At 38.1% G+C, this 72,089-nt stretch overlaps 1 protein-coding gene across 5 annotated transcripts; it reads right to left on the bottom strand.

Moving 5' to 3' along the window:
• Positions 1–35,819: 35,819 nt before the first annotated feature.
• Positions 35,820–69,084, bottom strand: MTHFD2L (methylenetetrahydrofolate dehydrogenase (NADP+ dependent) 2 like). Of its 5 annotated transcripts, none has more exons than XM_087948108.1 (8): positions 68,868–69,080; positions 60,207–60,391; positions 58,759–58,881; positions 49,106–49,258; positions 45,512–45,619; positions 43,351–43,443; positions 39,276–39,455; positions 35,820–36,703 (listed from the first exon to the last, which is right to left on the bottom strand). In XM_087948108.1, exons 1-8 carry the CDS (start codon positions 68,999–69,001, stop codon positions 36,591–36,593), a joined length of 1,089 nt encoding a protein of 362 aa, XP_087804234.1. In that variant the 5' UTR covers positions 69,002–69,080; the 3' UTR covers positions 35,820–36,590. The 5 variants fall into 5 exon arrangements, with proteins under 5 accessions (XP_087804234.1, XP_026535656.1, XP_087804235.1 ...); XM_026679871.2 differs by having other exon boundaries at positions 39,276–39,401; positions 68,868–69,078; XM_087948109.1 differs by lacking the exon at positions 58,759–58,881 and having other exon boundaries at positions 68,868–69,084.
• Positions 69,085–72,089: the final 3,005 nt, after the last annotated feature.

The raw sequence follows: 72,089 nt of genomic DNA, 5'->3' as shown, positions 1-72,089 counted from the left end.
GGGTTTTCATGAGCTGGAAGCCATAATCATCACAATTATGACAAATCACAGCTTGAACTATCTTGCTTTGCATGTAATGAATCTATCTCATATATTAGTTTCACCTTTTAAGTTGCATTACTGAAATAAATGAACTTTTGCCCGATATTCTAATTTTTCAAGTTTCACCTGTATGTGAGTCATGGGTATTGTCAGGTCTGCCACCTTCAGCTTTCTCCACTTCACCGGTATCCTGTCATAAAATGCAAGGGGAGGAGAGAGATTGAGGTAGGAGGAGAAATGACAAGGTGACAGGGAACTGGAGGTGCCAATCTGGAACAGATTAACAGATCAACGATGGAGCTGTGAGAATGGAATGCAAAACTCCACCAAAGAGGTGCCAAACCTCAAAGCAGTTCCCAAAATGTATAATAGTTTGAATATCATTGGACACTAATGGACTGGTCAAGGGGGAGGCAGGGAAACGGGGGAACTGCAGGCTTTGCTTGGGAATATTCTGATCCAGCTTTGCTTATGCTGTTAACTGCTTGACTTTAGCAAAAATAAACCTTTCACTTCAATCGTGATGTCACAGCTTTCTTGCCTAGATGTTCAAGTTGAGACAAGCCTGAGATGTATGGAAATTCATTTCCCTCTGAAGAGTTTTCCAGCTACTTTGAAATTCTCAAGCATTCGTAGGCAGCACTATCAAAGTATGCAGTAGATAAACTGGCTTTGCCCTAGGCATCAGAGAGATCTTATAAATGAATAAGCACTTCCAATCACTATGGGAATGCCTGTAACAATTGATAACAGCAAATTAGTATTAGGATTGGTCATCGCTGTCCTGCCCAAATAGCTAAAGATAACAAGCAAATTCAAAATGAGATTAGAGAAATACATGAGAAAAACAGCAATAGAAATGGGTGAATTCAATCAGACTCACAGAGTGGCAAAATACAATTTTTGGAATGAGAAGGAGATCAAATTCCTAGGCAGTCTAAATGACAGCAACCTAGAACAGCAAGTCATGCAACCCAACGAGGTAACACTGAACGAAATCTTAGTAAATTTAGTGGTTGCCAGAGTCTTGTTCAAAACACCATTGGAGGGCAATCATCCTAATGTTACTACCTTCAGACTGCACCTAACCCCAAATGGTCACATTCAATTTCAAAAGAGCAATTTTAAAAAATGGATAGGTTCAAAGAAAGTAGAAATGGAGTAAAATGGTTATCTCTGCTATTTAGAGATTATTCAAAACTACAGGAATAGAATTTCTGTTAGAATGTAGATTTCAGATCAAGAAAGAGACCATCAGTTTGGGTCAGTTTAGTTCTTTAGATACAGAAGGGAACAGATCAGGGTCGCAGACAAGAAATTTTCCTTTAAAAATGAAAGGTTTTCCCCAAACCAGAGAACAAAAAGTAACAAATGCTGGCAGAAGATTTATGTGCACATGGCAAAAAGCAGTCAGATCAACTACAACATTTTAAAATATATTTTCCTAGCAAGGAGACTTTGGGGGCATTGAACTCTACCATAGACACACTGTTTGCTTTGAAGGGAACCGTTTAAGAAATTGGGTTACATTTGCCTTACGTACTATCATTAGGCAATTGAGTACATTCCCCCCCCCCCATCTTTACTACTATCTACATCAATGTTACTAATATTGGAAATTTATAAGCAGTCCACAAGATCTAAATAAAAACAACATGTGTGGTTTAGAAATAATGTATAAACAGGATGTTAGGAAAATATAAATATCCTGTTACAATTTTTTTTCCGAAAGAATTTGCAGAATCAAAACAAGCTTTTTGTAAATATTTTTGTGAAGTAGGTTAAAATCGCCCAGAAAAAAAGTCTATTTTTAAATCATTTCCTACATTTCAAAGGTTAACTTGCATGTTAGCAACACACTAGAATGTTAAATCTCCCTCTTTCTCACTTAATAATATATGACATTGTTGCTTAAATAAATAGATCAGATTTCCCTGCCTCCCCCCATGAGAAGATCAAGGCTACTTTTCATCTCAGTGGAGCTGTGAAATTGATTCCTTCACAGGGATTCCTTATAACATGTCCCACCTACTCAAGAATAGCCCTGTTTCACCTTTCTGTTTTCTGTAGTAAGGAAAGCTTTGAAAAGGAGAAGAATATCCACCTAGCTTTTGCACTTGGAGGACCTGGATAGGTTTAGGATGGGACAGGGAACAAGGAAATCTTTTCAGACAGAACCCTGTCATCTCTAGCATTCTACAGCAAGAAGCTGTGGATTATAAAACTGGAGGCAATTCCATATCCACATACATGATTGTAGGTGCCATTATAGGAGGGAGTCTCCTTACAGAGTGGTTGGTATAAAATTGCTGTTTAGAAGCAAAGAGAGTTTCTCAAAAGTGAACTAATAATGTGTAGTGCAAAAAAGCTTTTTTTTCCTGTCCCAACATAAGACCTGAAAAACAAGTTTAGCAAGTTTTCAATATAGCTGTGTTGGAGGAAGCCAGCTATGAAAGGTATCTATTGGCCAGTATCAGTACTATCAATCACTAATATGTTGTTCTTGGTTGTTGTTGTTTATGTCTATATTCCACCTTTTCTCCAAGAGCTCAAGAAGGCTTCATTTTATTCTCCAAACAGCAATTTTGTGAAGTTGGTTAAGCCGAGATGGAATGACTAGCCCAAGGCTTTCAGAGGATTTCCATAGGTAACATTTCCCTTATTTCAGTGGCATACATCACACTTGCAGAGGGAAATTTAGAAAACGAGTGTTGAATTATAAATTGAAATTAAATGTTTCTTCTATTATTCAAGTATTCTTGTGCTTTGGAAGACCAAAAATATGTATTTGTAGACTCGTCCTTGATGCTTACAGCAATAACAATAATACAAATAAAGGGGGATGGCCTGTAAAGGGATGAGGGGAGAGGCAAAGCTTATGGCTGGATTAGTAGCAGAGTTGCTGGTGTTTCTTACTCCTGTCACCACTTACATTTAACCACATGCCAGCCATGTCATTGTCACAGTTTTCTGCCTCCTCCCTGTGACTCTGTCTTCATTTTCTTACCAGCTCCAATAAGAGAGGAACAATTACGTGGTGACGCAGTGGTTAGAATGCAGCATTGCAGGCTAATTCTGATAAGTTAGATTTTCACCTGCTCAAGGTTGGCTCAGCCTTCCATTTTTCCAAGGTCAGTAAAATGAGGACTAAGATTGCTGGGGGCAAAATGCTGACCCTGTAAACCATTTAGAGAGGGATGTAAAGCACTGTGAAATGGTATTTAAGTCTAAGTGCTTTTGCTATTGCTATCCCTCCTTAGCTGCACAAGTGTTACAAGAATATTTTTCCTCTTATTCTGACACCGTCTAAGGGCAGCTCAAGGAGTGTAAAATCTGTTACCTTTGTCACACATTCCTCTGGAAAGAAGTCAGGTGACAGAGGCAATTGGAGGCAAAAAAGGGATTGGCCGTGATCATGTTTGCGTATGTTCTGCCAGTTTGAGGATGGGTGGGGAATGATCTAATTCAGAACTCAGGAAAGAGTGTTAGGCACATGACCAGGACATGGTCCTATTACGGGACTACTTCTAATTACAATTCAAATACATGCATCAAGTCCATTCAAGGACAAAGTCTTTCTATAAATTCATCTTGAACTAACTACTATTTTCTTTAATGATTGTAGAACTCCATCCCAGTGTTTGAAGAGATTAGTATTTTTATGTAAGTATGTATGCAGGTATTTATATGTCATTTATTATTTTTACAAATAAAGTAGTGAACATATCTAATACACCTTCCCCCTCCAATTGTCCCCACAACAAGAACCCTGTGAGTTGGGTTGGGCTTAGAGAGAATGACTGATCCAGGCACCCAGCTAGCTTTCATGGTTAAGACAGGACTTGAATTCGTGGCTTTCCTGCTTTCTAGCTTGTTCCTTATCCATTAGATCAAATTTATATTTCAACATCCCAGCTTTTATTTATACAAATGGAATAATTTAATTTCTTTAACACATAACTATATTGGGAAAATATAAATCAAATAAACCACAAATAAAACCAGCAGCTAAAATTTCAATCACATGAATAAAATTATGACAGTAGCTCTTTAACAGCAGGTTTGGTTCAAACTAGACTGTTTTTATTATTGTGAAGAAGCAAGACTTTTTGTTTAACAAAATCCCTATTCTTTTTTTGCATTCCACTTATACATCATTGGCATCATATCAGGTACAAATGATCTTTTTAAAGAACCAACTTTATTATTATAGTTTGTAACACTTTTGGTAGAATGGGTCTTGTTTGGGACATGATAGAAGTTCAGCAGTTATTATTTTCAGTGTTTTTACTGTAATGTTCCTACCAGGGATAGAGACCTGTAGTTTTTTTATTTTTATTTTTTAGTCTCACATGGAAAATGGCATTTGTTATCCCGCTGCAGGAAACAAAATATATGGGATTGGTTTGTGATAGCGACAAATGCTCTTTGTTTAGGCTGACCCAAGACAGGGTTGGTCTGGAGATAAGTCAGCACTTTGGAAACAGAGTATAGCAGGCTAGGCTAGGAAGTTGAACCCTCCCCCCACCCCCAAAGAGTCCAGTCAAATAACTCCCATACAGTTGCCAAGAAATTGGCAACTGACAGGCCTATTTCCGTGTGAGTCATCAATGATCAGTTTGATGATGAATTTGCTTTATACTCTCTTAATGGCCTTAGGGGGCTTTGGGGGAAAGGGGAATGTTGCTGTTATTATTGTAACTCAAAGGATTAGAATGTTCAGAAGTTTTCATCTGGTGGACTTTAATAGCCCTTATATTCTTTAGTATTTTATAAAATTTCTGCAGGAATTTGTAGTGCTGCAATTTGAAAATTTGTTGCCAAATGTTGGCATTGTATTTTGGAAGGAGCACAGAACCTACAGAAAAGGAAATTGGGGGTTATACTGTATTTTGCCCTTGGATTACCCATCCTTATATAATCTGTCTCACCCATTTCTTTTCATATCAACCATATATAGGCATCAGGTTATTTATATCTGTAGCTTGATGGTGGCTTTACAGAGTTTCTGACAGAATTTTTGCAATCCTACCCGAGGATACCAGAGATTAAATCTGGCTTTCTGTATGCAAAGCAAATAGTTTCAATTCAGAATATAGCTGGAAGGAACCTAGGAGATCTTCTAAGTTAGCCAAACCCCTTGCTCAAGCAGGAGACTGCATATGATTTCACACAAGTGGCTGTCCACCAGTCTCTTCTTAAAAACCTTCAGTGATGAAGCAGCCACAACGTGTGAAGGCATGGTGTTCCACTGGTTAATTGTCCTCACTGTTAGGAAGTTTCTCCTTAATTCCAGGTTAAATCTCTCCTTGATTTGTTTCCATCCATTGTTTCTTGTCTTGCCCTCTGGTGCTTTGGAAAATAAGTTCATCCCCCTGCTTTTTTTTTATGACAGCCTCTCAAATACTGGTATGCTACTATCATATCATCTCTGGTCCTTCTTTTCTCAAGACTAGCCATACCCAATTCTTGCAACCATTTCTCATATGTTTTAGTCTCTTGGCCTTTAATTGTTTTAGTTGCTCTTTTCTGCACTTTTCCAAAGTCTTGACATCTTTTTTTGTAACGTAGTGACCAGAAATGGATGCAGTATTCCATGTGTGGCCTTACTGAAGTTTTATATTGCACTGTATTTATAGTTTACTGTCTCCTGTTTATTAACTTTTGATGTAAATGTTTCTGATTCTATTAATAGTCAGTTTCCAGTCATTACGTGGTTATCAATAAAGCTATGAATATCATCATTGGAGTTTAATGGCCACAATATTCTGGATCCTTTAAAATAGATATTTGTTTATTTGGGTGTCTTTGGTTTTTGCCTAAAAATATAGAGAATGGTATCATCCATGAGTCTGTAGCTTTCTAATAAACAGGAACAAGCAAAGAACTAGAAGGGAGACGGGAACAGTTATTCAAAAAGGCTAACTAAAAATCCCTGTCTAAAGCAATAGTTTTATTCAAGAATGATTTGGTAACTTTAAATAAATTTTCCACATAGTATATAAGGATTCATAGAACTGTGCAAAGTTTTAAAATATATCTTCAAAATATATCCTTTAAATCTTGAAGATTAAAGACAATATATTGATCTATATGAAAACCAAAGAAAAGCATGTAAAATTGTTTAGAGCAGTGCTCGAGAAGCTGCAGACAGCTCAGCTTTTCATGAAGTTGTCCAAGTGTGATTTCTCCAAGACCAGTTTAGACTATCTAGGGCAGGGGTCACCAACCTTTTGGACCTCAGGGACCACCAAACTCATAACTTCAAATCCTGTGGACCACTAATATGAATTTTGACTGACGGTGGCTTGCTGTCGTTGGTGGGAAAGTTGGTCCCATATGCAGTAGTCATAGGACTGGCCCTTTGGTCATCCCAGAGCAGCTCCTCCTCTAGTCCATGGCAGGCTGGTGCACCCGGAGGGAGGAGCAGCTGCTCCATGATGACCAAAGGGCCAGTACTGTGACTACTGCAGCTCTGGAATATGGGACTGACTTTCCTATCAATGCCAGCAAGCCACCCTGGGGTGGATTTCCCTCCCCTGCCATTGGTCTTACCTTCTAGTTCCAGCTTGCATGGCTCTACTAAAGGTAAAGTTTTCACTTAGTCGAAGGGTGGGGGCCAGTGGGTGGGTGGGCCATGTGGGCAGAGCAGCCTTGTGTTCCCATGCAGCCTGGATTAATTGCTTGGAGGGTGTTTTGGGGGGGAACATTCCCCTGCAGACCACCAAAATTTTCTTGCAGACCACCAGTGGCCCCCAGCCCACTGGTTGGTGACCATTGGCTTAGGGTACCAGATTTCAAAAGATGGCATAGAGATGGATCCCAGAAAGATCTGTGTGATCTTAGAATGGGAGCTTCCGCAAATGAGGCACTGCAGTTTTCTCAGCTCTACTAACTTCTATCATCAATTCATCCCCACATTTGCTCAAATCACCCTGCAGATCATGAATTTGTTTAAAATAGAAGGGGAAGTTAAGCCCAGGGCCAGCCAGCCCCTGAACTGGTCACTCGAATGCCAAAAAGCTAAAATATGTTCAAAAAGCTAAAATATACAGTAATTTCATCACCAAGCTGGTCCAGCTCAGACAAGCCCTTTGTAATATAAGCAAATGCCAGTGATGTGGCCATGGGGATGTGGCCACTCTAGAAGAACACAAAAGGAGAATTGCAGCCATGAACCTACACTTCCCGCAAGCTTTCTGTGACCGAGAGACAATGGGCTTTGGGAGACAATGGGAGAAGTTACGTGGTCCGTTGGGCTCTCCTAACCTGGAGGCAATTCCTAAAAGGGAGTAAAATACATTTCAGGGAATGGACAGACCACAAAAATCTGAAAACATTGAAGGCTTCCCAAAAGCTGTATACCAAACAGGTCTAATGGGCCCAGTACTTCAACTGCTTTAACTTCACTCTCCACTATCTACCAGGAGGATGAAATGTCTTGGCAGACTCTCTATCCTGAATGCCACAGTACAACAGTGCTCAAGAAGATGTCATCAATTCCATCATCCCTTCCAAACAAATAGCAGCAGCAGCAGCACTCATCATCAACATTGACCAGGGACCACTGGCAGGGGATGAGTGGTTCCAACAACATAAGATTGAACCATTGTTAAGGGATGGAGTCCCAGGATGGGGAGCAAACTATAGTCCCAGCGAACCATGACTTTAGTATTGCAGCAGAGCCATGACTCGAAGGCAGTGGGGCATTTTGGATTTGTGACCCTTCACCTCATAAATTTTTGGTGGCCATGAATGAAGAAAGCCATAGAAATCTAAGTAGCCACCTGCTGTATGTGTGTTGTGTCAAAGAGGCTGTTTGGCAAGACTGTTGCAGACTGTGGTGAGCCCCACGTTTCCCTGGAGGGAGATAATTATAGATTTTATTTCCAGAAAGTGCCGGAAATACTGTGATCTGGGTCATTACAAACTTATTCTTTAAGCAGGCCCACTTTGTGGTGTGCCCTAGGATCCCCTCTGCTCCAGCCATGCCTAAGCTCTTCGTACAGCATGTGCACTGGTTGCATGGCATACTGAAACACATAATTTCAGATTGGGAAGGTACAATCCACTTCAAATTTTTGTCACAATATCCTGAGGTTTTAGGCTTCTTCCAGGGTTGTAGCTCTGCCCATCATCCTCAGACAAATGGAGCTTGTGAACATAAAAATGCAGACATGGAACAGTACCTTTGATGCAACATGAACTATCAGCAGAACAATTGGATTGAGCTCTTGCCCTTCGCTGAGGTGGCCTATAATAACTCTATGCAAGGTAGCACCAGATTTACCCCCTTTCAAGTGGCCATGGGTGCATAATTTGTGCCTATGTCAAAACTTCCTCAAGAGTGTCCTTTGTTGACTTCATTGGCTGAGTGCTCTGAGTACTCTGAAAGTCATCTGGCCTGTACTGTGCAAAACATTAGCTATAACAAGGGAAGCACAAAAGAGACAGGCTGACAAGAAGAAAGCACCTCAGCGAGAATTTAGAATAGGGAATGTGGTGTACCTGTCCATGAATAGAGTAGAATAACAGAGCTGGAAGGAATCTTGGAGGTCTTTTAGTCCAACCCCCTGCTTAGGCAGGAAACCCTGTAGTATTCCAGACCTATGGTTATCCAATTTCTTCTTAAAAACTTCCAATGTTGCAGCATTTACAACTTCTGGAGGCAAGCTGTACCACTGATTAATTGTTCTGTCAGGAAATTTCTCCTTAGTTCTAGATTGTTTTTCTCCTTGATTAGTTTGCTTCTTGTCCTTCCCTCAGATGCTTTGGAGAATAGCTTGACTTTCTCTTTTATGTGGCAACCCCTGAGATATTAGAACACTGCTATCGTGTCACCCCTAGTCCTTCTTTTCATCAAACTAGACATACTCAATTCCAGCAACCATTCTTTATATGTTTTAGCTTCCAATCCCCTAATCATCTTTGTTGCTCTTCTCTTCTCTAGAATCTCAAAATCTTTTTTACATTGTGGCAACAAAAACTGGATGCAGTATTCCAAATGTGGCCTTACCAAAGCATTATAAAGTGGTATTATTAACACTTCACGTGATCTTGATTCCATCCCTCTGTTTATGTACCCTAGAACTGTTGGCTTGTTTTGGCAGCTGAATCACACTGCTGACTCATATTTAAATGATTATCCACTACAGCTCTAAGATCCCACTCACAGTTACTACTATTGAACAAGGTACCACATATACTGTATCTGTGCATTTTGTTTTTCTTGCCTAAATGTAGAACCTTACTTTTTTCATGAATGAATTTCATTTTGTTAGATAATGCCCAATGTTCAAGTCTGTCAAGATCCTTCTTTATCTTAAGCCTATTTACTGGAGTGTTGGCTATTCCTGCCAGCTTGGTGTCATCTGCAAATTTGAGGAGTTCTCCATCTATCCCCTTGTCCAAATCATTGATGAAGATGTTGAAGAATACTGTGCCTAAAACAGAGCCTTGGGGCACTGCATACTTCCCTCCATGTAGATGCAGTTCCATTGAGGACTACACTTTGAGTGTGGTTGGTCAGCCAGTTACAAATCCATCTGGTGATGATGCTGTCTAACTCAAATTTTTCTATGTTATCAAGTAGTAGGTTATGGTCTACTTTATCAAATGCCTTACTGAAATCCAAGTAAATTATACCAACAACATTCCTCTGGTCCACTAATTTTGTCACTTTGTCAAAGAATGAAATAAGATTTGTCTGGCTTGATCTGTTTTTGACAAACCCATGTTGGCTTTTGGTCATTACTTTGTTTGCTTCTAGCTGTTCGCTGATTCATTGCTTGATTGTCTTTTCCTGAATTTTCCTTAGTATTGAGATCAAGCGGATAGGTCTGTAGTTTCCTGGATCTATTTTTTTCCTTTTTTTGAAGATGGGAACTACATCTTCAAAAGCTCTTCTAAGCTCTTCTCCAGTCCTCTGGCAGTTTCCCGGTACTCCAGGATCTTTGAAAGTTATAGTTCTGATTTCATCTCTGCTAGTTCCTTCAGAACTTTGGAATGTAATCCATCTGGTCCTGGTGATTTGAACTTGTCTAGGGTGGATAGGTGCTCACTTACCATTTTCTTCCCTATTTTGACTGTTCCTAATCTGTTTTCTGTGGTGCTGTGTTTGATAGGTTGAACTATTTTTTTCCCTTTGTGTATGGACAGATACAAAAAACGAGTTAAGTAGTTCTGCTTTCTCCCTTTTGCTTGAAGTTCTTGCAGCTGGGCCAACTCTATCATCCAGATTGTAAATTTGGTGATGGTAAACTTAGAGTTACCAAAAAATCTTAGGCTCATTCACCTAGTGTTTCACAGCTAAAGCCCTTCTGCTAAGGCCAGCCATTAAGCTGCCTCCCCTCCCTCTATGCGTAGGCAGAGAGAAGCACTTTGAGGTCAAGGAGATCCTTGACTCTTGATACCACAAAGGGAAATTTCAGTAACTCGTCTTATGGAAGGGTTTCCCTTGGCAGAAGCAGAGTGGGTGACAATGAGGAAGGTCCATACCCCTAGGTTTTGTCAGCCCCTGATCTGCCAGCCAGCCCAAGACTGCCATTCAGGTGGGGAGGGAGCAGCTAGCTGGGACATGTGCACATGGCCACTGATGGCACACCAGGCTGCATTTTGGGTGAGGGGGAGCTGCCATTTGGGGCGCACATCTACGGCCATCAATGCCCGCACCAGTCGCATGCTGCCTATTTTACAGCTGACATGTAAATCCTATAGAATGCCTGCTGCTTCCATGGAGCCATTGGAAAGCCAGTGGAAGCACAGACTTTGAATACAACTGAATAGTAGCAGAACAGCTGATTGTCGGAACGTGCACAGGTTCTGGGTGTGCTGGCCCGGGATGGGTGTGCTGGCCCAGGATGAGCAGCTGGGACACTTCAGGAACTCGGTGGCATATTGTGGGAAGGGAGGGGGGTTGAATCACAAGGCGGGGTACAGCACAGGTGAAGGGGTGAAGAAGTAAACCATGGTAGCACAGACTTTGATTACTTTATGGTTGGTCACTCCATGCCGGGTTCACCTTTACAAGATAAAGGTTACCACCCTGAACTGTGTTACTGGAATTTCTTGACATGGGGCACTGGAACGTGACAGGCTTATTCAGAGGTTCCATGCCAGGTACCCCAACTGACCCTGATAGGATGTTAATATGAAAGGAATGTAGTGTAGAAATAATGTGTGTTTTTGTTTCTTTGTAGGATTAATTTTCTTTCTGGACTTGCTACACATCCCTGTTTGCAACCAGACAACTGTAATGGAAAGAGGGAGGGGAAGGCATTGGAATGAAAGGGAGGTTTGGGAAGAACTATGAAATGCAAGTGTGCAACCTGGAAGCATGAAAAAGACCCAAACCCCAAGGTCATTGCCTGGAAATGTCTGAGGCAGACAAAATAAAGCAACTGCAAATGATTGGTGGACAATGGAAGGTCCAGGGGGCAAAAGGCAAAGTTTTCCTATGCTGTTTGCATACAAAAACATCAGAATTGGGTTTTCTACTTTGTACCCATATGGCTTCTCAGTAAAGTTATACTCATGAAAGAAAAAGTGTCCCAAGTTTCTTTTCCTGTTTAATGTTGTAATACAGTTGACAAACTATATAGGTACAGGCTAGGTGAAACTTTGTTTAATGCCAGTCACTGCAAGAGGGATCTTGGTGTCCTAGTGGACAATCGTTTAAATATGAGCCAACAGAGTGCAGCAGCAGCCAAAAAAGCTAAAGCAATCCTAGGCTGTATAAATAGAGGGATATAATCAAGATCACATGAAGTTCTAGTACTCCTTTACAAAGCCTTAGTAAGACCACATCTGGAGTACTGCATCCAGTTCTGGTCACCATCAAAATAAAAAAGATGTTGAGACTCTGGAAAAAGAGCAGAGAAGAGCAACAAGAATAATTAGGGACTGGAAGCTAAATCATGCGAAGAATGGTTACAGAAACTGGGTATATCTAGTCTAATGAAAAGAAGGACTAGGGAAACATGATAGCATTGTTCCAATATTTGAGGGGCTCCTACAAAGATAATGGGATCAAAGTATTTTCCAAAGCACCAAAAGCAAGACAAGAAACAGTGAATGGAAACTAAACAAGGAGATAAATAATCTAGAACTAAGGAGAAATTTCCTAATGATGAAAGCAATAAACTTGTCAGTGTTCCAATTAATCAACTCCAAACCAATAAATTCCCGGAGAAGCATTTCTTCAAAGTTCCGATTTATTAGACTTGTCATATTGGCACATCTGGGGAAACCTGAATCAGAGAGTTCTGGGTTTTCCCTTCCCAAAAGAAAATCAAAGATCCATCCCCTCCACCCATCAGTCCATCACATGGCCCAATCAAATCAGCCCAACTGAAGATATTCCTCCAGACACTCCTTTCCAGGTGCAGGATAACATGTCCTTGATTCTCTGAGAAAGAATGTTGTTGAGTCTAATCTTCTACCTCACTGTGAAATCCCCCCTCCCAAATTCCCAGGCACTAAATGTGGCAGCCTCGAAGCTTCCAAATAAAAAATGGCTTCCAAGGCTGACACAACTAATGGAACAACTTGCCTTCAGAAGTTGTGGGTGTTCCATCACAGGAGGCTTTCGAAAAGAGACTGGACAATCCTTTAACTGAAATGGTATAGGGTTTCCTGCTTGAGCAGGAGATTGGACTAGAAGACCTCCAATTATATTATCCTATGTTTTAACTATTGAACAGTCATATTCCCAAAACAGCAAAAGCAGTAAATAAATAGTAAGCACAAGTGACTTTCAGTGTTCATAATAAATGTCAATGAAATAATCTAATGATCTGATGGGATATGCTAAGTTTACATAAAATGCTAAATTTAGCAGACTTTGAATTCTGCTTGTATGCTGGAAACCTTGACTTGACCTCACAATGCAGGAGAAACCTGTGTGTGAGCTGAAAATATTAGCCACTAATTAGCTTGCAGGAAGGAACAATTCTGCTGGATGTTTAAAAGATACACTTGAACTGGCAAGTAACAGGGTTAAAATAATATTTATTTACTTTAGGCAGGGAAAAGAGATGTACTAGGCTAGGGGGACTTTAAAGAATACACACACACACACACACACACACACACATGAACTTCTGAAAATTTACTCATAATTACTTCTGATTGGGGGTAAATAACTTTTAGTTACATTTTATTAAAAAAGTTATATCATGACAAGTAGTGGGGAGAAAACAGAACTGCTTAATTCATTCCTTGTATTTATTTTTCATGCAAAAAGGAAAAAACAACTAGTCCAACCTATCAAAAGCAGCACCATAGAAGGCAGACTAAGAATGCAAGTCAAAATACACAAGAAAACAGTGGGAGAATACCTATCCACTCCAGACAAGCTCAAATCACTAGGACCAGATGGATTACATTCCAGGGTTCTGAAGGAGTTGGCAGATATGATCTCAGAACCACTGTACAAAATCTTTCCAAGCTCCTGGTGCACCAGAGACATGTCACAGAACTGGAAAAGAGCTGGTGTGGTTCCAATCTATAAAAGAGGGGAAGGGGGAGTGGATCCAGGGAATAATCAGTCTGACATCAATATCTGGGGAAATCTTGGAAAAAATAATCAAGCGGTGCAATTGTGAGCACTTAGAGGCAAGCAAGATGATTACTAGAAGTCAGCATGGGTTTGTCAAAAACAGATCAGGCTAGACAAACCCTACTGTCTTTCAATAAAGAAAAATATTTGTAGCCCAGTGCTGATACTCTCTGAGCTTGTTTGTTTTCTTGCAGATGTTTCATTATCCAAACTAGGTAACATCATTACTGCTTACCTAGTTTGGGTAATGAAACATTTGCAAGAAAACACACAAACTCAGAGAGCCCTACTGCCTTCTTTGACAAAGTGACTACATCAGTGGATACCTTACTTAAACTTCCGTAAGGCATTTGACAAAATAGACAACAGCCTATTTCATGGTAAGAAAGAACAATGTGGGATAGAACCCATCACCACCAGATGGTGGTTGACTAATCATATTTCATATGAGGTCCTTAGTGGAACTACATCTACATGGAGAGAAGCACACAGTGGGGTACCTCAAGGTTCTGTCTTAGCCCATGTACTCTTCAATATCCTCATAAATGATGTAGTTGAGAGGATAGAAGAGAAACTCATCAAATTTGCAAAGCTAGGAGAGGGAGAATAGTTTACACATTAAAAGATACACTCAGGATTCTGAAGGAATCTGCATTTTGTTGGCCCTATCCAACAAAATGCAATGCAGTGGTAAGAAAAATAAAGTCCCACACATAGGCAACAAAAACCAAATTCACAGAACTTAGGATAAATTTCTTGATCTTAACACTAATCCTAACCTTTTGTGATCATTTGACAAGCAAAGTTAAAGGGAAGCCAAATTCACTTAATAACCATTAATGACAACAGTTATACAGTTATAACAACCATGTCAAGATAGTAAAATGGGGCAAAACTCACCAATGTCTTGTTTAGCAAAGGAAATTTTGGGTTCAGTTGTGATCGTAAATTGAGAATTATTACGTGTATTTAAAGTTAGTAAAGTTATTTTGGCATTTAACTAGATTTTGTTTGATTGGTTTCTATGGATTTGATACAATGGACGCAGAAATAGGATTCTATATATTTGTGTGAAAAGAGGCGAGGAGAATATTTAGACAACTCAATCCTTTATGAATTGAGTTATCTAAATATAGAAGATTAGTACTTTCACATTCCAGTCAGGACAGGATATGGTTTCTAGATGTACTGAAACACTATTGGAATGTTGCTGGGTGAATTTTGCTCAAGCCTTGGATCAAAAAAAACAAGTAAAGCAGATTAATCAATGTCATTTAAATAGAATGCACTGGGTTATTTAACTTAAAAATAGTATAACTGTACTACTTGCAATTATATTTACAAAGATGGCCACATATGTTTTATTTGATTGCATTTTTTAAAAAAAAATTCTGCTGGCAAGTTGTTTTTTAAATCTCTCCAGCAGTGTGCAAGATAATCTCAAGATAATTTTATGAGTCTCATGGCAACTATAAAGAGGAAACTATGATCTTTATACAGTATGTCAAGGAATGAGAAACTCAAATGCCCTCAGGAAGGAATGTAAAGTATTGAAGGTACAAAGGTTGCCTACCTTCCTGTCAGAAATCAAAGAAAGGTTCAAACAAAAACTTTTCTCACAAATGAAAGCAAACATAGACTTTTCTGTTTAAATGGTGTGTGGAAAGCATGAAGCAAGTTAAGAGCCCAATCTTAACAGTCACACAGAATGACAAAGTTCAACTGAAGATAAAAGTCATATTTCTACTTCTCTGCCAAAGAAAGGCACTCAGGTTGCTAACAATAAATAAACGAAGTAGAAAATAAATGACTAAAAATAGTTTTAAAGCATCATTAAAAACCAATGACTAAAGCAGCGCCCGCCCACCCAAACTCATCAGCAAACTTAACATACTTGCCAAAAGCCTATCTGAATACAACTCAATCAGGGCAAAGCAATAGATGCAATCTATATCTGTAAAGCCTTTGATTCAGTGGTACATGACAAACTACTCCTAAAACTAAAATCTTATGGTATCTCTGGACACCTGCATAACTGGATGGAAGCAATCCTGTCAAACAGACAACAAATGGTCAAAATTGGGAGCGTCCTATCAAATTTTGTACCTGTCAACAGTGGTGTCCCCCAAGGCAGTGTTCTAGGACCAACTCTCTTCATACTCTACATAAATGACCTCTGTGATCATATTAAGAACAACTGCATTCTCTTCGCTGACAATGTAAAGCTACTCAACACCACAGACAATACTGCTACCCTTCAAAAAGACCTCAACTATGTATCAGAATGGTCAAACAAATGGGAACTTCAAATCTGAACAAATAAATGCTCTGTCTTACATACTGGCAAAAAAAAAAAAAATATCAGAAAATAAAATACAGGCTGAATAGTCAAGACCTTGTTGATGATCCAAACTCTGTCAAAGATCTTGGAGTGCTCATCTCTAATGATCTAAGTGCTAGAGCCCACTGTAACTACATTGCCAAAAAGGCATTAAGAGTTGTTAACCTAATCTTACGTAGCTTTTTCTCTGGTAATATTACACTACTAACTAGAGCATACAAAACATTTGCTAGACCAATACTCAAATGCAGCTCATCAGCATTGACACAGTGTAAAAAGAGAGGAGTGGTTAGAGATACAATCCCTGTGGAACAAATATATACAGATGATGATGGAAGGATTTTGATGGTGGAGATAATGGACAATAATCTAAAGACACTTTTAATAGCAATCTATGCTCCAAATGATAACCAAGAAGGTTTTTACAGGAAATTACATATGAAAATAATTGAACTGGACTATGCTAATATTTGTCTGATGGGAGATATTAATGGAATAATAAATGACATATTGGATTATAAAACACAGAAAGCAGCAAAGAAAACTAGAAAGACATTGCCAAAATCCTTCTTTTGAATGGTAGATGAGATAAACCTAAAAGATGCATGGAGAGAGAGAAATGCGGAAAATAAACAATATACTTTTTATTCAAATAGACATGCATTATGGTCCAGAATAGATATGATATGGATGTCAACAGAATTGCTCTCTAACATACAAGACATTGAAATAGAAACAAGTACCTGGGCAGATCATAATCCAATAACAGTTGTATGGAAACGACGAAAAAGGAGATCTAGATGGACTCTAAATAATACGATATTAAAGGAAAAAGATTTTAAATAGAAAATTGAGAGATAATTGACTTTCTTCTTTAAAGAAAACACAAAAGAGGGGGGAGAAGGTGGAGCCTCCTCGCTGACGGACCGTAGATCGCGACTCTCTGTGGCTATGGTCCGTGCTCTTTCATTGGAGAGCCCTGATTATTACGATTAGGGGCTGAAGCTGCCTTGGAGGGGCAGCAGAGTAAGGGGAAGCTGCAAGCCAGGTTGAGGGGAGCTGCATCTCCCCCCCTGGGCTTGGTCTTTTTCCCCCCAAAGACGACTGCAGTGGTGGTTTAAAATGGCCACCCCGAAGAGGAGGACTCAGATGGATTAAGATTTGTGCAGGAGGGAAGAAAGAGGTGGATAACATCTGAACCGGGACAACTGGGCAATACAACTAAACAAAAGTACCCCGGGATTAAGGTAACATGGAATTTTTAAGAAAATAAAAGTGAGCAGCGAAATTACAAAGGGACAGGGGGGGAAAAAGATAATATTTTTGACAGCTATGCAGGGCTTTGAACCAGGAAAGGAAGAAGCTGGAATTAAAGATTTAACTAAATTGGACTAAAATATTTTGGGAATAAACAGGCATAAAATAAAGCTGGACTTTTGTCAAAAATTAGTAATAATAAACTTTACAAATTGGAGACTGGACTGTGCTTGAATATTGAGGTTCGAAAAACCCTAAATAAAAAAATAGGGGGAAAAGGTGAAGACTGTATAATGGAGAGTGCCACCTTTTGACAAAAACTTGAGCTCAAACAAAAGAAAAAGCATCCTGTTTCTGAATGAACTTGTGTGGATATAACATTAAAGAAATATTGAAACAAAGTAAGAATCTTAGAAAGTGAAAGCAGAACCAGAATAAAGAAAAAAGCAAGGAAAGACTGTGGGATTGATTGATGTTTTTGATATAGACCATCGGCTGGAATAACTGAGAACTTTAGAAAATTGAAAGAAGAAAGAAGGAAAGTAAAAGGTTTTTTTTTGTGTGGACTTTAACGATCTTAAAATATAAGAGTGTGTAATGATGATATCTCTTCGGGAATTAAAAATGGAACTTAAAAATATGAGAGAATTACTACAGGAAAGAGGCGAATCACTTTGCTCTGTGTTAGAAAAAATGAAAATGGCGATTGAAGAACAAGAAGAAAGAGCTTCAGAGGAGGAGGAGTCGATTCAAGGAGAAGACATTTTAAATAGACAATTAACACAAAGAACACGACAAAGAAGTGGGGAAAGAAGGAAGGTTAAAAAGTTGAAATTTAAGAAGGCAATCAAAAGGGGGAATACCTGTGAAGTCAGGAAAGGCAGAAAGACCCAGCAGAAAAGGGGAAAGGAAAATATTAAGAAAGAGAGGGATATAAACTAGAATGAGAAAAGATTTGGGGAAAAGAGGGGGAGGAGAAGCAGTAAGAAACAGGTGCATGAAATAAAGAAATACGGAAATAGAAAATGTTAAAAATAAATTGTTTTTTCAGAGATAATGGTTGATGAATTAAAAAAGGGATTCCGCAGGGTGACAAGGGGTAATAAGAATATTTCTGCAATTAAACATATTTAGAAAATAGGGTAATATAGATACTGATAACTCTTATTAAAAATCAAGGGGGGGAAATATGCTGAGGAATTCAAATGAAAAGATGTAATGATTATTATTGTAACTTCTTAAAAATAATGGTTTATTGGGAATCAAGATGAGGGAATAAAGGTATATTTTAATCATTGAGGTGTCATACTCAAAACAGTAAAAGGGGGGAAACCTATACTTGGTTTTTTTTTAAGTGTTAAAATTTGTATTAATCTAGAATTTATAAAAAGAATGTGTAATGGAAAGGGAATATGACAGACTAAACAACCAACTAAATTAATAAGTTAATATAGACTATTAAAAGCAAGGAGGGACATTGGTAACTTATTATTATTATTATTATTATTATTATTATTATTATTATTATTATTATTATTATTATTATTATTATTAGGCAAACACATTGTTTATCTTTATTTTTAAAATAAATATTAAATGATTATATTTGAAATAATTGAAATGAAACAAAAAGATGTTTCGATTGAGATTAATGAAAGAGGCTAGAATTAATGTGTTTGTTTCTCTCCTTACTGAAAATTTGGAATGGAAAAGGTAATAATAGAATTAAATATGCATCTATGAATGTATAATTGCTGTCATATTTATATGTAAAGGTGATGACCCAGAAATATGTTGTCCACTAAAAATAGATTTTTGTTTTTAATGTGAAAAACTGAATAAAATTTGTTAAAAAAAAATACAAAAGAGGAAACATCATTACAGAACCTCTGGGACATGATGAAAGCTTATACAAGAGGTTTGATAATGGACTACACAAGGAAAAGAAACATAAAACAGAGAAAAACTTTTAAAACATTGGAAGATGACTACAAGAGGCTGGAAAAAGAGTTACAGAAATTTCCACAAAAAAAAGACATTAAAATTAAAATGGACATAACTAAACATAAAATGGGGCTAATGGAAAAAGAGGCAATAGCACAAAAAATTAAAAATGCTAAACAGAACTATTTTGAAGATGCAAATAAACCAGGAAGATGGCTAGCTTATAAACTGAGAAAGGAAAGAGACTCAAGAAGGATAAATCAACTGATAAATGAACGAGGACATGTATGCTATGGAAATGCAGAGAAGAAAAAAATTATTCAAGATTATTATGGAAAATTGTACCATCAAGAGAAGGTTCAGGAAGAAAGAATTCAGATACCCAAAGATATTGAAATAATGTTGGAAAGTAACATAACGATGATGGAATTAACAGAAGCCTTAAAAAAAGCAAAATATTGTGAAAGCACCAGATCCGGATGGTCTGCCAGCGGAATTTTACAAGACATTTTAGGAAACATTGAATCACTTATTAGAAGTTCTGAATGAAGTTATGACAAGGAAGAGAATACCAAAAACATGGTCAGAAGCATATATTACACTTGTACTGAAGGAGGACACAGACCCACAGCAAGTTAAAAATTACAGACCTATATCCCTATTAAACTCAGATTATAACATTTTTGCCTCAATTCTGGCAGACTGAACAGATACTTAAACAATTTTATTCATTCTGATCAAAATGGATTTCTGCTGAAGAGACAAATTAAAGACAATATGAGAATAATTTTAGACACACTGCAATACTAGGAGGCACAAATGGCGAAAAACAAATGGCTCTGATGTTTTTAGATGTTTTTAGATGCACAAAAGGCCTTTGATAATGTGAATTGGTGTTTTATGCTGTTACAATTGGAACAAATGAGCTTTGGTAAAAAATTTATTCAAGCCATAGAAACTATATATCATAAACAAACTGCAAAGGTTATGATAAATGGAGAGTTAACAGACTTTATAGATATAAGATAAGAGACTAGACAAGTCTGTCCACTGTTGCCTCTGTTGTTTGTGTTAACACTGGAAGTGCTGAATAGGAACATCAGAGAAGAAAAAGAAATGAATGAAAATTTAAAAAGAGTACAAATTGCAAGCTTTTGCAGATGACCTGGTATTTATATTAGTGGATCCATTGGAGTCAGCACCTAAGCTGATAGAAAAGATAGAAGAGTATGGGAAAGTAGCAGGTTTGAAAATAAATAAAGATAAAACAAAGATTTTAACAAAGAACATATTAGCAAGACAAAAGAAAGAATTGGAGGAAGTTTTGGGGATCCAGGTCACAAATAAGGTTAAGTATTTAGGGATACATATAACACCAAGATGTAGCACACTCAAGGAGTACAATTATCTTAAACTCAAACAACAGATTGCGACAGATTTGATAAAATGGGAAAATTTACAATTATCATTGATTGGGAGAAAATCTACAATTAAGATGAATGTATTGCCTAGAATCTTATATTTATTCCAGACAATTCCAATTAGATTAGGAAAAGAATTTTTTGAAGATCTAAATAAAATATTGCTAAAATACATTTGGCAGGGGAAGAAAGTGAGAATAAAACTTAAATTGCTACAAGATGAAAGACTAAGAGGAGGATTCGCTTTGCCCAATTGGGAATTATACACTGCTCAAAAAAAATAAAGGGAACACAAAAATAAGACATCCTAGATCTGAATGAATGAAATATTCTTATTAAATACTTTGTTCATTACATAGTTGAATGTGCTGACAACAAAATCACACAAAAATTATCAATGGAAATCAAATTTAGCAACCCATGGAGGCCTGGATTTGGAGTTACACTCAAAATTAAAGTGGAAAAAAACACTACAGGCTGATCCAACTTTGATGTAATGTCCTTAAAACAAGTCAAAATGAGGCTCAGTAGTGTGTCTGGCCTCCACGTGCCTGTATGACCTCCCTACAACACCTGGGCATGCTCCTGATGAGGTGGCGGATGGTCTTCTGAGGGATCTCCTCCCACACCTGGACTAAAGCATCCCTCCAACTCCTGGACAGTCTGTGGTGCAACGTGGCATTGGTGGATGGAGCGAGACATGATGTCCCAGATGTGCTCAATTGGATTCAGGTCTGGGGAACGGGCGGGCCAGTCCATAGCATCAATGCCTTCGTCTTGAAGGAACTGCTGACACACTCCAGCCACATGAGATCTAGCATTGTCGTGCATTAGGAGGAACCCAGGGCCAACCGCACCGGCATATGGTCTCACAAGGGTTCTGAGGATCTCATCTCGGTTTCTAATGGCAGTCAGGCTACCTCTGGCAAGCACATGGAGGGCTGTGCGGCCCCCTAAAGAAATGCCACCCCACACCATTACTGACCCACTGCCAAACCGGTCATGCTGGAGGATGTTGCAGGCAGCAGAACATTCTCCACGGCGTCTCCAGATCCTGTCACGTCTGTCACATGTGCTCAGTGTGAACCTGCTTTCATCTGTGAAGAGCACAGGGCGCCAGTGGTGAATTTGCCAATCTTGGTGTTCTTTGGCAAATGTCAAACGTCCTGCACGGTGTTGGGCTGTAAGCACAACCCCCACCTGTGGATGTCAGGCCCTCATACCACCCTCATGAAGTCTGTTTCTGACCGTTTGAGCAGCCACATGCACATTTGTGGCCCGCTGGAGGTCATTTTGCAGGGCTCTAGCAGTGCTCCTCCTGTCCCTCCTTGCACAAAAGCGGAGGTAGCAGTCCTGATGCTGAGTTGTTGCCCTCCTACGGCCTCCTCCACATCTCCTGATGTACTGGCCTGTCTCCTGGTAGCACCTCCATGCTCTGGACACTATGCTGACAGACACAGCAAACTTTCTTGCCACAGCTCGCATTGATGTGCCATCCTGGATGAACTGCACTACCTGAGCCACTTGTGTGGGTTGTAGTCTCTGTCTCATGCTACCACTAGAGTGAAAGCACCACCAGCATTCAAAAGTGACCAAACCATCAGCCAGAAAGCATAGGAACTGAGAAGTGGTCTGTGGTCACCACCTGCAGAACCACTCCTTTCTTGGGGATGTCTTGCTAACTGCCTATGCTTTCCACCTGTTGTCTATTCCATTTGCACAACAGCATGTGAAATTGATTGTCAATCAGTGATGCTACCTAAGTGGACAGTTTGATTTCACAGAAGTGTGATTGACTTAGAATTACATTGTGTTGTTTAAGTGTTCCCTTTATTTTTTTGAGCAGTGTATTACCAGGTGACGAGTTTGATGTGTGTAAAGGAGTGGATAACACTAAGGAATACTAGACTTTTGAATCTAGAAGGACATGACTTGCTGTTAGGGTGGCATGCCTTCCTCTGGTATAAGGGAACTAAAACGCAGGGGTATTTTAGAAGACATTATATTCGAGAAGCATTGTTTTTAAACTGGGAGAAGATAAAAAAGCAATATTATCTAAAAATTCCACTATGGTTATCTACTATTTTTCTTATCCAATAATATATAAAAAGGAACAAACAGTTAGATATGGTGAGATATTGAATGAAAAGGGTGAACTTAAACCTATGCAAGCATTGGAAGAACAAGGTGTAAACATGAATTGGTTTTCATATTTGCAAATACAATCTAGATTTGATAAAGATATTAAAACAGAAGGTATCTATGATAAGTTGACTGACTTAGATAAAATTTTGACAGGTACTGATGAAAAAGTAATTATGGACATTTGCTGGAGTTTAAATTAGAGGAAGAACAAGTTAAAGAAACGATGATTGCTTGGGGAAAAATTTTGGATATTGGATTGACCTAGATAAATGGCAAAAATTGTGGTCTCAAAATTATAAAATGACAATGTCAACTGCATATAAAGAAAATTTGTATAAGATGTTTTACAGGTGGCACTTACCCCCGATGAGTTCAAGAATAAATCGGATAAATGTTGGAAATGTCATCAGATACCTGGTTCATATTACCATATGTGGTGGACATGCTTGGATGCAAAAAGATACTGGACTATAATCCACACATGGTTGGAAAAAATGATAAAACAACACATAGACTTTAAACCTGAGATATTTTTATTGGGAATTATACCGGAAATATACAGCAAAGAATTGAAATATTTGATTGTAAATGTTTTAACAGTGTCTAGAATTGTATTTGCTAAGAATTGGAAAAATGAAAAAATACCTATTTTTTCAGGAGGAAATTATTAAGAAAATTATTAAATTATTAAGAAAATTATGGACTGTGCTGAAATGAGTAAATTGACATTTGAAATCAGAGAACAAGAAGATAAACAATTTTATATGATATGGGATTTATTTTATCAATGGTTAGATAAAAAGACATGGTAAAGAAATAGATTAGGAAGCTTTACAATAAAAAGTTAATAGATTGATGTAGAATACAATATAAAATATATAACCATTGGATGAATGTATAAGATTAAATTATAATGAAATTTAGAATATCTCGAATAAAATGATGGAAAAATAGTTTAGTCAAATGAATGATTAATGATTGATAATACATAAGCACATGTTAGATTGACAAGGTGAGAGCAGCGGAGTCGTAAGTCGGGATTCCAATGTGCCGGGTGCGGAGGCGACCATCCTCGATCGGAGTGCCGGTTTTTCAACGCGATCTGCCAGCAATGCGACAAGAGAGGCCACATCGCCCGAGTCTGCCGACTCAAGAAAGCTTACAGCCCCTGACGGAGAGACAACAGCGGCCGGAGACAGGACGGCAACCCCCCCAGGACAAGGGACCGCCAGACCGAGAGTCATTGGAACCGGGACGGACAGGGCCGACGGAACGGCGAGAACAGACAAAGAGAGGAAACACACCAGACGGTCGTCATCGGCCATTCGTCGAGCGCTGATGCTCGAAAGGTATACGTGGAAGTGGGCATCGAGGGCAAGCCATGCAAGATGGAGGTGGACTCCGGGTCCTATCTCTCCATGGTTGCATGGCGGGAAATCAAGTGCCTGGTGCCCGCCATCCACAAGAGGGGGCTGGAAAGCCAGAGGTTAATCCTAAAGGACTACCAAGGGAACCGCATCCCCGTAGTCGGAACAGGACACTTCAAGGGGCGCATGGCAAGACTTCCCCTGACAGTCGTGGACAGAGACCGACCCAGCCTCTTGGGATTACAGTGGTTCGCGCCTTCACCATCATCACCGATCACAAGCCGTTGCTGGGAATCCTGGCAGGGAACAGGGCCACCCCGAACATTCTATCTCCGAGAATGACAAGGTGGTCCGAATTCCTTGCCTACAGTTACCGGCTAAACCACCAACCTGGTAAGACAATTACCCACGCAGATGCCCTGAGCTGCCCGACCTGGACTTCGACCCAGCACCTACAACGTCCACTCTTAGCATAGAGACTCTACCCAATCTACCCGTAACCGCGTCAGACATTGCCCGCGAAACCAATAAAGACAAACGTCTGGCGCGGGTTTTACATTGGGTAGAGAAAGGATGGCTGGAAAAAGACGACGAGGAGCAATTCAGGACATTTCGGAACCGGCAAACAGAACTGTCGTTGCAAAAAGTTTGTTTACTATGGGGGGATAGGGTTGTCATCCCAGAAAAATTACAAGAAAGGGTTTTGGAATTATTGCACGAGGGGCACCCGGGCATCGTTAGGACTTAAGCCCTGGCCAGGAGTTACGCCTGGTGGCCAGGGATGGACAGACAAATCGAGGCATGGGTGGCAGCATGCAAACAATGCCAAGCATCCAGGTCAAGCCCCCCCTCCGCCCCAATCCTGGAATGGGAAACCCCCAGGGGACCATGGTCCAGGATTCATATAGATTTTGCCGGACCTACGAAGGGACACACCTTCCTCATTACGGTAGACGCTTACTCCAACTGGCTGGAGGTAAGCAACATGAAAACTACCACCACAAAGGCCGTTACTAAAGAACTCAACAGACTATTCTCAACCCACGGCCTCCCAGACGTCATCGTATCAGATAATGGCCCCCAATTTACCTCGTTGGAATTAAAAAAATTCCTAGCGGAACGGGGAATACGGCATGCACTGACAGCGCTGGCACATCCGGCGGCGAATGGGAGGGCGGAACGAATGGTCCAATTTACAAAAAAAACAATCCCAAAAATAGAAACCGGGGAAATACAAGAAAAGATTAATAAAATGCTATTTATACAACATATAACCCCAAACACGACAACTAACAAAAGCCCGGCAGAACTATTAATGGGAAGGAAACTAAGGTCCCCACTTGACAGACTGCACCCCACATACAACCCAGAAAAAAACCCCGACTCATCTAGCAAACACCGAACGTTCGCACCGGGCGACGCAGTATACACAAAAAACCTCACAGGGGACCCACTCTGGGTACCAGCAACTATAACCCAGGTGACAGGTCCCCGCTCGTACCGGCTACAGACAACCAACGGACGAGCATGGAAAAGACACATCGATCAGTTAAGATCAAGAACCAACGCGGGAAATACAACCGACACGCAAGCACACACAGAAGAAAACACCAGCCAAGAGGGGAAGGAAAACCCCGGGAACCAAAATAACCAACCCCAACAAGAAAGGAACCAAGAATACTCACCAACCGAGGCAGGAACAGACGAACAACTCGAAGCCTCGACTGGGAGGAACAGCCAAGCCAGCTCAACCAGCCTGGAAAGACCGGGAGGGAGCAACAAAGCCAGCAGCTCAACCAACCCGAGTAGACCGGGAGGGAGCTACAGCGAAAGGCCCGGCTCACCCTTCCAGGCGGTTCCACCGATGAGGCAAGGAGCGACACAGAACCCGACCGAACCATTCGAAGACCAGACACCAACTAACCTGCGCAGGTCCAGTAGACAAGTACGGAGCCCTGCCTACTTACGGGACTACGTCACGTAGGACCATACCAAGAGGGGAGGGGTGTTCTTTATTGTACATTAGCATTCTTGTAAATAAACCGTTCTGATTGGCTAAGACGCGCGGCGACCCGATTGGTTGAGCGAGCCGCACTGATTGGCCCACCGCGAATCCCCTGCGATTGGAAGAAACTGATCGCGGGAGATTCAAAGCGGTGCCATTGGCCGCGGCTGGGCCGGCTAGTTCTATATAAGCCGCCGCCTGCCCTAGCCGCACCGAGTCGATCTCGGGACCAAATAAAGAGCTGAAAACGGTCACTGACTCCCGAGCCTTCTTTCCAACGGCGAACTTAACAAAAAAGAAAAGAATTAAAGGGTCTCTAGAATAGATCTTAAACCCCAGATTGATTATAAAGGAGAAGGTATTTTAAAAAACCACACTCTCATTAACTAGTAGTTTAATATTGTTTCAAAATCTTAAATTATGCACATAGAAAAGTAGCACATAAAGCACAGATAGTTGTATTTTTACATCTGTGCAACTCTTAGAATTATTTTAAACTGCTATTTTTACATTTTCACATCTTGGGGGAAAAAACCCATAAGTTTTATTATTGGAAATAGAGGTGTTGAAGTACTTAGTTGGTGCTAGCCCACAAAGCTTTGCACCCAAATATTGCTTACATACTTTCTGAATTTTGTGCTGTAGTTTTTGACTTTGAAGAAAATTCAACAGTTTAAATGCGGATTATTGTGATATTATCATTATCAAGCAACTGAATTCATCAATGTTGTTTTGGCCTAATACACAGTAGCATAGACTAATAAAATATAATATCCAAATATGGGCACTGAATAAATAAGATAGTTTTTCATATATATGAGTGAATATAATTTTAATTATAATCTAATATGGAGAGAGAAAAGTCACATTATTTTAAGCAGAATGGGATTAAGTTTATAAGTAAGCTTTACTAGGGATGAATCCTATATTTCATAGTTATTGGAAGTTGCTACTTTTAGATGTTACATTTTAGAAGCTAAATAGGACCAGGAAGAAATTATGTTTTGATCAGTTAAAACTTTGTCTTCTATTAATAGAGGAAAACAAAATATGTTACTCAAAAGCCAATATTAAGTTTGGCATGCTTCTAATGTTCTAACTTTCTCCCCCCCAAAGTTCATCCCATTCTAAAAGCATGAAAATTAGTCTCTTATTTATTCACGCGCACACGCACACACACACACACACACACACACACACACACCATAATGGGAGGGTGAAAAAAAGATAATATGCCATAATTATTGGCATGAGTGAGGTCAAGTTCAACAAAGTCAATTCCTGAAAATTTAGAAATAATTTATTTGCTAAATTTTTGTAATCTGATATAGATGTTCCTCATTTCAATAATAAAATTGCACGCTCCGTTTAATAAAAGACTATTTTTATTTAGGTTATGCCACATTTGCAGGATTGTAATTGACTTTAGGAAAAATACATTTTTCTAAATAGCATATTTATTTTTATCCCACCTTTATTATTTTTATAAATAACTCAAGGTGCTGAAAATACCTAATATTCCTTCCTTCTATTTTCCCCACAGGAAGAGTCCAGTGAGATTGATTGGGTGACTGTCCCAATGTCACCCAGCCAGCTTTCATGCTGGTAACATTAGAACTCAAAACTCAACAGATTCCTGGTTTCCAGCCTAGTGTCTTAACCACTGGGCCAAACTGGCTCTCATATATTAAATGAAGTAAAGAAATACTCATGCTTCTCTGATAGTTTTATCTAACAGGCTCCAATCCAAACTACAGTTAGCTAGGTAAATTTGATTTACAAGTTCCCCTGCCTCATTGGCCATCACTGAATACCCACTAACTTAGTCAATGATGAACTATTTAAAGAGGTAGTCATAAGCTGAAGGATGAGATGGTTTAATCAGTGGGAAAGATTTGAGGCTTCTCGGGAAATAAGAATTATTTGGTTTTGGCTTGAAAAGAAGCTGAACCCCTTCACAGTGTAAAGGAAAGTAGTTACACATTTTTTTTAGTTGAAGTTAAATTAAGTCACAGTTGGTTCATTCCTCTGTAGGATCAGGTAATGCTGCATTTATGGAAAAAAAAATAACATCCGTCTACCAAAAGTTCACTGATCACCCAACTAACTTCGTATGAAATCAAATCAATTCCAAATTGAAAACCAGTTGGGAATTGGCTATATGTTTAAATTTATTGTTTAGAAGAATGAGCAGAATAGGGATACGATTAACTAGATTTGACTAATTATCTGTTGCTGGAAACTGCTTGAAAATGATGAGTGAAATACTGTTTTCCGAACTGAAAGTTTGTTATATTATTCAGTTGGGTGACTTTGGCCAATCACTCTCTCAACACAACCCACCTCACAGGGTTGTGGGGAAAATAGGGGGTGGAAGGTCAGTAAATATGTTTTCCGCCTTGAGTTATTTGTAAAAATATTATAAGTGGAATATAAGTAATGTAGCGGGGAGGGAAGGTAATAAAAGGAAGGTTTGGCAGGGAGGGGAGGAGACAGAGGGAGTGCAAGAGAAGGAAGGATGGGTATTTGTGGACCAAGCCTGAGGGAAATAAGGGGATAGGATAGGAGAGGCTTCTGTGGGTCAAGAGAGAAGAAGAGAAGAGAAGATGAAGAGAGATAAAGATGAAGAGAAGAGTTTGAGTGAAAGGAGGCAAGCAGGGGAAACAACAAAGGAGCAGAAGTTGTGGAAAGAGAGCCAAGCAGGCAGTTCAAGAGAGAGTGAAAAGAGAGAAAGAGGAAGAAGGTCCAACCAGCCACCTGAATACCACCCCATCATGTGACTTGCCTGCTGAAGAAAAGACTAATCATCACTTCACCACATGACCTGCCTGCTGAGAGATGGCTGACCACCATCCCATCACGTGACCCTGGCAAGTAGAGATGCATCAGAGAGATACCAGTGTGGACTGAAGAGGGCCAGGAGAACCCGGACTCCAGCCATTCTTAGGAGGGTTAGCACTACAGTAAAATAAATAAATAAATAAACTCATTTGAATTCATATAGAGATATTTTCATTGCCAGCCAGTTAACATAATTTAGAAAGCTTATATTTTACATGTCTGTTTGTGTCTTGACGTTTAAATCTAATCCAGTAGTCATTGCTAGAACTCCAAATGTCTCCTTAATATACTTTGGTTGTTTAGCTGCAGCAGTTCACCTGCTTTAGCAAAGTTTTCAGAACTACACTAATTACTGGTCAAGTACTTGGCCTAGTCTGTTAATTTAGAGGGTAATAAACTGAAATTTATGACTACTGTTACCAACACAGTTACAATTTTAGTGCTCTCTGTTTCTTATCTTTTGGTCTAAATATATCCTCTTCCTAACTTGTTCAGTCTCTCCTACTAGTCAGCTAGCTCTAAAAAGCAAGACTTCTATAGGCTTTTAAAGGCTCTTAGTAAATTATATACATTCTGATGCAAACTATCAGAGGCTCACAAATGACAAATTGAGCCAAAGAAGGCATAGAGAAGAGTAAAAAAGGGGTATTGTCTCAAAATGAAAGGAAAAGGTAAAAAAGGAATGGGGCAAGGTGAACCCCAAGTACCTATCTTTTCATCTTCCTCTATTAGCAAATTAAATTTGCTGGCTATTCTTGGTATATTGATGCCGGTAACCTTCATAATAATTATGAACTCTATCAGAGAACATCTTTTATGCTGTACTATCTCAATTACCAAACTTTCTACCCAGCAATGTGAATTCAGTCTACTACTCTACTCAGTGGGAAGAGGATGCTCAGTCCTCCAGGGTGAGCCTTTTAATGAAAAGAATAAACTCCTCAAACCTGAGTATTCTATGTCAGGCATGTTATATTGTGTCTAGTTTGGCCCTTGGTTCCCGCTGCTCCTAGGTAGGCCCAGTAACAGTGATAAGGGATTTCAATGATGCAAGAAGGGCTCCAAATCTGTTAGCAAAAAAAAAAAAAAAAAAAGGTGGGGCAGAATACAATGTACCCATATAAGGCATTTACAACCATTGCTAAAGTTAAAAAAAAAACACTACTCCTTCCAACTGAGCAAGCATATGATTGTTTTCACTCTTCCCAATCCAATCCATGAAGTAGGTTTTTATTTATTTGCTTTTTATCCATTTTTTTTTCATACTTAAGGGCTAGAACTCACAGTCCCCTTGTTCCTAGGCCAGCACTTTAATCATTAGATGATTCTTGATGGTATTTTAGTTCTGTGCCCAGGGCAGGACCTACTAATTGGATGAGCAGATTCACAAATTGAACCTTAAATGGATCACTGCTGAACCCTCATTTTGGCCCCAAGTCAGTTAATAGGCACTTGACCGATGCACTGGCATCTGCTATTCTGCCACCAGCAGGAAAAATTACCAAAACCAGAAACAGAAACATTTTTTGTTGTGGAAGAGAGGTTGGCAAAATATAGTTTAAATAAAAATGGCCAGATCGAGCTAGAGACTACAGAGAAAATGATCAGAAAGAAAATCCTTAATATGTACCTTTGGAAAAGACAGCTAAGCAATGGGTCAAATGCTGCCATCTGCTCAACTTTCAACCTCCTCCCTTTTCTTTCCCAATCATGTACACAGCAGTATTATTAAAATTTCAGAAGGAATACCAGAAACCATGTTTTACATGTTTTCTCTCTTTATTCTCTCCTTGTCACGAGACTGCACACCTGGGACTTCAGATATCCAGAGTCCATGTCCTGAGGCTTGTGGCTAGGTAACAATAAAAGTTTTTGAAAATCCATGGAGTATGCCCTTTGTGTTTGATCTGCTGGCTGTCTGATTAGGAAGCTGCTGTGCTGTGTGGATATTCAATCGTGTTTATTCACCTCGTGTTCCTTTATCTGATGCTGATGAGTGGCCATGCATTTTTTACTATGAGAGACAAATCCACTCAATTGCTTTTCTTAACAATTCCAGCTTTTATTCCCTATAGCAAAATTCTAACTTTACTTTATTGCTTGTTTCATTACTCCTCTCTTTCACCAGCTAAAAAGTTACTCTGAAATCTCGATTTCTGCTAGAGCTTTGCTTTGAGAAACCTATATATAAAATGAATGCATGCTTCTTCACTATCAATGAGTTGTGGGCTGTTTGATCCGTTTTTCCCCCCCTGCAATCATTTATACAAGCTTCAATGATTCTGCATTCTTGAATTGGGAAAGTACTTGGTATGCATACATGAAAACTGAGTATTCTGCATTCTGTACAGGTAATCCTCAATTTACAGCAATTAATTTTGTGACCAAAGAGAATGGGGAAGCCAACTTCACTTAACAACTATGTTACTAACTTAATAATTGCAATCGTTACTAATTTAACTCTATTGGAGCCTCTGCCAATCAGAGTAGAAAATACTCTACTACAAGATCAAAGCCTCATAAGGTATAAAATCTTTCAGCAGCATACTCTGCAAAGGTAATTTAAGATGGATGAGAAGAATTTAATGAGCCACTAATCTGTAAAACACTGATGTCAACAAATATTCATGTTTCTTTGGTAATTAGTCATACTATATTCATTAGCTAATTAAACTATGAGCTACTTTGTGGGAAGATGTGGTCTTACTACACCTGCAAAAGCTGATACAGTATGACTGAAATGGCATTCTAACCGACAAAAATTATTCTGCATATATAGGTCCCAAAGGTGCTTTTTCAAGAGGCAACTGGACAACTGTTTTTTCTTTGAAGATGTTTCACTTCTCATCCAAGAAGCGAAATGTCTTCAAAGAAAAACCAGAAAGTCCAGTTGCTTCTTGAAAAAGCACCTTTGGAACAACCATGACCTAGATGACTGAGAATCTCCAAAGACATCTGCATATATAAGGTATTGGCAAGCATATCATATTGATTTCAGACTGTAATCATAAGAAAATGGACGAAATTTTTTTTTGAAAATGAGGAAAACTCTAATGGAAGAAATATAATTTTGAACCAGGTGATTTCCCAACTAGCCTAAATTGAGTTTTCTAGAATCACACAACGATTGTTATATCAAATTAACAGCAATGAAAATATGAAATGACATACAGTATAACCTAATGAGAAAAAGATAGAGAGGAGGGAGGCAGGGAAAGTCACATGATCCAAGTTCAGATGCTTTCTTTCCTTTTTTTGCACACTCCCATTGCAGCTGCAGGGTAGAGGCAAAGAGAAGATAGATATACCATTCCTAGACAAGTGTGGTCTTTCTAGGATTTTTTTTTTCCACAGGCTAGAACCAGTGGCTAGAACCTAACTGTAGGTTAATGCTCCAATCTCAATCTTGACTACCTTAAGATGTATAGACTTCAATTCTGGGCAAACATGGGAATCAAATCCTGTTGGCTGGGGAGTTCTGAGAGTTGAAATCCATAAAGTTTAAAGTTGCCAAAATCGAGAGTTTTGACAATAGGGTTGATGTGGGGAAATGATTTTATTAGAACTACCTTGCCTAAGACACTGTTTCCACACAACATGCTTGGTAAAGCTATGCAGATCTTTAACAATAATAAAGCTTTGATTAAGCATACACAGTCACATCTAGGGTTACATTCTTTCCTTATAGGTCAGATCTTTATTTAAAGTTCTGACTTAGCCAGGAAAAGTCCAGGAGTGCAATTAAGTATCTAGCACTACTTGCTGATGAAATTGTTGTAATGAATAACTAGGGCTGAGGAAATATATAAATAGCTGATAGATTACAGTTATCAGTTGCACAAATCTGGTTCAAATATGAGTAACTGTTTAGAATCAGGAGAATATCCTTTTAATGGTGTTATGAATCACCTGGCCATAAACCTAAAGGTTGTTTAATTCATTATTGGACGTTGCACATTTGCTTTGGGGATGACATTTCTCTGTGGACCAAAATTTTCTCACGGACCACCAGTGGTCCCTGGCCCACTGGTTGGCAATCACTGCTCTAGTCAGTGGTTAAGGTGCCAGGCTAGAAACTATGAGATCATGAGTTCTAGAGGCACTAGGTACAAAGTCAGTTGGGTGACTTTGGGCTAGTCATTCTTCAACTTCTTTCAGCCCTAGGAAGGAGGCAAGTGCAAACCACATCCGAAATCTTGCCAAGAAAACTGTAAGACCTTGTCACCAGGAGTACAAACAATAAAACCAGACTTGAAGAAACCAAAACAGAGTAACAGTTATTTGCTTCCATCTAGTGGCCATCAAGTAGGATGTCCCTAAGGTGCTTTTTCAAAAGCAATTGAACTCCCCCCTTCCCCCAATCAAGTAGGATGATGTGTTAACTCATTTCTCCAGAGGATGTCCTCAGCAAAACCAGCTTTAAAATTGTATATATGTTTTGGCATCACTAATACCACATTGGGTATCTCTGAAGAACTCATTTTCCTATATCACATAGAGAATCCTCTGAAACCTTGATCCACAAACCTAACATTAGAGACACCATATCTGAATTGCTAATATAAGAATGACACTTAGATGAAGTATTGTGTGCCTCTTTGCTGCTATTTACTGATTATCTGGATCTTTTCAGCCCAGACCTGGTATCACTATTTAATTACAACATTGCTTCACGGCTTTCCATATATAGATTCTGCACAAGACATTTAACAGGACAACTGCTTATCATTTATATATATATATATATTCCATTTTCTTTTGTCAATAATTCTCAGATCTACAGCGCATATCTAATAATACTTAAATTCAAGTTAATTGATAATCTTAGGTCAAGTGCGACTTTTTTATTGGATCTTCTTTCACTTCTGGAATCAATCCATCCCTCCTCAACCCTGATTTTTTTTGATTAAATGAGATTACTTACCAAAGGTCCTTATAGATGGATATAAGATTGTATTGTAAATACAGCTTTATATATATACCTGTTACTATTGTAAGAACCTACATGCTATTTTATAAAAGCGAATCAAAGGAATTTTGAAATTTAATGAATTTAATCAGTTACATTAACCTCTTCTATCACTTGATAGAAGATTTGATTTGAATCAACAGTATTGATACCTAGAAAAATAAGTATTCATATAATTTCTTTGTATCACAATAACACATCAAATAACTGAGAAAAATTATTCCAATTTATTAATTTCCCAAATATAAGTTAGTTACCTAAAGCCTAAATGAATCTTTAAGTTAAATCACAAATATTTGGATCTTAATCATTTTTTAAAATAATAAAAGGAGAGAAGACTACCTTTTAGTAAAACATGTATTAAAATTCCCAGAGCCATATCAAGAATAAAGTCATATATTACTCCCTCTTTTCTAACTTTTTCTGTTTTGGCCATTTGTATCACTAAGATGTCAATACTTATCAATGAAAAAGAATAGCTCATTTCGCACTAGTCTTGGCATTTCAGCATAACTATACCAATTTTTTAAAAAAACTATCATCTTGCAATATAGTCAGATGTTTAAAAAAAAAACTCTTAAGTCTGGATATATTTGTACCTCTAAGGACACAGTTCTAAGAATGAAAGTTGATCTGTGAAAACATTGGCATTGCAAACCAAATGTTAATGGTTTAGTTAGAAATGCATAAGAATGAGAAGTCTGTGTTTGTCCATCTAATGGAAATATGAAATTAAAGAGAAAATGCAATGAGATAATTATAATAAAAATCCTATATTAATTAAACGTATTTCTAGCTATGGATTATGACAAAGAATTCAGCAGGAGATAAATTTATATAAATAAGTCATATAATGTATTGGAACCTTGTTTGTAATTCGTAATACTACTATTCACAACTTCATTATTGGCATATTGAGAAATGAGCATAACTTTCATTGATATGGCTGGAGTCCAATTTTATTAGTATGACCATTTATATATCTCTAGTCTTCCCTATGCCATTCATTACTGAGATACTTCATTTATTATGTAGTTTGTATACTTGAAACATAAATACATGCTGAGGTACAATGATGTCGTATCTGCCAATCAAAGATACAATGTTCATTCTCATAGCATGTATACATTACTTCAGATGCTGATAGCATCTAAATCAGAGGTGGTATTCAGCAGGTTCTGACCAGTTCTGGAGAACCGGTAGCGGAAATTTTGAGTAGTTCAGAGAACCAGCAAATACCAGCTCTGATTGGAGATTTTACAGTATCCTTCCCCTGCCACGCCCATCAATCCATGCCCACATAACCGGTAGTAAAAATTCTGAATCCCATCACTGATCTAAATGGGGTCTCCTTTGGTCATTCTAAACATGCTGCAGAAATGTGCTGATCAAACTTTGATTCTGTGCTACTTTTTACCTGCAGGAATGAATCTGTAACTTTTAATGGTTTTCTGAAAGGACAGTGAATTAGGAAATAAATATTTCTATTTCCATCTCTATTTTTCTTTTGCTTCAGCATATAACACTACATATTTAAACTTCCTGGAAGCTATGCAGGGTTAGCACAAAGGAACTATTTAGGAATTCCAAAGACTGCCTACAAAAAAAAAATCAGTGGAAAAAACCATTTCCATAACATTGCCAAGAAAATTATAGCAGGCAAATGGAAGTCAGGTTCGGTCTGAGTGTGCCTTTCTCTCTTACATGCCTCCTAGTTTTAGCCTGCTGTAGTGAGATAGCTGCATCCATAATAGCTGAAATACCATTGCTGAGAATAAATACATCAATGTGATAACTAAGAAAAGGGGGAGGATTTTAAATATGTTTGTTTATATTTTTTATGTGAACAAAACCAATTTAGCTCTATTTTGGCAACTGAATAGAAAGTGTAGTTAACTGGCTAGTTGGGTTCCTAGTAACATATGATCAAACATTTTACAACATGCTTTATTTGTACCAGTCACAGATTATCTTATCTAAATATTCATTCTGACTGTAATACTAATCAAACCTTATTGTACCTCCTAGGCAGAATCTCATTTGCCCTGCTAAGGGAATTATGCTTCAGGTAGGGTTAACTTATTTGGTCAATATCTAGTTCTCAGCTGTAAAAAATCAACTTGAGGTAGATGAAATCTGCTTGGAAACACAATCATTTCCTTTTTATATAAACATACAACTGAGAATTAGATCAAAAGCTTCTTAAAATTTGTACACAATTTATTTATTTTTTTGCAATTGTGAATATACTATATTTATCAACGAAACCCATGTTTCTAGAGATAAACTTATTTGTGTCTGTTAAGCATCTATCACAGTTCGTGGCATTCAATTTAGTGTCCTCACACCCATGTGCATAATGGATTATGAGCCCTTTATTATTATCTGCTGGAGTTGCATTATACTATATATCTGAAACTCAGACCCAGGTTTTGCTTTCAATTCAAGTTGATAATATACCTTTGAAAAACAGCACAACTCCAACAGGAACCAAACAGTTAGATAGGGATTATGCATAAAAGTTACATCAATTCAAACCTTAAATCAATTAAATCAGTCCATTGCAAGTATACATTTTTGTAACAGATTTGGAAATATTTTTTTCTTAATAATCTAACATAATTAAACATATTTTAATAAATACATTTGTAACAAAAATAAATGTTTATATAACTATAGCATTTCTTCAATTTATACATTTTAGTAAATCAATTTCTTTGCAGCAATTAAGGTATTCTTCAGGAGCATGGCAACTGTCATTGGTCCTACACCTCCTGGGACAGGGGTGATAAAACTAGCTTTCTTCTTTACTTCTGATATTTTGGGGGAAAAAAGGAAAAACTGTGTAAAAAACATGTATTAAAATATGTGTATTAAAATGCAATCCACCCCAACAATGGACAACAATATTTTCATAGGTTGTTTTTGGGAAGCATCTAGATCTAGTGGAATAGCAAGATTTTTTTTAAAGACACATAAATCCAATACTCTGGTTTTCCAGTTCCAGCATATGGTTCTTGTTACAAAGAGTCTCAAATAAAATAGGAATTAATAGAAACCAATGAAATTATATTAAAGTATAAGTCAATTCAAGCTTGATTCAGACACATCAATGTTCCTTTATCAGAATGTGAGGGTTTTTCCCACTGGCTGAGTAGTTTTATATTAATCTCAGGGTTAATGCATGCAAATTTACATTCATGTCACCACGTATAGTCTGTTTTCAGCAACAGGAGGCATCAAACAAGCAACATGGTGATTCAAAGCATCATAAATCCTATCACTTTTGTATAAAAAAAGGACCAGGGCTCAACATCACAATCACCATCTTGCCTGTTTTAACATCCCCTATGGATGCCATTGCCTCTTACTATTTTATTCATTTTTTATTCATATACCCGGGAAATGGTTGAATTCTTTTTTTAACCTCAGATTTATAATATCTGAAATAAATTATAGCTCCTGTTCCTTCCTTGACACTGGGAACAATATATTATTTGCTGAGTTTCCTGAAACCAAAGCTATACTTATTATAAAAATGGCAAAAAAAATGAAGAATTTTCATTAATTTTCAAAAACATTGCTCCAATCCAAATAAAAAAAAAAACAAATCAACAAATGTAGTAGTGTTGATGAAGTATAGGATAAAAATTAGGCACTGAATTAATGGAATGACACAATATTTTAAAATATATTTCTATCAATTGACTTATTCTCCCTTCAATAAATATAGTTCACCCAAACTTCTGGATCCTTAAACAACAGCTCCGATGTCTTCCTTAACTACATTCATAAGGGTGGGGTGGGGTGGGGACTAATGAAATAATGAAGGGATAAAGCTCATAGGAAGTTGGAAGACCTCCAATCTATAATTCTATTTCTTTCATTAGAAATTGATCTGACAGATAACATTGTAATTGGGCTCAAATTAGACTGTTATCCAAATTATACATTTCTCTGACACCAAGGGAGTATGGCCACTCATCAAGTTTAGATAGTCAAGCATCTATTTTATATTGTATTATCTTTTTCCTCTAAATACAACTTAGCATTTTATTTAATTTCAGAGCATATGTTTCAAGGTTTAAGAAACTGTCTTGTTCTATTTAAGAATTTCACCCTGGGGGAATAATATTATCATTTTGCAAATCCCTCAGAAATTTCAGTGCTTTCAACTTTCAAAAGAAATGAAATTCATCTTTAATAAACAGAATCCTCTGCACAACATCATCTTCATTTTTATAACTCCTTAAAGACCCAAATTGGATTTATCATTCCACAAAATTATTCAAAAATAATTTAATAAGAGTATTATTTTGTTTTTCAAAGTAAAGATTTTGCAAACATAAGGCACCTTTAACATTATGTATTAATAACTTCAGGATTATTTTACTCAAATAATAAATTTAATAGAAATGACTTTCAATTATATATTTTATTTTCATAGCTACAAATTTTGAGTATAACCTCAAAATACAGGTAAATTAATATAGAATGTTTATGTACTATATATGTAAACCATAAGCTGTATTATTTATTAATTAAATGCTACTGCCACCCACCTCACTGATAAAGCCATTATAAAGTTAATACAATAGTTTACTTACAACAGTTTGTTTAGTGACTGTTCAAAGTGACAATGGCACTGAAAAAAAAGGACTTATGACTATTTTTCACACTTATGACCATTGCAGCATCCTCATGGTCACATGATCAAAATTCAGATGCTTGGCAACTGGCTCATATTTATGATGATTGCAGTGATCCTGGGATCAAAGTCAATGGGGAAGCCAGATTCACTTAGCATCTTTGTGCTAACAAAGGTTGCAAAATGGAGCAAAACTCGTTTAACAAATGTCTCGCTTAGCAATATTTGTGGTTGTAAGTTGAGAACTACCTGTATATCATTAAATATCTGCTTATGTAAGAGAAGTCTGCTAAATTAAGAACTATTAATATGTGTAATTAAATACAATGGAGACAAACAATTTATAAAAGTAATGTCTTGATTCCAAAGTAAATTATAAAATATATATCCATAACAGGCAGAGGAACCTTTATGCACAGATTGAAGGCTTAGACCAGGGGTGGGGGACTATGGCCCTTTTATGACTTATGGACTTTAACTCCCAGAATTCCTGAGCCATCCATGCTGGAGTCAAATTCTGGGAGTCGAAGTGGAATTCTGGGAGTCAAAGAGACTGGTGCCCCCAGCTTAAGACTTATGAAAGATTGTGGGGGAGGCGGAACGTTCAACTAAATTTTAATTATATACTTAGTGTTAAGCATTTAAATTTCTTCTTCTGGAAATAAAGCTCAAAACTGATTATTTATTTCTCTAATTAAAAATATTTTGCATTCTAAGAGCATAGGAATTTGGCTTACCTTCAAAGTCTACATCTCCTACTAACTTTGTCTTTCCAGTGACAGGATCATTAATATGGTTGATACCAACATCAATCACTGCGGCTCCTCTTTTAATCATATCAGAAGTAATTAATTTTGGAATACCTGAAACCATCAGTGTAATTAAGTTTACAGAACCGAAGTGTTTCTCAGGAAATACTATATAAATAAATATAAAAAAAGAGACAGACATCACGATCTCCGGAACTTTAAACTATATTATCCACTTAGCTTTTGTTAACATCGTCAGAGTGTAAAAACTACCATTGAAGAGATATTCGCTTTTATGCAGCAGTGATCAATTTAGCCATTGCACGTATAACAGGCCCATCCACTCGCCTCCCACCTGTGATTAGCTCTATCATTTTTACTTCAGACATGTTAAGCAATGGAGGCTTAACTCCTATTGCTTCCTCCCCTATTGTGCCCCATTTAGGTTGCTCATCTCCAGAAAATGGTGCTGAACTATCAGCTATTATTTTGATGGCATTCTCTCCAACTCTCTCCCTCACACTAACGGACCTCCGCCTCACAGGCACATTTGATATATCAACCAGGTTTGTTTGTTGTTTTGCCCACGATCTTGTCCATGTCTATTATGGCTTGTTTTGCCGGGCTCCTCTGTATTCAGCCTGGACTGGCTATGCCTTCACAGGACGAATCTACATGCCCCAAAGGGGGGGGGGGTAACGTCAGTCCCTACTCCCCGGTGGGAAATGGTCTCTGCTCATCCCTTAGCCTTTACTGTATGTCAGGGAGCATTGGAAATGACAGTCAGGTGGCCACAGCTGACTGCTGCAATGAAGCGGTGCTGAAGCAGCAATAGCACAGCAACAGGGAAGCGGCCACAGCTTTCATATTTTTCATATCCATGGGAGTAACAGGTCCTGGCATCCTGTAGGTTAACCCATTTGAGATACTTTTGCTCCAAATTTGTTGCCCTATGAAGATTACAGACAGACAGATACAAGACATTTAGCAATATATAGATAGTAATAAATCCTCCGCAAAAGCCATTTGCTAAGTCAGCTCTGCCAAGTTGAGATACTTTCTGAACTTTGAAACAGAAAATGTTTCAATCCTGAATACTTATAAAGACATTTTATTTATTTCATTTGTAAATCCATCCAATTCAACGTGAACTCTGGATGGCCGGCAATAACTATCAGATACAGAAAGTCTGAAATATTGAGAATCTCATCATCTAAGATAGCCCAAAATATGTGAGAAAAAAACAGGTTTAGGAATTTTTTTTGAATGAAATCAGGATGGTGACTAGAAGGTAAGAGCAATAACAGAGAAGGATTTTCTGGATCCTACTAAAATATATTTTCAGTGGGACCTGGAGCATGCTAAGACGGTCAAATTGAACAAGATAGAAAGATGTCAACTAGGCCCTGGAAGCTTCTCATGACAGAAACCTTTTTTTAAAAAAAAATCATTAATGTATTGATGCTGTAAGATAGGTTTTTGCAATCTCATTTTTATAGCACAAGATTTTTGTTAACTGTTTCAAAATGTCTGGCTAATATCAAAAATTGAAGGACTGACATAAGAAATTAAAAAGAGGATTCAAAAAGTTATCAAATTACTTCTATGAATTCATCTAAGGTTTACCCTAGTTTTTGTTAAAATAATTTCCAAACCAAAAACTGTCTAATGCTATCAGAAGTACTTCTCTCTAGATATATATATTCTGTTTTACAATCACACTTTTTAAAAAAGAAATCAACCTACAGTTATAAAGAACCAGAAAAATGCTGCACACTCCAAATATTTATAATCTGAAAAAATATCATACTACTAATTTCTCACACTAGATAACTGGGTACTAAACTTGAAAGAGTAACTGATTAAATAATACTAACTGAAATAGAATCCAAATGAGGAAAAAAGTAATGCTGGTTAATTATGGAGAATGGTTAGCTGAATATAGCTTGTGGTTGTATGCAGAACAGAACAGAAAAAAATAGTGATACCCTGCCCATTTATTACAAATTAAAAATATTGTTCAAAAGTTTTACTGAGATACATTTTGAAAATACTGCATCTAATTAGAAAGACCCAGGCTGGGAGATGGTATATATGCACATATATTGTGTACTATTTATATGGAATATAAAGAACATGTTAAACAATTTACGATTTGTACAATTTGATATGCACATTTGAAATTACAAACATTTGTAATAAACAGGGCTCACCTAGGACTGATTAGTTTAAGACAATTCCACATATCATGTCTCCCCTGTAGCACCTGACTATTCCTGAAGGCAACTTTAAACAATCCAGTCTGGACTGCAATGGTTTGACAACAGGGCCAGGTTTGGTCTACAAATTCTGACTGGTTGTTCCCCTTCTTTGAGCACTTTTGTCTATGTAGGAAAGGCAAATATCTATGGCTGGCCACAGAGTGGGTGGATATCTTGGTGCGTGATTAAGGGATTTCCACACTAGTCCTCATTTTGCTTTGCTTTTCCAGATGCATAGTTCTCATTAGTCCTTCCTTGTTATTCCTAATTCTTTTAATTTGCTTTCCAGGTGTTTTCATATATGCATGCTTTCACAACTCTTTCCCATATTTCATTAATGTCAAACTAATGAATCCCCTTTCTTCTGTTCTTTCTTTTCTTCCACTGTTCCATTGTTGTAGTAATTCTAGAAAAATTAAAGCAAGGGGAACAGATTGTTCCTTCATTTTTATGTTCTACTATGGATCCAAGGAAACTTATGCAAGGAAACCTATGGTGTGTGCTTCATATAATTGAAATGGCATGTACTGAAATTTCATTTCAATGTGCCTAATTGCAATATTTTTTTTAAAAAGGGAAGTTTTGCAGTACTGCGAGTAAGTGATGAGAAAGCAAGGGGAACAGGCTTCTCCAAGCCTTGATACAAACAAAAAGGGTACCCACAGAGAGACATAAATGCTAAATGAGCTTCTATAAGAAATAGGAAAACATAGGATGAGGCAAGTTCATTGGCTTAATGGACCATAATTTTGTTTTAAAAATGGCAGCTATCAACCACCAGAGCATACAGAAGTCTGGCAATTCAGTACAGAAGCAGCTGTTGTTGGGCTGCTTGGAAACAGCAGGCAGGAAGGCCAATAGTGATGGGGCTAGGAGTGGGTAGAGGATGGCTACATCAGTTTCTATACTCAAGAACTAGAAGATGATCCATACCAGGGATTGGAGCAAGGACGAAGTGTAGATCTGCCCTGAAATTAAAATCTCTTCACTCAGCAATGAAGCTCTCCACTGAGTATGACCAGTTCTCATTTAAATATTCTTCACATGCCCATTTTGAGCCTCTGTGCGTCCCATTTTTGGCCTATTCCAAGTAGCGAGGATCGCCGTTGCCGATAGCCACTGCTGATTGCCACCACAATAGACATGGTGGCGGTGATCTGTGGTGATCGGCAATGGTGATCCCCACCGTCTGAAATGGGTTGAAACGGGCATGCGGAGGCAGTGATAGGCAGCAGTAGAGATTGGTGACAGCGATCTCCACTGCCTAGAACTTCTGATTGGTGGAATTCTGGGAGTTGGATTGGCGATCCAACCACCAATCGTCTGCTCGTGCTAAATCAGCTGCAATAACGTGCTGAAGCTGATCAGGCTGTTTGTTGTTCGCTGCAAGTACGCTAGATGAATACCAATGGATGCTGAGAGATAGAGGCAGAATTTTTTTTCTTGTTTTCCTCCTCTAAAACTAATGTGTGTCTTATGGTCCAGAGTGTCTTATGTAGCAAAAAATGTGGTAGTTTATAGGGTTTTTCCCCCCCAAAAGAGCTTTGTCAAATTGCCTATTTTTAAAAAATCAAAACGAAAGCAAACCAAGAAAAACTAAAGGAAAATAGTAAATTGAGGTTGAGCTCCACAGCCATTTTAGATGTAATTGCATACTACTACATTTTTAACATCTACACTGATTTTCCACATTATTTTAGAAAATTTTGTTTTAGCAAAAGCAGATTAAATTTTGAAGAAACAGCATAATACTGATATTTAATTCCATTGTATGAATTAAAAAAACTGATTATCCTCCTCACCTGCAGCAACTATCACAATGTCTGCAAGCTGGGTATGGATCATCAGCTGTTCTTTTGGCGTATATCTATGAGTTATTGTCACAGTAGCATCACCTGTCACATACATAATAGTAAAAATTATTGCTGTTTCACAGCTATAATTAAAATTACCATCCTGATATAGATAAATGAAGGGTTTGCATTACAGGACTTTCTTTGATTTGTAATTCATTAGCAGCCACCAGGCCCTGGGCTGCACTTATTTATTTTTAGAACCCAATTAAATAAAACTGCATAACCAATGATCCCAGGGCTGTGCCCTTCGAAAATCCTCCTCAAAATTGCTGTAGAGTACAAAGAAGGTACTAAACATTTGTAGAACATCTATGTCAATAGATACTTCATTTTGTGTTATTATTGCAATAAAAGGCATTCATTCATTTAAATGTCAATTAGATATAATCTTTGTTCCGACTGCCCACTCTTTTATTTTGACTGCTTTGGGAATATAGCCCACAACATACCTTTCAAAGGTAGGGAGATCCCATCCTAAAATAAATTTTAAATATCATCTTTACTGATGCTTGCTCTCTTATGCTAAATAAGCCATCAGCTTACTTAAACAGCAGGAAATAGTGCCTGAGGTTGATAGTATGCTGACTGAAAGGGAACAATATTATTTTCATAAAAATTCCCCGAGATGTTATTGATCAACAGAAAATAGAAATCATGAAATGGAGTTCAGTTTGGCCTAGACGAGTTAGTTTCTCACCCTTACATTTTTGTTTCACAACCCTCTATCCAACTATGCAAGACATGAAAGTCTAGTCCAGGAGTATCTAACTTGATTTCATTGAGGCCTCCATCAGGATTGTGCTTGACCTTGAGGGGCCGAAGTGGGCATGGCCAGCTTCACATCACTTGTGTCGGGGTAGCCTGTGGGCTCTGCCAGCAAAAATAGGCTCCCGAGCTCCATTTTTGGCCAGGATAGACTCCTGCAATCCTCTGCCACTGAAAACTGACTCCCTTTTGCTCCACTTTTGCTGGCAAAGGCACTGTAGGTGGGACATACACTGCTTCCAAGGCAGCCCTGCGGGCCAGATCTAAGCACCCATGAGCCAGATGGGGCCCATGGGCCTTGAGTTTGACACTCCTGGTATAGTCTATAATACTCGGTATTCCTGGAAAGAATAATGTAAAATGCTTTATGAAGGGCTACCAGATCTGGTCTATAAAAACCTGGATGTTCGTTAACTGGCAGCAGAACTGGAGTAATTTTTCTTTCTTTGCTGCCACCTTTATGTTGTCCAGATGAATACCAGGTTTTTCTATTCAATTGTATAGAATGCGAAGGAGGTGTGTTTTTGTTTCATTTTTTTATGTATCATGTATACTGAATATGGCATGTAATTTTGTTGTACGAGGTTCAATGACAATAAAGTAATAAAGTACATTTTGCAAGATCTAGCTTTCTAGAAATTTTGCTCAGATTTTTTTTATACTTGACAGCAAAGATAGTCTCTATTAAACAATATTCTGCAAGAATAGCGATAAGCTTGAAGGAGAAGGGGTATCTGAAAAAATGACAAATTACTCATACTGTAATAAAAAAAGACTTAATGGGAGTCATTTGGAAAGCTGGGAAGAAAGATGGAAAAAGTTGGACTGGTGTAAAGAGATTGCAGGGGAGTAGATGGAAGAACAAAATTGAAGTAAAAAAGACAGTGTAGAGTAAAGACAAGAGAAAATAAAAAGTACACATTGGTGGTCTTTGTGAAAAAGTGAATTATCATTTGGTACATAAAGACAGATTTTTGTATTTCTAAACAAAAACATTTGTTTTCCCATGTTATTTTTAATACAATATTATTGATAAAAAACCTTTTAGTGTTTTAAATAAGTGCAAAACAGAATACAATCCCACTCCTCCAATCCTAAGAATTCTGGAAAAGATAAAAAGAAAAAGGCTATCACTACAAATTTATCGTTTATCAGCAGTGACAGTAGGATATTTATTCATTTACCAAATAAATTTATCCCCAAAGAAAATCTTATTTTTGATTAACTAAAACTGATTTTACTGCATATACAATAAGGAACGAGGTGTGGGTTTTTTTGGTTGTTTTCTTTCTCTCCCTGTTAAGGTTTCCAATAGAATAAAGTAAAATGTCCTTCAACCTACCTCCAGGCCTTTCATGTCCCCCATCAGTATGTAAAAGCATTGAAATGGGCATTCCAACATTTTTTGATCTTCCAACTACAACAACATTTCTTCCGAATGTTTGTATTCCTTAAAAAAAGCATAACTAAAACAGATGGAAGTTTGTGAAATTACATCTTTTGTTTTCCCATTGGGAAAAGACATGACTACATATTCATTTCCTTTTTCACCATGGAATTATGATAAGAGTAGTAGATTTAGGTTTTTACAGTTTTTATTATTACAAAAATTTTAATATGAGTGTTTGAAGATAATAGTTTACAAATAATAATCATAGTAGTCAACTGCAACTTTATTTTGTTCATTGTTAAAATTATTATTTTAAGTTTACTTTATATAAAAAACAAAATATGATCATTAAGGAGAAGATGGACACCATACCTAACATAGGATTAAGAAGAATAAACTGTGTTACTATGCCCAGGATAATTCAAGAAAGCTTATTCTATACTTGCTGTTCAGTTTTCATTTTCAAAAGAGTATCTATATAAGTGAGCCCTCCCATTATTATTTCTGGAATTTAAAATCACAAGGATAGAAAGCATGTGTGCAAGAGAAAACTGAACACTTCACTAGAAGCACTTAGAAGAAATACTTCACTGCCATAAATTTCTATCTGGAGCAAATTATCCACCTGTAAATACAACAGCATCTTCCCTTGTTATTTTTCTTGATAAATTATAATCCTGTAAAAAAAAACCTTGTGTGTGTGCGCACACACACACACACACTCAAACACACGCACAGACCTCCTGCCCGTTTTTTAAAAAGGCTATATAGCTTGCTCCATTGTTTACTGTAATGGTTTCTTCTAAAAGTTAGTCGAAAGTAGAAATGATATCTAACCCTTTTCTTTGTTTCATGCAGGAAACACAAGAAGTCATATTGGAAATACTGTAGATAATCAACACTCTGCTTATACTTCAGAATGTTAAACAGTATTAGGATAGAAGCAGAACTACCACACATATTCACAAGCTGATAATTTTAGGAATCATCCCCAAAACTGGGTTTATCTAATTATAGACAGGCTTATCTGTGAATATATTTTTACGTTACTTATTACTTCTTTTTTTCCAAGTGCAGTGCTCTCAAACTTACATTATAAGGCAGCCCAGAAATGCAAACATTTTCGGCCATGAAAACAATTTCCTTCTGAACAAGCAGACTGTTGGGGATATGTAAAACAACTAATGGGGCCAGTTTATTGAGAGAATCTCCCCAGGTAAATCTGCCCATTCTACATCATTTGATAGGACCTAAGAAAAGATCCTTCTTTGCTGTGGCCCCTGCTCTTTGGAACAACTCCTGTCCTCCTCAGGTTAGATTAACAATCACCCTGATGGCTTTCTGGCAGGGTCTTAAGAAATATCATCCTGCTGTATGAAACCTGTTGGTTAATTGTATTGTTAATAATTAATTGCATTCTTCTGCAAACTAGATTTATTAAATAAATAAAACTGTTTTTAATACAATTGTTTTAATGGGGTTTTAAGGGTTTTATTTTACTTTTAATTGTTGTTCTTAATTATGTAAACTGAGTACAGTCACTTAGGTGAGATGTGTGGCAATATAAATTGAATAAATAACCAGTTCCAAGGACCAAATTCACCGATCATTTGAATGGGGAGAACAAACAGTAGTTTGCTAGTGCTATTCAACACATAATAAGAAAATAATGAAGAAGAGCAGAAGAAAGTGAGATGATACAAAAAGGTTTGTGACATCTTAAAAAAACACACACATGACACTAATATAGGACAGGTATTGGCAACCTGTGGCTCCAGAGCCTCATGTGGCTCTTTGGGCTCTCTGCTGCGGCTCCCTGTCCTACATTGGCTGGCCCCGCCTTTTGTCCTCTTCTCGTCACTCCTTGACTAAGAAGGGAAGGGTGACGGCAGCAGATGGAGACTCACTCCATATTCCAGAGCAGGAGTGAAGCGCACCTCTATTTGCCTCTTCTTCCAGCCTTTGTTGGTGCTGCATGCACCTTGGCTGCTAGGGGAGATGTGCGACTTTCTCTCTGCCGAGACACTGGCTGGCCTGGCTGTGGCTTTGTGCAGCACATTTAAATTTAGCGCACTTCATAATGGGGAAGATGGCATCCCCTCCTCCTCCTGGAGCCCATTATGACACGGAGCATCAGCTATAGCCAGCCTGGCCAGAGAAAAAAGTTGTGTATCTCTCCAAGCAGCCGAGGTGCACACAGCACTAAGAAGGACTGGAAGAAGAGGCAAGTAGAGGGGTGCTTCGCACCTGCTCTGCAATATGGAGCGAGTCTTCATCTGCCGCCACCACCCTTACCTTCTCAGAGGAGGTGAGGAGCGAGTGGGAGGGGAGGGTGAGGCTAGCCAGTGGTGGGTTCAGCCATCAGGGAGCAAGGGATGAAAGAAGTTCATTTATTTGGGAACCTGAAATGACTTTTGATTTAAATCATATTGTAAAAAGCATCCAAAGAAGAAGAAAGAACATCAGCAAAAAACAACAAAAACCAACCCTTGCCTGTTTTTGGAAATGGTTCAAGAGGGAACACACACACACACACACACACACACACACACACACGAGAGGGGGGAGGGGGGAGGGAGAAAGAGATGAAAGGGAGAGAAAGGGCGAAAAAGAGAGATGAGAGAGATGAGAGAAGGATGAGAGACAAAAAGAGAAAGGTGAGAGACAGATGGGGGAAGAGAAAGATGAGAGAGAAGGAGAAAGAGAGAGACAGAGATGAGAGAGAGAGAGGGAGGGGGAGAGAGAGGAGAGAGAAACAAAGAGACAGAGTGGGAGAAAATGAGTGGAGAGAGGAAAGAGAGACAGAGAGAGAGAGAGACAGAGAGATACTTGTTTCCCAGAGAAAAGAAAATATTGGGAGCTACAAAACCTGGGGAGGCGTGTCTGGGGGAGGTGTCATGTGACTGAGTGGGAGTAAGTGATATCAAGTTGGCCATGCCCACCCAGGTTTTATGGCTCCTGGTGTTTTCTTTTCTTTGGGAAACAGGCCAAATGGCTCTTTGAGTGTTTAAGGTTGCAGACCCCTGGTATAGGAGTTAGAAAAAAGCCACAGCCCATAAGTACAAACAAGTACTCAGTTAAGATATAATAGTTTCAGAAATCTGAATGAGTTTGCAAACTAAGAAGAGCAACATCAATTAAAAATAGAACGGAGAAAACAGAACCAATATATGGGCTGTCTAATGAAAACAGCAACATGTCAGAAAGAACAGGAAGAGCTGTTCAACTTATATTGATTTTTCTAACAAGAAAGTTCCAATTAAAAGAGCAGAATAAAAAGGCAAGAATAAAATTTTAGATTGATAGAAACATGGTCAGGGAATATCTAACAATTCTGAATCAGATTAAATTTCCATGATTGCAGTCTAGATATGGTAGTATTAGCAGTGCTAATTGAATTTTAAAAGAAAACTATTTAATTCCTTAAACTATTTGAAAGAATGGTAGTATCTAGTATTTTATGGTTTAAGCTTAAACTTCTTTTTCTCAGAGAAATTTCCAGAATGCATTTAACCCACATCTCCTTAAAATACTTGATTCAGTTACCAGTTCTCTTTATTATTTCCCAAACTGCAGCAGCAGTGGCAGGTATAATGGAGGGCTGGTCTAGACACAGTCGCCCGATATTGAAAATATGGAATCCATCCACATCCTTTTCACGAGCAACACTGTTGCACACAGTCCTTTCATCAATGTGATCTGGAAAAAAAAAAAGAATTTTTCTATATTTAGTTCCTACTTTAAAATTCAGTTAGCCTAATAGTTGTTATTCATCTTGTTTATTTTTTTTAAGGGTAAATGTAAATATATAAGGAGGTAATTTCATATGAAGTGTTAAGCCTCTGTAATGGGACTCCTTATTTTGATTCTACTGACTGGTCACATCTTAATTAAACCCAATGGGGATGGGTGAAAATGTGCATTTAATTCGCTCAGTAAAAAATACCGCCTGTGAGAAGCCATTTCCCCTGTAATGGTCAAACTTTTCCACAGGACATGTTAGAAATTCCTCCTTTCTCCATCAGAAAGAGGACGTCTTTGATGTTCTAGTATGTAGGGAAAAAAGCTCTTCTGTTCACAAGAATTTCTGAATCAAAAGATATGGCAAATGTTCTGTTTTGTTTTTTTCTTAAGAGAGAATTTTTTTAAAATTGCTTTAATAAAGCATTAGCAATCTAGTGTTATTCTCTGAAAAATGTAATGGAAAAAAAAGGATTTGTGTGGCTCTGTTAACTAAAAGCTTTTAAGATGTCCTCTTTCTGTTGGGGATTCTGGGTTAGGAAAAGTGCTGTTCTGGTGATTTTTCCCCCATCTCTCCAAGAAATGGAACTAAAGAGGGGTGCAATGTATCTATAACGATATAGCTATGCATATCACTATAGATACAAATCTGACTTAATCCCAGTCAAATGAGACCATAAAACATAGAGTAACAGAGTTGCAAGGGACCTTGGTGATCTAGTCCAACCCCTGCTCAAGCAGGAGACCCTATACCTGTGATGGTGAACCTATGGCATGCGTGCCACAGGTGGCATGCAGAGCCATTTGTGCCGACACGCGAGCTGCAGGCAAACTTGCCTCACTGGCCATGTGTGCGCCTCACAGCTGATTTTCGGCCAGTTTGAGGCCTTTTTTGGTCTCCCAAAGGCTTGAGGAAGGTTTCTGCAGGCTGAAAACTAGCCCCGTTTCATCACTCCGTTTTTCCGAAAATACCGGAAGTGACAAAACGGGGCTAGTTTTCAGCCTGCAGAAGCCTTCCTCAAGCCTTTGGGAGGCCAAAAAAGGCCTCAAACTGGCCGAAAATCAGCTGTGAAGAACAGTGCAGGTAAGGGGCTACGGGGTGGGTGGGGATTATGCACACATGTGTAGGGGTGTGGGGTGGCGCACATTGCCTTCTGGGTGCTGGCACGAGTGCGAGTGTGCAAGCGCAAGCACAATTTTTGACACAGGAGCCAAAAAAAAGGTTAGCCACCACTGCCCTATATCATTTCAGACAAGTGGCTGTCCAGTCTCTTCGTAAAAGCTTTCAGTGATGGGGCACCCACAACTTCTGAAGGCAAGCCATTCCACTGGTTCACTGTTCCCACCATTAAGACATCTCTTCTTAGTTCTAGGTTGGTTCTCTCCTTGATTAGTTTCTGGCCAGTTTCTTGCCTTGCCTTCTGGTGCTTTGGAAAATATCTCAACTTTATGGTAGCCCCTCAAATATTGGAACAGGGCAATCATGTCTCTCCTGGTCCTTTTTTTCATGAGACATACCCAATTCTTGCTACTGTTCTTAAGTTTTAGCCTCCAGCCCCCTAACAATCCTTGTTGCTCTTCTCTGCACTCTCCCATTCTCTCAGTATTTTTTTTTTTGTATTGTGATGACTAAAATTGTATGCAGTTTTCCAAGTGTGTTCTTATTAAGACTTTGTAAAGCGGTAGTACTACTTCACGTGTTCCTGATTCTATCATTCTGTTAATGCAGCCTAGGATTGCACTGATATTATTGGCTAATGCTGCATATCATTGGCTCATATTTAAGAGATTGTCCACTAGGATTCCAAGATTCATGTTACAGTTACTGGTATTGATCACATCAAGATCCCCCTCAGTTACTGGTATTATCATGACTTGATATTTCTTTTGATATGTATCATGTGCTTTGAAATTATTTTTAGGATGCGTTAGCTTAAAAACATAATACACAATTCAAATTACTCATTTTTAATAAGTTAATTGACAGTAAGAAATTCTGTGCTTCAGAAAAAAATCATTTTTAGAAATCTGTTAAATCATTGCATATTTTTGATGAGAACATGCAAAGGCCAGGGGTGGTTCTTATAATCAGTGGAACAGCGGAACAGCTTGTTCCAAATGTTTTGCATATATCAATATAAGTGAGTATAATGTAATTGTATAATCAATATTTGAAAGTAGCATAAATATCAGCTATAATTTGGGGATAGGAAAGAGGGACAAAATGTATTTAATTTTTAAATGAGTATAAATGTTTAAAATAACGTTTCAAAGGTACAATTATAAGATCTCTTCTTAAGAAACTTGCTTTAAATCCACTGGAGATGGCTACAAATCAGACTTTGATCTTCTGAAGGCAGATGAATATAAATTTATCTACAGATATTTCTAGACAGATTATTGTATCTTGAAACATTTCAGATTGGCTTTATTGAGGGCAATGCAGTTAAGACTTTCTTGGTTGGCTTGCTAGATGATGCCTGAGAATCAGCATAGGGAATTGGTAGTGGTTCTTCAGCAAGTTTTGACATCACTGACCATCACATCCTCCTTTCTGGATCACCTGGAAAGATCGATAATATATGCTCTTATATTGATTCCATTCTATTCTTTAGAAAGGTTTTAGAAGTTGTTATCTGGAAACAGTTGCAATTCAGATGTTATAGAGAGACTGGTACCAGGAATGCAAGGCACTGCTTGAAGCATGAATGATTTAAAAGCCTTAACAGCCTCAAACAAGCTCAGAAGACTCACAGAAAATTGTGTGAATGGAGAAAAAACTGGACTTGGAGAAAATGAAAGTTTTACTTGGGTGAGTTCAGCTGAGGCATGTAGCTATCAGGACTCTCTTTGTTCTCTTTTTGCTTTCCTCCCCTCCACCCCCCAAAAAGTTCCACAGTAAAAGCTGACAAATGCTAAATTGAAATCATCTTGAGTTGCTTTGTTGCTTTGTTGCAATTTAAAGAGAGACTCTTTTCACTTATAACCTACCCTTCCATTTGTTATGCTGAAGAGAAAAAATATTACACCACCACAGCATTGGATTTATCTCCTAACCTCTTGTTTTATATACCAACTGCAAATTATACCTATAAATTTTCTCTGAATAGTTTTCTCTGAACTGAATGGTTCTCTGATTTTCAGACTATGTTTTATTTATTTTTATTTTTTAGGCACTAATTGTAAAGTAAGACTGCAAATTTTTGAGAAATATAAAGTGTGTTTACACTAACTGCAAAGCAAGACTTTGTTCACATTAATTACAAAGCAAAGCTGCAATTTTTTGAGGATTGTAAACTTGTGAACTGAGGAGACAGAAGAAACCTAATTTTTTCTTCTCCATTGTATATAAGTATTATTTCAACATTAACTAGAAGAGAGAGAAAAAGGCTAATCTGAGAGGAAGATCAAGTTTTAACAGAAGGCTAGGTGATTTAGGGCAAAAAACTAATTTTTATCAGAAGGCTGTTTTGCTTCGGTATATTGAAGTGTAATTTCAACATTAATCACAAGAGGAAGCGAAAGATTATTTTTTACCGGAAAGTGTTTTTTTTTAAAATCAGAAAAATCAAAAATCAGAATTAAGAATTAACTCTTTGACACAGATAAGATTGCTTTATAAAGATTCAGTTTGCTTGCTTCTTGTTGAATTGTAAATAGTACCACAAAAGAAAAACCATAGTATTATGAAGACATGGAAAAAGAGGCTAGCATTGTAGTTACTTGCAGTGGGTGCAATATGTTTGTATCCCTGCCCATCTGCCTCAAATGTAAATTAATTGTATTACTTGAAGAAAAACTGAAGAGTCTATGGACAAGGTTAGCCACTCTGAAACCAGTCATTCTGAGACTCATTGACGAACATAATGAACTTCTAGTAAAGGCAGAGATCTGTATCCAAACCGAACACAACAAAGAAAAAGTAACTATCAAGAAACAGGAAAGGCGATGGTAGCATGTCACTCAAAGGTCAAAAATCTGAAAAGGTTGTTCCTGCCATTTTATACCCTCCATCTGGAAAGAAAATATGTAGACACATGGAGAACTCTATCAAGTGGTCCAGTGACAGGAAATAAAATAGTTTAGACTCCCTTCCCCCCAAAAAATAAAGGCATGGGTGGGTTAATGATCTATTACTCACTACTCAGCCAAACAGTAAACTACTGTTGACTACATTGAAATAACTTTGAATTTTTGGAGCATAGTTTACATTATCTATAGCAGTGGTCCCCAACCTTTTTTATGCCGCGGCCCGGTACCGGCATCAGCTGGGTGCCGCCATCTTGTTTTGATGAAAAAGTGCTTCCGGTGAGCTTTTTACCCGGAAAAACTCACCGGAAGCACTTTTTCATCAAAACAAGATGGCGGCGCCCAGCAAACCAGCGGCCCGGTAGGATTTGTTCCACGGACCGGTACCGGTCCACGGACCGGTGGTTGGGGACCCCTGATCTATAGGAAGAGCTTCTGGCAAGAAGTGGGCTGCATCCCACAAGAACCAGGAAGAATACGTTTGGAAAACATCTGGCTTTATTCATCCAAAGGGTTTTAAAGAAAACTGGAAGGACTAATCTTTAAGCATAATCCCCTAGACAACCAATCAGACAGTGATAAAGGGAGTGGTGAAAAGGACTGGGAACTTAGGTATAAAATAGGACGTAGAAAACAAACAGCATATCAGTCATAAAGGGCTCAGATGTCTATACACTAATGCTCAGAGTTTGGATAACAAATAGGGAGAACTTGAAGTTCGAATGTACGTAGATATGATATTACTGGTATTACTGAAACCTGACGGGAGGGAATCAATGATTGGAACATAAGGTTGAAGGATATAAATTGTTCAAAAGAAACAGAACCAACTCAAAAGATTGGGAAGAGTACCTTTGTATGTAGACAATTACTACACCCCTACAGAAATACAGAATATTAGAGATGAAAACCTTCTTGAAAGTATTTGGGTAAATATTAAAGGAAAAAGAATAGGCATGTACTATAGGCATGTACTATTAACCAGGTGGACAAAATAGAAGAACCCTTTGCTAATCAGTTAGCTGAAGTGTGCAGGAAACAATCCATTGTAGCAATGGGGGACTTTAATTACCTGTCATCAACTAATAAAATAAGAGACAAATTAGGAAGGAATCCATAAATGGAAATCCTAGAAGGAAAAATAGTTCAGGATGCATGAGACATTCTAATAATTGAAATACTAAAGCCAAAACAAAAACAGTATCAGAGGAAGAAAAACAAAAGACCTCAGATGAGATCAACATGGTTGCCCAAGAGGTCTCTGACAAACTGAGGGACAAAAAAAATATAATAAATGGAAACAGGGACATAGAACTAGAACAGAATACCAGCAAATAGCTTGAATCTGCAGGGATGAAGTCATAAAGGTTAAAATTCAGAATGAAGACTTGCAACAAATGCCAAAAATAAGAAAAAAGTTTCTTTCAGTAAGAAAGGAACAACAGCAAAAAGTCCAGGAAATTACAAGTTTATTGATGGGATAAAATTGCAAGAAGGTAATAGGGAGCAAAGAGAAAGTAGAATTGCTTAACTGCTTGTTCACATCTGTCTTTATGCAAAAGAAGAAAAAATAGCCCAACCTATCAAAAATAGCACAGGGGGAAAACAGAACAGGAATGCTGGTGAAAATGAATAAGAAATTGATAAAGGAATACCTATCCACTTTAGAAGAGTTCAGATAACTAGGATTGGCGAACCTTTTCAGCACCAAGTGCCAAAACGGGAGTGAACATGCGAGCGCGTGCACCTGCGTGCCGGAAACTGAAAGAGCAGATGAACTAGTTTCCGCCATGTGCATATGCACTGGCCAACTGGTCTTCTGGTTTCTGATGCACATGCGTCTGTTGTTCTTCTGGGTTCTGGTGTGCCAACCATTTGGTCTTCGCACATGCATACATGCCAGAAACCAGGTAGCAAAGACCAGGTAGCTGGCGCGCATGCGCACTCCGGAAACAAGATCATCTTCCTGCACATACACACTTGGTGGCTGCTCTCCTTGTTTTTGCCATGCATGCATGTGTGGAGACCAGCTGGCTGGTATGCCAGAACCCAGAAGAACACGGGCAATGGCTTGCATGCCATTTCCGGCACACGTGCCATAGGCTCGCCATCACGGAACTAGGACCAGATGGGTGTAAAAAGTACTGAAGGAGCTGGCAAATGTGATCTTGGAACCCTTGAACAAAATCTTTCAAACTCTGGTGTGCAGGGAAACTACCAGAGGATTGGAAAAGAGCTGATATGGTTTCATATCAGATTGGAAAAAGTGAATCCAGGAAACTACAGTCAATCAGTTTGATATCAATACCTGTGAAAATCCTGAAAAAAATAATCAAGTAGCAGATCTGTAAACATCTAAAAATGAATGAAGTGACTAGAAACCAGAATGGATTTCTTAAAAACAGATAATACCAGACAAACCTCATTGCTTTCTTTGATAAAGTGATTAAATTAGTGAATCAGGGAAATGCTGCGGATATAGTTAACTTGGATTTCAGCAAGACATTTGATAAAAAAGACCTCTATCCTACTTAGTGGGATAAAACAATATGGGATAGACAATACCACCACCAGATGGTTTTGCAGTTGGCTGGCCAACTGCCCCCAGTGTGTAGTTCTCAATGAAATAACATCTACCCAGTGGGAAGCATGCAGTGGAGTACTTTAAAATTCTGTCTTGGGTCCAATGATCTTCAATATCTTTATAAATGATCTAGATAAGAGGTTAGAAGGGAAACTCATCAAATTTGCAAGCAAAATCAAGCTTTGTGGGGGGAGATTGAGAATGCTTTGGAAGATAAAGATTCAGAAGGACATTGGGCCCTATTCAATAAGATCTATTGAGGTGAGAAAAGGAACGTCCTGTCCTTAGGCAAATACATAAGTAGAGAATAGACAGTATCCGGATTAACAATTGTAACTGTGAGAGGGATTTGATGTACTAGTGCAGGGATCCCCAACCTTTTTGACGCCGCGGCCCGGTACCGGCATCAGCTGGGCGCCGCGGCCCGGTACGGCATCAACTGGCGCCGCCATCTTTTTGACAAAAAGTGCTGGTGACCTCACCGAAGCACTTTTTCATCAAAAAGATGGCGGCGCAGCGCTCGGTGAGCTTTTCGGTAGAAATGGCTTTCTACCCGGAAAAGCTCACCGAGCGCAGCGCCGCCATCTTTTTGATGAAAGTGCTTCGGTGAGCTTTCTACCCGGAAAAGCTCACCGGAAGCACTTTTTTACCAAAAAAAGATGGCGGCGCCCAGCAACCAGCGGCCCGGTAAGAGTTGTTCCGCGGACCGGTATCGGTCCGCGGACCGGCGGTTGGGGACCCCTGTACTAGTGGACCATCACTTAAGATGAGCCAGCAGTGTGCTACAGCAGCCAAAAAAGCTAATGCAATCCTCACCAGTGCAATACAATCAACAGAGGGATAGTATCAAAATTACATGAAATTATAGAATGACTTTATATTGCATTGGTGAGATCACACTTGGGACACTGTATCCAGCTCTAGTCACTATGATACAAAAAAAGATCCTGAGTTCTAGAAAGACTGCAAAGAGGAACAATAAAGATGATCAGGAGTCTAGAGACTAAACCATATGATGAACTTGGTATATCTAGCCTAACAAAAAGTAGGATTAGAGGTGACACAATAGAAGTTGTCTACCAATATTTGAGGAGCTGTCCCAGAGAAGACGAGGTTAACTTATTCTCCAAAGCACCTGAGGGCAGGACTAGAAGTAAATGGTGTAAGCTTGTTAAAGAGACGTCCAACCTGGAAGTAAGAAGAAATTTCCTGTCACTAAAAACAACTAATCAATGGTGCAGCTTGCCTTTTACAATTTGAGTGCTCCATCATTGGAGGTCCTTAAGAAAAGATTGGGCAGCCATGGAATATGATCTCCTGCTTTCCAGGTCCCTTCCAGCCCTGATTCTATGAAATGAACAATTGCATGACATAAACCATGTCTCCAATTCTGTGCATTTCAATATCTACATGATACTGCTGAGGAACTTTGATGCTGGGGTGTTACCCATATACTGATGAAACTCAAATTATTATTCTGTACCCCTGCCAGGTAATGGTTGATAATGGAGTGGCTCTCCAAATGCCCATGTGCAATTGGGAATGAAAAAATATTTTATATACAATAACCACAGCAAGAAGGTGGAAGGACTAGCAGTATCTAGAAGAATGGATGGTTAAGACTCATGGAATTGGCAGAATGGCAAAATTGACAGCTTTGATTAAAGAACAGAAAAGCAGTTATATTTCTACCGTACTTGGAAGCCAATTTTAGACTTTTTGAGAAAAAAGAGAGAAATGCAAATTTGATTTTGGGATTTGATGATTAGAATTGTATGGGATTACAGAAGAAATATAGACAATTGTTAATTTTAGACTAATTGTTGGATTTTTATGTACATTTTGTACCGAAGAAAGTTGGAAGCCATGCTTTTTGCCTTTACTTGTTCCTTTCTTCTTTTCTTCACACTTTTTCTTGATTTTTGTCTAGTTCTTTCTTTTCTATTTTTCTTGCTTGTTTAGTTTTTATTCATGCTTCTGAAATTTAATAAAATCATATTTTTAGAAAAGAAATAAAGGATTCAATATGCTGAAACAGAATCAAAGCAAAATGAAAGTGCTTTTTGTGAGGTTTCATAATTTCAGGAGATAGTAGGTCTACCAGTTGCAAATGTGGTTGTATAATCCCAAAACAGCTAATGGAGATACATTCTCTTTCCACGCTGCAGCAATGGCCAGAGCAGCCATTTTGTTAATGGTTCAGTGAATGTTTCCATTGCATCCTTTCTTGGAAGATGAACTTAGAACAGAGCTACTAGCACTGATATCCTCTAGGCTTAATTCTTGCATGTACTTTGTGTGGTGCAATTTTTGGATTCAAGAAAGTCTGGACTTAAGAAGAATTCCGAATGGTTCTGTATTAAGATACTACATTGGCTGCCAGTTTCCTTCCAAAAGTGCTGGTTATTGCCAGGAAAGCCCTATATGGTCTTAAATCAAAAGTATTTGGGAAGACTTTCTTCTTTATGATTCTCTCAACTTCATTCATCATAATTTAAAGCTGAACGTTCTCTGGTGCTACTGCTAATTTTGGGGAAATTTTGGAAAGGATATAACTGATCTCTTGTCACCTGCACTGATGTCCTACTGGTAAAATATATGGCAATTTGGCAATCAGATTTCAGCTATGCTTGTAAAGGGCTAAGCATTGTAAGAGAAGTAACAAATATTTAGGGAAAAAATCATTAGAAAAATAAATACTAGTAAAGACAACAATAATCTAAGGAAATTGATTATTGATAAATCTCTTCCCTTGTACCAGAACAGAGGTACTAGTTTAACTTCATTTTTCTTATATATTTTCAGTCATTTTATTTCTGACTCCATATGAAACAGAATTCATTACCTGGCAAAGGTAACTGGACTAATATGCCACTGACTCTTGAATTCTTGTTTAATTTGCCAGTAAGATCTAAAAGTTCTTCTTGAGAAATTTCCTTGGGCCTCAGTATTATTTCACTACAAATGCCTAAAACAATCCACAAAAGAAATATCCTTAGCAACAATGGTTTTGCATTTTGCCTCTTGCAAAATTTGCTACACAAATCAAATTATGTACTTCCACATTTAATGGCACTATTATTTATCTTTCTTTGTTCTAAAACAGGTAAAACACATGCATACACCGCTTAATTATCTAAGACATATGTAGGCAAACTGGAACTATTTAAATCTCTTTTCTGAAACACAATTTACTAAAAATTAAAGAAATAGTTTTCCTAGGAGCCTGAAGGAAGAGAAGGCGGGGGGAGTGGGGAAAGCAACAAAATGTACCCCGTACAAACTTTTCTGTGAATCAGCTTGAATTATATTACGACATATGTTTAAAATGTTGGCATCATTGCAATCCTGATTGGGTGGGTTTTTTTGAGAAATATATGAATTTAGACATCAGTGAATGGGTCAGGCTACTTGTCTCATCCCAGTGGAATTGGCCCACCTCACCAATGCTGGCAGAGGAAGCATGCTGCAGATCCCATCAGCCTGATTATTCTGGCTGGGACCAGGAGAAGGGGCTTCTCTGCCGTTGCGCCTGACCTGTGGAACATCTTGTCCCCTGGTGTAATCTTCCAGAAGATCCTAAAGACCTGGCTCTGTTTGTTAGCTTTGGGCTCCAATGGGGGGAGCATTACGTGAACGTGGTTGATCAATTAACAACATATCCCATCTCCCTCCCCATCTTGCTCCTGCCTTCCCCATTTTTTAATTGGGCGATAGTGTTTGGCTTTTGTATTAAACTTACTTATGCTTTCAGTTTGTATCGTTTTTAGTTTTTATTATTGTAAAACAGCCCAGAGTTACCTTGAGGTAAGATGGGCAGCCTATAAAGTTTATTAATAAATAAATAATAAAATAGGCATCATACTGTAATGGTACATAGGAAGGACTTTGGAAGGCCTGCAGAGAGATGCTAAGAAACAGGTAATGGACAGAAAATGAGACTCAGAAAAAACCCTCTCCCGCTTCTCAGGTTGCAAAGGATATGGCAGAAGTTTTAGGCTTGCAAGATTGTATTAATGTGGCCTTACAATAAAGTAGAATAAGCTCCATCGGGCCATGACTCCTGTCTGTTGTTCTTGGTAAGGCTGATATCAATCTTGCCCTACCTCACTCAAACCTTATGAAAATATTGTCCCTGAATAGATGTGTTGGCTCTCCTGCTTTGCATCACTGCCACATCCACTGAAGCCTCACTCTTAAAAAAAATTGTATGCCAGTAACATATTGTATATATTATAAACAACCTGGGTTGGCAATGTACAAGCTCTATTTTTTTTTAAAAAAAAGTCGTACCTACGGCTGCTGCTGCTTTTACTTTATTTCTTACATAAGTATGGCTAGCTGAGTTTTCTCCTACTAAAACAACAGTGAGATGAGGTCTCTTGTGGCCAAGGGTAAGCCATGATTCAATATCTCTTTGTATTTCCTCACAGACTTGTGCAGCCAGCCTTCTCCCTGAGATAATAGTTGCTTCATTCCTATAAGAGATAAAATGAAAACTTTTAAGCAGAATCCATCTAAACTTTTACAGCCAAGAAAATTACATTATAGCATTAATCACACTTTAAAACATACAAAGTATGTTTTATTGCAGCACATTTAGTTGTTGGAGAATTCACGTGAACATTTAATATTTGAGTGGAAACTGATTTAATATTAAAATATACATAGGAACAAGACTTTTGGAATGGCAAATTCCTCTATCCTGATCCTACATCTTCTGAAGATTGCCCCTTTAGCTTTCAGATTCAGCTAGGGCTTCATTCTGCTAGTGTTTCACAAGTGCCTAACAAACTATAGGTTAATGCAACATCCCTGAGTGAAATGAGTCCTTCTTCATAGATAAAATTATTAGCATAGCAATATAAAATGCCTTGAAAATAACTTTCTAAAGAATTTGATAACAACATTTCTAGCAATTATTATATTCTAATAATATCCACAAAATAAAAGTTGGAAGGAAAGGAAATAGGATGTAGGAATTGGAAATAGCGGTTTGTTACAATTGTAGTAGAGTTGATATGTTGAGGGATAGTATTCAGCAGAATTTGGTATTAATAAAGGTAGTCAATTTAATGAAATGCTAAAGGCAGTCTCAGAAAAGTGAAGCAGAGAATGTATTTGTGCTTGAAGAAGAGGGTATAGCATTGGTTCAAGCCTCACTTGATGATTAGACTTTGTGATGTAGTTAAAAAGAACAGCATGAAGAAGGCTGAAAAATATGTTCTAAGACTAAGAGGCTGAGTGCCATTGAAGCATTCTGCAAAAGAAGCAAAAGATTAAGAGACAAACCTCTGGCTAAAATCTAGATTGCAAAGAAGAGTCCAGAAGCCCTGGATCCTGGATGGATCCTTCCTCAAATTTTGAGGGTGTCAGAGGATTGAGAAATACTATCAAAACTAATCAAATTTCGTTATAAATAAGGCAAGATGTTTAATCATTATTTATAGAACAAGCTATCATACCTAAGTTCACAAATATTACTCCATAATGGATAGACACTAAACCTCAAATAATTAAGCCACATTATGACTTACTAGCTCTACAGAGACTTATGTAATTATTATGGGATTTGGAAGCAAGGAGTACTTCAGACATCTCTCTGATTGATATATCATCATATGGAAAACAATATAACTGCCAGCCAGGAATTTGCCAGGAACCAATTCTTTTAAATGATATTGTGTAAGGAGATGATGGATAGCAATCTTATTCCGAATGCTGCCAGAATGCACATATTAAATGTATAACATGTGCATTGTGGCAGCATTCCGAATAAGATTGCTATTGAGGTTACCCATTCAGTTAATTTACTTGTATGAAAACCCAATATCTTTCAGTTTTGCAAGCATTATTACTTTTAGTTTTATTAATTTTTAATGTATTTAAGTACATTTTGAATTCCTTCTAACATACAGATGGAAGAATATTTATGGATGTAATTCTTTACAGATATGAAATAAGCAATCAAGCAATGTCGAAGATACACACTCTTCCATGAAAATCACAACATGAATGTTGACATGTATAAATTTATTAATAGGTTTGCTACTTTTAATGTAATCCAAATCAATTAACAAATTGAGAGTTTCTGGCTATTTCTATCATGCAACTTTTAAAATGTGAAATGCAAATGCTTTTGGTAATTATTTCGAGGGAGATATTTTTGTCTAAATAAATTAAATACTTAAGAACTTAATTAGCTGCAGTATCATGTTTATTGAAACAAAAAAATATGAGTTAAAAACATCTATGGAAAAATACCTTTTATTATCTAAATTTATTACTTAACAGCATCTCTTTGATTCATAATGTAAATGAGTTTAAGGGGCATGGGGGAAGCAGAGAAGCCTGAATTCTGAAGATAGAATCTCTTCCCTCTGATGCTCCTAGAAGAGAAAAGAGAAACCAATAAGCATAGGCACACTGCCTCGGGTTTTTCCCAGCCATGTCCCATAATTCATCTTCATAACTGGATGATGTGATTGATAAAAATTCTGCCTTGAAAGCTGCAGAAGCTCCGAATCTACTGAGTACACCAAAGCTAAGCTATCATACCAAAACAGGAGAAGTTTTCATTTTTATTTAGCTGCTCCAACTGGCAAAAAGACTGAAGAACAAGCTATCAAATAGTGGTGCATTGGTAAATTGCATGGGCTTTTAAAGCCAGAATGATCTTAGTATGATATCATAATAGCAATTTCAAAACATGCCTGCATGAGGTGACCAATATTAATTAGTTGTATTGTGGTACCAAATATCAGGAGAAATCTGGTAGCACCTTTTCTGACTAATATATTTTATTGAAAAGCATAAGGTTTTATGAAATGCAGCTCACTTCAACAGATGCATAGACTAAGCTGCATGTCAGTTCATCAGTAGCTAAACTGAGATAGGATTTAAACTAAAATGAATAGGGGTAGGAGAGTAATGGAGCAAGGGACAGATTAGCAATGCTACAGTTGAAACAGATTACGTATTTATCGATTAACTTTTGTGATGTATTAATTACATTTGTTGAAATCTTTTGAAGCAATTTGAAATCTTTTGCTGTTTATGAATTCAGGAATATTTTGCTGTTAAAGAGTGTTTCCCCCCAAAATGGTAACTTTGAGAATGGCAAATGGTGATCTAGATTATTGAAATACTGGGGTAAATGATAAAATGGGGTTGAGAGTACGTGGGTTTTTATTCTTTGGGGCTTTGTGATTGAGATGTCTGTTCCTGTTTAATAATGTGTCCTTTAATATTTTAATGGCTGCTGCCAGTTTCCTATGGGGTCATGTAGGGGGGTCATGGCTGGCACTTCAGGCAAAAGGGGAAATGGAAATCCTAGCTGTTTGTCTGAGCTAATCTTGTCAGCTTGCCTAATTGTGTTGCTTATTTGGAGTCTCTTTGCTTATGAATAGATTGGCGCAGTCTTTCTGAATGGATACAAAATCTCCATTCTTAAAAGACCCGGCCTCTTCAAGCTTCTGCTTGAGGTTGTTTTCCTATGGCAAGAAGACTGAGGCTGTTTTCTGCCTATGTTAGGATTTTCCCCCCCTCCACTTCTCCTTTTGGGGAAATATTCTATCCTGCTTCTTTTTAATATTAAGAAGAATATTTTAATCTGGGGAGGGGGCCTTCCTACATGCCCTTATCACTGACTGATCACAGGGACACTGCAGGACACCCCCACCTCTCTTCCCTCATCCTGCTTTGCCCAGATCCTGCAGCACTTTGGCCTGCCCCTATATCACTTATCTTTTGAAGCTCTTCAAACCTCATGTTTGGGAAGAAATGCAAACGGTGTGTCTCTGGACCACAAGGCAGCAACTTGAACTTAGCTGCCCTCTTTTTTCCACCTGCTGGTGGACAAGGAGAAAATGGCGGCCGCCATACAAACTGCTTTGTTTTTTTCTGCTTTAACAAGGCTTCATAGCCACTACGGAAGCTTCTGAATACTGCAGGAAGTTTCTGCAGCATTCTGCAGATCTTGTTAAGGCAGTAAAACTAAAGGCCGCATCATGACAACCTAAACACGGCCATCATTTTATCCCTGACAACTTGTGGGCGGAACAAAATGGTGGAAGTCAGACAAATAGACATATAGTACTAGGTTTTTATTTTTTCAATTTGTTTTCAGAACTTAGGAAACCTGGAAGAAGCCAAGAAAATACTGCTGGGCAGAATGACAACTACAATCATCATGGGGATTTGGGTAGTGTCATCATGGCATTGTTTTTTGTTTTTTTTTAATTCTATCATCACCGTAATTCTCACAAACAGTAAGAAGCTCCAATAAAGATTCTGCTTGTTTTCAAGTATTGAAAACTTGGATATCATTTTGTTCCCATTTTGACTCATGTTAAACTTGTGTATATTAATTCTCTACTGGGCTCCGTGAAAAGCAGTCAGCAACTGCTAGCTGGGAGACCCTACGGCAGGGGTGTCAAACTCAAAGCCTGTGAACCAGATCCAGCCTGAGATGTAGTTGGATCCGGCCCATAGGGCCGTCCCAGTCTACCTGCATTGCTTCGGCCCAGTCTACTTACGTTGCTTCAACCCAGTCTACCCAATGCAGAGAAAAAAGATCAGGCCAGCAAAGCTTCAGCCCAGTCCACCTGATGCGAAGAGGAAAGGTCAGGCCAATGTAGCTTCAGCCCAGTCTACCCAATACAAAGAGGAAATATGCCAGCAATTTGGGGAGTGGTGTCAAGCTGGCCACACCCACCTAGTGAGCCACACCCACCCAGTCAGCCATGCCCCCCTGGCCTCCCGAGGTCAACCACAGCTCTGATGCGGCCCTCAATGAAATTGAGTTTGACACTCCTGTCCTACAGAGTTAAGCCACCCTGGAGGAGTGGTGAAGAAAGGAGAGGTGCTTCATCGATCGCGAGGAAACGGCAGTTTCCGAAGAAAGCTCTCCTGATCAGCAGCAGGGATAATGGCCATTTTTTTGGTCTGTCACAAGCTGGGACAAACTGGGACACTAAGATTTTGTGCTGGAGCGGTGTGTGGACAGAGCAGTGAAACTGGGTGAGATAATTTCCAACTGTTACCTTAGAAGACTAACCAAAGTAAGAAGTTCCAAAAAATAATCTCCAAACCTTAAGAAATCGATGATTGGATTTATGGAGAAAGTTTAAAGATTAAAAATTAAAGAGGAAGAATTAAAGACATAGAAATAAAAGAAAAATCTACAGGATGATTTAAAACGCAGAAAGCTTGAAAAAGCTGAATAACACTGCGAGTGATACCTATAATATTAAAATAGTAGTGACTTAATAAGGGTTAATAAGTATACTGTATGAAGAAATGTTATTGATGTTTATATATATTTTTGGAGGAAGTGATAAAAAATAATAAAGAGAGAAAAGTATTGTTTAAAGATAATGAGAAGAACAAGAAATGGGAAAAATAAAGAAATAAGTATAAATTCGGAAAGTAGTAGAATATATATTGATATATAAAAGAATATATTATAATTACAATGAGCACATTAAGGTCAGAAGTTGGAAGATAAATATTTTCTATGTAATTTTATTATTACTGTGAGCACTGTGTGAAAAATATGTTAACCCAGTCATTGTGCTTTCCACAAAAAATGCTGGTTGTTAAAGGAAAAACTGCAAATAAAACATATACAAAAAAGAAAGAAAGAAAGAAAGAAAGAAAGAAAGAAAGAAAGAAAGAAAGAAAGAAAGAAAGAAAGAAAGAAAGAAAGAAAGAAAGAAGGGAGGGAGGGAGGGAGGGAGGGAGGGAGGGAGGGAGGGAGGGAGAGGGAAGGAAGGAAGGAAGGAAGGAAGGAAGGAAGGAAGGAAGGAAGGAAGGAAGGAAGGAAGAAAGAAAGAAAGAAAGAAAGAAAGAAAGAAAGAAAGAAAGAAAGAAAGAAAGAAAGAAAGAAAGAAAGAAAGAAAGAAAGAGGAATGTCAAGACTGGCCAAAGACTTTTGAACTGAGATGTCTTTAAAAAGAAACATAAACTATAACATGGCTTTGAAAAACTTCATTCCTGTTATAATAGAACAACCAATTACTTTCTACATAAGAGTAATAGTAAACTATTAATGATGCTTACGATTACAGGTAGTCTTGCTTTATAATCATTTAATGATTGAAATTACAACGGCACTGAGAAAAGTAAACATTTTTCACACTTATGACTATTTCAACATCCCCATGGTCACGTGATCAAAATTCAGAAGTTTGCTATCTGGCATGTATTTGTGTCATGTGACACAAAGTGTCCCTATGTCATATATCACCTTTTGACAAGCAAAGTCAAAGGCAAAGCTGGGGTCACTTAACAACTCTGTTACTATCTTAACAATTGTAGTGATTCACTTAACAACCGTGGTAAGAAAGCTCATAAAATGGGGGCACATTTCACTTAACTGTCTTGCTTAGCCATGGAAATTTTGGGTTCATTTGTGAAAAAAAATCGAGGACAATCTTGTCCTGACAAAAAAATACCTGACCATCTATCCCAATTTTTCACACTTTTAAAATTACACTAAGCATTCTAATTCCCTCCAAACAGCAAGATATTAAGGCACCAAGCTAGAAAGTAAGTGACCACCCATCTTAGCCATGAAAGCCTGCTGGGTGCTTGGGCCAGTTTTTCTCTGTCACAACTTACCTCACAGAATTGTTGTGGGGAAAACTATAGAAGATGACCGGGCTTAGCCCAAGGTAGGGGTCAAGCGTGTCATCAGTCTTGACTCCCTGTGGAGCCATAAGAGATCTAAGTCCAGACTATCTTGAATTCAGTTGATTCTTAAATGCCGCCAATTTGCTTTGACCATTAATTGTTCAGATTCTTGTAGAGTGCTAGCATGAATTAAACCTGTTTTCATTTGAATCACCTTGCTTCCTGATTTTATTGTGTCTAACAAAAATAGGAGGAACGAATAATATGTTCATTATTTTGTTTTTTTAAAATAACTAGCAGATAACCCGGCATTGTCCAGGTATTTATTTATCCCAATCCTATATTAGACAGGAAAAGGAATTAATTATATGTATAGTATCAAATCTAACTTTATTTACAGGGTTTTAAAAGTATAAGTAAAGTATACAAATTATAAAGGAAGCTGTAGATATAACCGCACTTTCTCTTTGATAGTATAGTCAGGCCTCATGGTATTATGCTGTCTCTGAATGTCTAGATGTAGCAGCTCTACTTATCCTGTAGTCGGGACTCATGCTGTTTTACTATTTCTGAAGCTCTAGATGTAGTAGTTCTACCTCTCATCCTTTAGTCGGGCCTCATGCTGTTGTACTGTCTCTGAAGTTCTAGATATAGTAGCTTTCTTGTGCAGCATCACAAGTGTTCTACTCCTCTCCTCAGGAGTTTGTCTACGCTGGTGTTTCATTTTTGTAGTCTTTGATTGCACTTGGTCAATTGCCTGACGTTTCCTTGGAGGCTTGGAGGCATCCTGGCCCTGGTCCTATTACCTCAACGACTGTGGTGAGAATAAGAGACCTAATTGCTGTGGCCAACAGTCTTGGAAAAATTCTACAGGGAACAGCCTTTGAGGTGATTATCTGCATTAGCAGGCACTTCCCCCAACAACTTGCCCACTTTGCTTGAAGCTGAGGGCCCCTTACGAGAGGGAACCCCCTTGGGGAGTACTGTGAAGCCATTACCATGGCAACTCCATTGGGCTGTACCATTTTAAGGCACACACACATCCTGAGAGGTGTTAGGAATGTCTTACCCCCACAGTATTTTTTTCCAGAGGGTAAGTCATCTGTGTACCACGTTTGACTGAAATTGCTCGAGATGTTCCAGAGTTATGCTGGAAAACCCATCCACACACACATCCAGTTTTAGATAGATAGGTAGGTAGGTAGGTAGGTAGGTAGGTAGATAGATAGATAGATAGATAGATAGATAGATAGATAGATAGATAGATAGATAGATAGATAGATAGATAGATCAGGATACAAATAAATAAACTATGGGATGTTCTACTCGCCTACTATGGGATGTTCTACCTGCCTACTAATCTAGGAGAGTGAAGAAATTTTGATCTGTTCTACTTTTGGTGGCCTTAGAAACATTCATCTATGTGTTCTCACAATATCTGATTAATGAAAAAGTCAGACAGAAAGTTGCAACATTAAACACAGAACAGCACAAATGAAGAAAAATAGAGCTTTTAAAATCAATCTAACTCTAACAGATCATTATGTGGTATCCCAAGGAAGTGCTATCTATTGGGGATACCTCATTTATAAAACTAGTCATGGACAAATCAAATATCTTAAATGCATTTACCTTTAGATAGTGTATAAACCCACCCTTCCTCAAAAAAGAAAGGAACATTTCCCAACTAATAGCAATATTACCATAATGAGTTTCAAGCAATAAAATCCACAGTAGACATAACAGATAAATGAAGGAGTGTGGTTACAAAAATCATGGGCATGACAAGTTGAGGTACCTATACACTTGATATAAGAAGGAAGATGCAATGACGAATAGTCGTCACTAACACGTCCCCGCTATCACGTCTCTTCACCTCTTCTGGTCCAGTTTAGTTCGAAAATCTAGAGATTAGGGATTCACGTGGCTTAATGAGCTGGATAGAAAGCAAATAAATAGTCCTAAAAATATAAAGCTGAACCTGTCGCCGCTCACCCGTGATCTATTTCTCGCTCTCGGGCCTTTGGAGCAAAGCGCGTTTTTCGCGCATAAGACCCACGCTGGTTCCGCAGCGTTTCCGTTCCGGAGGCGCTCAGACGCACGGTTCCCTACCGGGTTGAAGCTCCCTTCACACCTTCATGGCTGGAGGGAAGTCTGCAATTCCGTTACCTCGCCAGTCCCTCCTTCAGTTCCTTTAATCCTTTCTGCTTTCCCTCCCGCTCGACAAAGACACAGCCTCTAAGCATTGCTCGTTTGTAGACTAGATCAGGGGAAGGCTTAACGCTCCCTGAATACCATCCTACCCTTCGCATTTCCTACCTGCTGCCATTGCTGGGGCAATTGCCCCGGCTGCAGTTGTTAGAGGTGTTTCTTACGCCCGGCAAGAGGAAGAAGCCTCCCCACCGCCTCCCCCGTAGCAGCAGGAGACGGCTGGGGACGCCTGTCGCCGCCATAGCGAGGTCCCAGGGTGCTCAACCACGCCAGCTGCCTTTGAATCGGCCCCGCCTTCTTCCTGCGCCGCTCCGAGATGGCTGTGGAGATGCTCTGCCTGCGCCGCCAGAGGCAATTATTTAGAGACCTGACCTGCGGTATTCTTTGGGGAAGGAAGGAGAATTTGTTCCCCAGAGAATTGAAGGCTGAACAGATGCAGCCCGTGAGCAAAGAGCTTTTTTAGGAAGAGCAATGAGGACCAATCACGGAGACCCCTGTCTCCAAAATATAGTTTAATACTAGTACTAATTATTAATTGATACGAGGATTGTCCTTCAAGGCAGGCACATCACACATAGCATATTATCAAGAAAGGCTGCCTCCCAGCCACCTGGGATACGTTGTTTTTGTGGCAAATTAAAGCTACCATATTTGGCTTGCAATCTCTCTTCACCCCCACCCCAGTGACTGCTTCATGGCAGCAAAAAACTGTTGCTTTCCTTGTGATCTTGCCACTCACACATGGTAACCTCCTACATGGAGTCCCGTTAACTAGGCTGTGTATTTCAGTGGACAAAAATTGGTGTAATGTAATGGATTTAATGAACATTTTCTCCCTAAACCTTTGTTGGAAGAAATATCCTTCTGGGTTCAGTTCCAAGTGGGGAAAAAGACACTGGATTCATGGAAGTTGCTTGGAAAGAAGGTTTAATGGTGGACAGGACCACATGCATTGGAGCTCCTGAGCGAAACGGGATGCTGAGAATCCCTTGGTTTCATACCCTCTGTTGGGCCCCACCTTAGTATTTCCTGTTCCTGTGCAAGAAATGTATCCCATTGGCTATCAGACTCCCAGGGGCAGGGGTCTTAGCTAACTTCGTAGACTTTGTCTGGACCACATGGCTTCATCTGAGTGCTGGCTGATGCAATCTTCCCAGGCGCCATTTGGTGAGATGGATAATCCTATCATTTCCCCAGGGCCATGTCTTAATCCCATCAACCTGGAGCTGAAGGGGGCCAGGGAGCTGCAGGAAGCTGCTTTGTCTTTAAAACATGTTTCTCCTTTTCTCATCCAGGGAAATATAATATTTTGCCTTTTTAATACTTCCCAGAATATTTCATTCTTCTAGGAGAGGGGTGGGTGCTAAGTGTCTACACCTTAAATCAAAAGAAATCTTTATTATAGTGTAAGAAGTTAGCATCCACCCCCTCCTAGAACAGTGAAATATGCTGGGAAATATTAAAAAGGCAAAATATTTCCTCTAAAAAAGAATAGAAACTCAGAAGCAGAAACTCACCTCAGAAGTAGAAGCTCACCCCCACCTTTGTTAATCTCAACCCCACCTTTTTTTTAAACAAATTTTATTAATTTTCAAAAAACAATACACAAACAAACAAAACATAAAACAAAGAACATAGAACATCTTTTCTAAAAACTGCTTATTGAGTTTTAACAAAATAAATAGAACATCTTGTTTAAGTACAGCATAATTCCAAATTATCACATTTCCATACAAACAATTTAATATGCATCTTATGTATTCAACTTCATATCTTATTACTCTTTTTCCAACTTCTCACTATTTCTTCCTTTACTTCTATTCAATTTTATTCATTAAACTTATACTTTCATCTGTCTTATTTACTATTTCATATGTTCTTATCCAACATTATTAATTCTCAATAAACAAACATAAACAAACAAAACACATAACATGAAAACATAAAACTTCTTTTTAGAAAGCGGCTTGACTCCAGGTTACATCTTTTTGTACAGACATAAGTCAAATTCATGCTCACCTTATATACTATTTCATATCTTATTTAACATTCTATATTTTCTATATGTCTTCTCCCCTCTTTTCACTCTCTTAGTTCTATTTTATTTACTTCATCTCAATTTAAATCATTGTACTTGTATCTTTTGTCTGTTCTTTTTCAATTATCTATTTGTCTTTTCTCTTTAATACAATTTTTTTCCTGTAATCACTGGTTGAAATATGATGCTTTTCTATCTTTCCCCCAAATTTAACACTTAAAATAATACATAATTTCCATTCTGATTCTGCTTAGTACATTCTACGTAACATTTTAAAATAAAAAACATAAGCTTATAGTATAGTGAAAACAATGTTCCATAACAAATTAATTAATTAAACTCTATTATTAAATCTAAGACATTTTACACATTCCCTACAATGTTCTATTAACACATATAATATTCCAATTTTCTAAACTCTATTTCAAATACAAATACTACGATACAATCTTATGTACTTTTGCAGAATCTCTTTTTAAATTGTATTTTACCCTTTATCTCTTAAAAAACCCTGTTTTTTAACATCTTGTTTTAAGCCTTTATAACTTCTCTTCCCTTTTTCCCTTCCTTTCTTGTCGAATCTAGCCTTTTTACCTCCCATCTCTCAATCTCCACCCTCTTAGTCTCCCCTCTCTGTTGTATTCCTCTTTTCTGTTGCTTTCTGACATTATATCAATTTTTCACCTTATTTTTCCCTTTCTTGGTTGTTTTTTTAGATCTTGAATTCTCCATTTTCTTTCCCTTTTTTCCCTTTTCTTCCTCAATTAAAGTTGTTTGTCCATTAAAGATGGCTTCTTCTTCTTCATCCCAGCTTCTTTGTTGCTGTATTTCCTGATAAGTAGAAATTGCCATTTCTAAGAAGTAAAAGATAGATCCAGAAGAGCCCTTGCCTTCTTGTTCCTCTTCTTTTAGCTTTTTAAATTCCATTTTCAGTTCTTTAACAGATAATGCCATTGTAGATTTTTTTTAAAACAATCCAAATGTTTTTAGTCTTTCAAAAGATAGTTTGCAAAAGTCCCAAAGTCATCAAGCAATCAAAATCAGCACAAACTGTTTCATTTAGCACTTTCTTCTTTTAATACTTTCTCTTCCTGGGGTAGAATTCAATTACACAATTCCAAAGTAATTTTTTTGAAGTCTTATTGCAATTTAGTCTCTGATCTTATAGGCTCCAAGCAGTCTCCTTCAGCAGATCTTAGTATAAATCATTTACCTCTCTCTCTTCCCACTTATAGCAAAAAGATTTTAATTTTTAAATGTCAATGTTTAGAAATCTAATGTCCCCTTGGCTT

This window comes from Notechis scutatus, chromosome Z (assembly GCF_049901735.1).
Source record: "Notechis scutatus isolate UNSWTSFEM ecotype Mainland chromosome Z, rNotScu1.2, whole genome shotgun sequence".
In the NCBI taxonomy this organism is placed as follows: Eukaryota; Metazoa; Chordata; class Lepidosauria; order Squamata; family Elapidae; genus Notechis; species Notechis scutatus.
This window is presented reverse-complemented; position numbering and strand designations above follow the sequence as displayed.

Bases quoted from the DNA above. Each gene is read 5' to 3' on its own strand.
- MTHFD2L (XM_087948108.1), bottom strand. From the start codon at position 69,001: ATGGCGGCGACAGGCGTCCCCAGCCGTCTCCTGCTGCTACGGGGGAGG. The intron at 58,882-60,206 runs GTACGACTTTTT...GGATTGTTTTAG, and splicing joins AAAAGCAGCAGCAGCCGTAG to GCATTTGTAGTGAAATAATA. The intron at 43,444-45,511 runs GTAGGTTGAAGG...TGTATGTGACAG, and splicing joins GGGACATGAAAGGCCTGGAG to GTGATGCTACTGTGACAATA.